The sequence below is a fragment of the Marmota flaviventris genome, chromosome 1 (genome assembly GCF_047511675.1).
Source record: "Marmota flaviventris isolate mMarFla1 chromosome 1, mMarFla1.hap1, whole genome shotgun sequence".
Classification (NCBI taxonomy): domain Eukaryota; kingdom Metazoa; phylum Chordata; class Mammalia; order Rodentia; family Sciuridae; genus Marmota; species Marmota flaviventris.
This window is the reverse complement of record NC_092498.1, coordinates 6,062,852-6,132,983: the sequence shown is the minus strand read 5'-3', so window position 1 is coordinate 6,132,983 and position 70,132 is coordinate 6,062,852. Positions and strand designations below refer to the sequence as shown.

Sequence of the window (70,132 nt, the reverse complement as noted above, 5' to 3'; positions counted from 1 at the left end):
TTTCTTGGTTTATAACTATTATACAAACTCAATAGGTTTTTGTTCTTGTTAATTTCATTTTGTATTTTCCTTGTAAACTTTAACTGTTGTCTGTTAGTGCCTTACAGAAGTACAACTTCTAATATAACAACCTGAGCTAATTTGAGTTAATAGGCCATCACCTACAGGATGATGTATGGCTAAATCCAGTACTAATACTGACTCCAATTAAATAGAAGCTGTAAATAACATAAAGTTATAGACATTAAAGTTAAAATCCAGTACTTTTACTTTAAGACTGGTGAAACCGGCTTATTGGATGTTTAAGAACAAAACATGGAAACTAAAGGTAAGAAAGTAAAAGGGCCAAGAAAGAAAACAGCCAATATTTGGCTCTTACCCTCTGAGTCAGCTTAAACTCAGGGAACAAGGGGACTTCTCTAAGGCCTTTGCAACTCTGGGCCACATCACCTCCTGATCTGGGGATCACTGAGACCCTAGAAAACAGAAAGTTGAAACAGTGCACATGCTACAAAGAAGAGGTTTGTTGAAGAGGAAGATGTCCCTGATGCTTCCAAAGGGAGGCAACATGGTCAAGGAGACGCTGATCCATCCTGGAAAATGGCACTAAAGGAGCTAAGAGGCTACTTTCAAGTTCCCAAGAGTGACGCCCTGAGGGAACTTAGCTGACTCTTAACAATAGACAGGAACAAGGTCAATTTGGCCAGCCTGGTCTTAAACACCTAGTAAAAACAGTTATAACCAAAGTACAGCCATACTTTGGCATTTAAAAGAAAATACAATAGTTCTTTTAATGGAAATTAAGATGTACCCTTGTCAGCCCCACAGCCCTGGTGCCCCTCAAATTCTGAGGTATTTTTCCTTTGTGAGGCTCATATTTAACACTGTCTACCAAAAATCAGACTGGCCTCTGTACCTTGGCCTTCCTTACTTCTCAAATTGATGTTTTACCTAACAACCAAAGTTTGCCTATCCTGATAATGGTGCACACCAGACACAAGAGAGCCTTCAGTTTATTCCCTTACTCATAGGACTTCAGATATCCACCTGGATATCTCTGGCGCAGGAGCAGTAGGATCGCCTTCTGCTGAACAAGGTAACCTCTGCCTCTTCCTAGGGGGAAGAATGTTGCTTCTGTATCAATCAATCAGGACTGGTAAGGGATAAGGTTAAACAACTACAGGACTGATTGGAGCAGCAGAGAAGAGACCTAGCTGGTACCTGGTGGTCCTATTGGGGGATCTAAAATGATGGACTTCCTGGTTACTTCCTGCATGTCCCCCTTAATTTTCATCTTTTTCATAACAACCTTTCTTCCCTATTTTCTTAACTTTATACAGAAACAACTTCTTGACAGGGTGACCTGTTTAGGTTCAGAGGCCTCCCAAGAACACATCAAAGCTATTCTCCTCCTGCACTTGAAACTTGACCATCCTGAGCCCCACAAGGAGGAAATCACCCAAGATGACGTCAAGTTTCCCTCCCTCTACATCCCCTCCCTCTACACCCCTGTGTCTCAGGCCACAACTGCAGGAAACTTATGGGAACCCTCCCTCACCTCTGTGTTCTCTTCCATATCTCTGAAGGGGATCCCCTACTCCTTCCCCTTCAGAAGGAAGTAACTAGATATGATGACATTGCCCCAGCTCATTATACTATTTTCAGAGTCTGGAATGAAGGCTGTAGAAAATAGATTGCAGGGAACTTCCCTTATCCACAACTGTTCCCCTCCCCACAGGCCTGCCATGTGTGTAAGCAGAGGTCTGTGGCCAACTGGAGCTTTGTCATTGTAGTGGGATAAAGTAGAAACCCAGGCCTCAGCCAGAGAGAAGGCAGGAAGGGAAAATGGGGAGAACACAGAAGGAACTCACACCTGGCCCCCACCTAGAGCTGAACTGGCTGTCCCCAGTACTAAGCCCTGGGATCTCTATCCACACCCTTTGAAGCATGTGGGAAATAACAACCCTCAGGGATAAAAGGAGAAGTACAGGCCCAGGGAACTTCCCTTACCTACAACTGTTCCCTTAACCCCCCTGCCTTCCTCAAATTTTTCCTACCTAGCCCTTGCTGTAGCCTGTCACACCATTTTCTCCTTGAAAGTGTACCCCTCCATTGCATGATAAAGCATCTCTGATCCATTGAGGTCTATCACTATTTTTATCACTATATATATAAAAATAAATAAATAAAACTTTTGGTACCAAGGGACATTTAACAACTGACTGACATCCCTAGCCCTTTATGGTATTTATTTAGAGACAGGGTCTCTCTGAGTTGCTTGGGACCTTGCTAAGTTGCTGAGACTGACTTTCAACTCGTGATTCTCCTGCCTCAGTCTCCTGAGCTGCTGAGATTACAGGCATGCACCTAGCTTATAGGCAACAATTTTGCCATTAGTTAGGTAACATTGGTTACAGGGATATGAAAGAGTGCTTGTCTGAAAGGAGAATCTGATTTGACAGCAGGTGTGATGGCATTTGGGGGACAGGGCATGGCTTTCCAACGAAGTACAAAGTCTTCCTGCAGAGGGAAGGATATGTAAACTTTCCCTTGAGCAGTGATGTCAGCCCTGACTGACCTCTGGATGCCTTCCAAAGGGAAAACATGTGCCTATTTTCTGAAGTGATGATTTCTGCTAAACAAACCTGGTCACTGTCTTAACTGGTTGAGACTAGTTGAAATGATTTGGTTACGTGGGTGCTGCTGGGTGTTGAGTAAAAGTCACAAGGACTGAGTGCCTGCTCTAGATCCCAAGGAACCAAGGTGAAATGTAATCATTCATGATGAAATTCCAGGCCACGAAACTGACACTAATTTTGTTTATCTGATTTTCTAAGAAATGAGAAGGCTGACCCCAAATTGACCATGATCAGGATTTGGCTAGCATGATCAGGAAGTCCCCTGTATTTTAACCCTACAAGGAAAGCCACTTTGAAAGAATAAATCTGCTTTTTGTTTCCTGTTTCTGCTGTCTTCAGCCCTTTCCAGTCTATAAAGCCCACCTCCTCTGCCTCAGCCCCCAAGGGTGTCTTTAATCAGATTTTTAGAGAAGATGCCATCTAAATTCATGAATCACTAATAAAAGCCAATTAGACCTTTGAACTAGTCTTGTAATTTTGTCTTTTGAAGAGGAGATATCAAATACTTGCCCAAGGTGGAGGGAAGACAAAGACTCTTTTTGGTAAGAGCTTCCCCATATTTCTCTGAGAAGCAAAAAAAAACTGACTTCAGTTTTATCTTTTGGTTTACACATGAGTCCATCAATAAACTAAACATTCCCTCTAGGGTGTGGTGCATCAGCTTGCAGGGGACAGAGCTTCTCACTAACAATTAGAAGAGCCAGAGGCAGTGGAGAGCTGCTGAGGCCGGTGAGAGCACTGGGAGACTGACTATTCCAGAGCCCAGAGCCTGAGACAGCTGATATCTGCAGCTGCGTGTACCCTCTGGGTACTGGCCAAGTCTGGACAGACACATGAGGCTGAAAATCCAGATTCCGATCCCACAGAGGGCCATGGCCAGGGACAGAAAACCAGCAGGGCTCCTGGTGGAGACCAAGGAGGAATTCCAAGGACAGTCTGCTGAATCCTAAGCTTGTGTGTGGGACGAGCAGCTGAGACCTGAGTGTGAAGCCTCTGAGGAGCTGAGGAAGGTTTCAGTGGACTTGCCTAACTGAGATCAGGTTTGAGATGTGCTTGAGTTCTGGGGAGGGGACTCCCCATTAGAAACTGAGCCCTCAACCCTGCCTTGACTCACAGAGTCCTTGACTGGATCAGGGCACTGGAAAAGGGAACACTCCCAGGATGGTCATAACATTGGATGCCTTAAAATTTTAGAAGCTGCATTTGGCATCTCAGAAAAATTATTAGGTGCATGAAAAATAAAGCAAAACAAAAAGACAAACCCACAGATACCTAGATATTGAAATTACCTGACTTTGAAATAATTGTGATTGACATTAAAGAAACCAGGGAAAATATGGAGAACTTTACTTGAGTATAAAATATATAAAAAATATATTCAGTGGAAACTCTAGAACTGAAAAGTATGATAGACAAAGTTATGAACTCTATGGATTAGACACAAACTAAAGACAGGGTTAGTGAACTGCACACAAATCAATAGAAAACATCTGAACTGAAGCACAGAAAGAATGGAAAATACAGAAATAAGCATTAGAGAGACATGGGGCGCAGCACAGTGAATAGGTCTGCTACACTTGTATAATTAATTTCCTGGAGAAAGAGAGTGGGGCTGAAGCATATTTGAAGAGATCGTATCCAAGAATACAAGTTCCCTAAAACTGATGAAAGTCATCAATTCACAGATTCAGTAAGTTCTACGACTCCTAAGCAGAGTGAATACAAAGTCACTCATACAAGTGCATCATAGTAGGACCTCTGAAAACCAAGGACAAAGGTAGAAATTTTTTAAAAAATTAGTTGTAGTTGGACACAATGCCTTTATTTTATTCATTTTTTATGTGGCGCTGAGGATCGAACCCAGTGCCTTGCACATGCTAGGTGAGCACCCTACCGCTGAGCCACAACCCCAACCCCCAAAGGTAAAATCTTAAAAAGAGCCAGAAAGAAAGCCAGCCATGGCCTGCTAAGATGGTCAGCAGACACCAGAAACGGTGGAGCCAGAAGACAGTGAGGTCAGCACCTTCCGTGTGCCCAAAGAGAGTTCACAGATGTCATTAAAATTCCCCCAAAGTTTTATGCTTTGAATAAAAGTGTTTCCTTCCAGCAATTTCTGAATCCCCTATTTTTGGTAGGGCAATGGGCAGCACTGACATAGGAGCCCAGTAACTTTGGATCCTTAACAAAGTTTAGGCAATAAGCTTCATTTGGAAGACAGGGATAGTAGAGGCTTCTACTTTTATCTTTTAATTGTCATGAATAATATATGGTTTATAATTGTTTTCTGTACTTAAAATTAAAAAGAAAAAAGTTAATTATTCTAACATTCCAAAAAAGGTTTTTCAAAGGGTGAGTCTAGCAATGATTATTCCCTTTCTTGTTTCCATGATCTGCTTAGTTCCCATTCACCCTTTCTTAAAACCACAAGACTAATATTCTATGTCAATTTCTTTTTCATGTTAAAGTGTTAATAAAACACTGGATTTAACTTAATACTATTAACAGCATGGTTTTATTTATTCTGTCATCTCTGTCCTTACTTCCATGTCTTTCCAGAGCAAAAGCATGACCTACCCAGCCATTGAGGCAGATGTACTCAGGTACCCGGGTTAAAAATCTGGGACCAGATATGTCAAAGATTCCAACCAGCACACAGAACTTGAGGACTACACGCTTCCTGAGGCTTCTACTTGAGTCCCAAGTGAGCTGGCCAGTCCCCTTCTTAAAATCACTATGATCTTCCCCGAGATATAGCCTCCTAGCACACCATCCCTGGGAATCAGAGTAGTCTTCTTATCCAATCTTTTCATAACTTCTTCAGCTTGTGCCATCTTCTAGAATAAGTAAAGTCCTAGACTCCCAGTCAGGTGGGAACAAATCATCCTCACCATTTACTTGGTCTCTCTGTGGTTTCCATGTTCTACTTGTCCAGCAAAAATGCTGAATAACATGATTGTGACTCCAAATGGGGCAATAAAGATAGCAGGGGACCTTATACAAGAAAGCCATGGCAAAGGGCACAGGGACCACTGCACCCAGGGAGAGAGACTGGCTTCCACTCTGACTCCAACTAGGACAAGTGAGGACTTAAAATCATGGAGAAGGTGGATGAAAAATTAATAAGAGGAAACATCAGGGAAAGGGGTCCTGGTTAAACTGAGTTAGCAAGATTCTTGTTCAAGCTGAATTCCACAAGGACAGAGAAGGAGGCTCAAGGTCAGGCCTAGTCGGAAAGAACTAGGTGGCCCACTGAAGTTTTGATCAAAGGAGTCTTTTTAAGGATTACCAGTGAAAGTGAAAGTCCATCAACTGAAAGTGTGAGTCATCATTCAAAGTCCCTGGAAATTCCCATTTATAACCACTCCTTAGAAATTACCATATACAAATAGGAAAGTCAAGAATGCACTTGTTTCCTTTTTTATTATGATTAAATTATCTATTTATTCTAATTTGTATTATATGATGGCAGAATGCAATTCATTTCATATTACATATATAGAGCACAATTTCTCAAGTCAGGGCTTGTACACAGGTATTTTCAAACCATTCGTGTCTTCAAACATGTACTTAGGGTAATGATGTCTAACTCATCCCACCGTCTTTCCTACCCCCATGCCCCTTCCCTTCCTCTCCCTCCCCTTCGTTCTATCTGAGGTTCCTCCATTCCTCCCATGCTCCCCCCATCGCCATTATGAGTCAGCATCCTCATATCAAAGAAAACACTCATCTTTGGTTTTTTGGGATCAGATTTTTGGGATGGGCTTACTTCACTTACACTTGTTTCCTTTTTAAATCTACTTCATCTATAAAAAATTAATTCAGCCAAGTGGAGTGGCTCTCATCTATAATCCCAGTGACTCAGGAGGATGAGGCAGGAGGGTCACAACTTCAAAGCCATCATTGGCAATTTATTGAGGCCCTGAGCAAACTTAGCAAGATGCTGTCTCAAAATAAAAAATTAAAATAGAAATAAAATGGGCTGAGGATATAGCTCAGCGGTAAAGTGCCCATGGGTTCCATCCCTGTACCAAAAAAAAAAAAAGTTCACTATATAACTTAATCCAGCACACGTATATCTTTCTGATTAAAGCAACTATAAAAAATGAACTGTCAAAGCCACCTGTTACTTTGATTTTCTAGCCAGAATTGATAATAATCAGCATTAAATTTCACTGCCATGCAGAGGGTGTTTAAGGAGTTTCTAGTTTTAGATGAGCAGAAGTGAAATAAGATATTCCTTGATTCTTTATCACCACAAAATCCATAGCAACAAAAACACAAATGTAAATCAGGATGACTTCTTCATCTCAAGAAACTGCAGTTGGAGCCAATAAATATCAATGTTTGAAGAAGACAGGTTAATAAAAATACAGTCAGAAAAATAAAAGCTGGATTACTGGGTCAAAGAGAATGTACATTGGGGTTCTGCCATGCTGATCTCCTACAAGTTTACAGATCTACCTTTCCACATGGCCTTGCCACCAAACATATACGTGACAACATAAAAAACAGACAACATATTCCTTCAACATTAAAAACTTTTGTGCTTCTAGACACCATTAAGAAGGTGAGAAGGCAATCCACTCCATCCTGAAAATATGTGCTAATCATGTATATCTTGCCTGAGATCCAGAATACATAAAGAACTCTTAAGCTCAATAATAATAATTTAAAAGCTCAGTTTTTTAAAGATGGGTAAAGAATCTAATTAGATATTTCTGCAAAGGAAATAATGGCCAACAGGCATAGGGAAAGATGCCCGACATAATTAGCCAGTAAAGAAATGCAACTGAAACCAGAGAGAGAGAGCGAGAGCGATTTGCACTCATTAGAATGGCTAGAATAGAAAAAGAAAGATGTTGGTGAAACCGTGGAAAAATTGGAATGCTTATGCTTTGCTGGTAAGAACACAAAATGGTACAGCTGCTATGGAAAATACCTCGGCATTTCTTCAAAAAGATTAAACACAGAGTTAGCATATGAACCACCAACTCCAATCCTAGTCATATACCCAAGAGAATTGAAAATATGTTCACACACAACTTGTGCACTAATCTTCACAGAAACACTATTCATAATAATATCCAAAGAGTGGACATTATCCAAATGTCCATGAGCTGATACATGGGTAAATAAAATTCGGCATATTTGTATAATAGAATATTATTTGGCAATAAAAAGGAATAAAGTACTAACATATGAAACAATATGGATTAATTTTTAAAACATTAGGCTCAGTGAAAGAAGCCAGTTGCAAAAGACCACATATTATATGGGTTTTTTTCCCCCATTAGTGGGGATTGAACGCGGGAGTGCTCTACCACCGAGTTATGGGGAGTGTTCTACCCACTGAGCTGTGTCCCTGGCCCTTTCAGTTTTTTAAGATGATCTCACTAAGTGGCTGAGGCCAGCCTTGGACTTGTGATCCTCCTACCCCAGCCTCCTGAGTAGCTGGGATTACAGGGATGGGCCACTGCACCTGGTCTATGTGATTCTATTTCTATAAAATGTTCAAACTAAAAAAAAAAAAATAAAATGTTCAAACTAGGCAAATCCATGGAAACAGAAACTAAACTGAGTTAGTGGTTGCCACAGGAATCAAAGAAAAAAGGAGAGGTGAGTGGGGGGATGGGAAGTGTGCCTATGGTTGAGATTTCGTTGGGAAAGTGATAAGTGATAGCAAATGGGCACATGGTTCTTCTGGAGGTGATTAAATTCTTTAAAATTATTTTCAGCAATAGATGCACAATTGTTTGGATACACTAAAAACCACTGAATTATACAACTCGAACTGGTGAGTTGTAAGGCGTATAAATTATATCTCAACAAAACCACTTTAAAAGTGAAAATACATACTAATGTAACTATAGAGAAATCTTAAAATCATAGAAAGATGTAGATTTTGTAGTATCTTCAGAAAAGGATCAAGTTTTATTTCACAAAGTAAGTTTGTTATTTACTCAGTCTTTACAAAGTAACAAATTGACATAAACATTGTTTTTTAATATTACAAATATTTACAGATACTGTTTTCTTGGGATAACTATCTATTTCTCTCCAATGAATAAGACCTGGCAGCAGCTTGCTTTGACTGAATGCTGATCACTTTTACTGCATAGCACACTATTCCTGAACCCGTGGCCTTAAGGGATGGCCATTTTATTTACCTCATGATTCACAGGATGTGAATCAGGTGGTCCCTTCTGGGCTCTCCCACTGTGTCTGTGACCACTGGCAGCTGGATGACCTGGCTGAGCTTTCTTGGCATGTCTGGAAGTTGGCAGCTCTTAGCCAGGGTCCCTTGGTTTCCCCCCACGTGGTTGCTCACACTCCAGCTGACTAGCTCAGGCTTTTTCACATGGTGGTCTGCAGCAGGAGAGGGCCAGCCCCAAGGCCCCAAATCTTTGCTTCTGACCCATTTACTAATGCTGAATTGGCCACTGCAAATCAGGAGGCCAATCCAAATTCAAGAGGTGGACAAAGAGATCCCACTTCTTCATAGTGTCTGTCACAAATTCAGCGAATACTGGAAATTTTCTGGGTAATGAGTGACATTTTGCACTCTTCTTGAGTTTTCACAATATTTTGGGAACATATTGGTGCTGCTAGAAGGCTCACCTCGTAACTCCTTCTCTAAAGAGCCTCCCCCAGTCAGTCAACAGGCTGAGCAATCCACAGGTAATAACCCAAACTCCACAAAACACCACTCTTTAACAGGCACTGGAGAAACAGGCACTGCAGAAGCAGCAGGCAGGGCTTCTTCTCCAGTGCCTCTGGCTCACCATTATCATTACCTGCAGCATTGCTGGAACTAACTCTCCTTCATCCTCCACGGGGCTCAGTTTCTGTTGCAGAGTTCTTCCCATTTTCCACGCCCCCTTTACCTGCTCCTCACACAGAGGCACTCACCTCACGCCTCCATAGCACACTCCTGGCATCTGTCTTTACTCCACTGTGCATCTAACTTGGTAGACTCGTCCTCTTGGAACTGGCCCTCACTAACTGAGCCACCGATATCCAGAATCCTACAACCATACTCTTCTAAAAATCTCATAAAAATGAGAGTGGTTAGTTAGTATAAATGAACTTAGCCTAATAAAAAAAAGCAGCACTTAATGCATGCTCTACATGCATAATCTCACTGAATGCCCACAATATCTCACAAAAGTAGGGTTATTATTATTATTCCCTTGGAGCCAGCATCGGTGGGAGTCAGCTGCCGGCAGGCTGGATCTATGACATCAAGTTCCCCCATGACAATGCTAGAGCCAGTCCAAGGAAGGGTTTTGGGAGTTGGATGGGGCCAAACCCTCATCGGAGCAACCTTCCTGGGGTCTGAGAGGTACTTCCTATCTTGTGTGGTCTGTCAGCCTTCCAAAGTCCTTAGAGTGCCAACTACCTCAAGCTCTGCCCAGAATCTGTCCGCAACCACCTGGGCGTTGCCCTCCTTCTCAGAGCATTTCACCAATCGCCCTTTTGTGGATACTTATTTCCTCACCTAGACATAAGGACATAGCCCAGCTCATAAGTTAATTTGCATTTACCACCTCCTTGGAAGTAGGAGAATGTCCACAGGTACTGTAGGCGATGGTAGGCCGGCAGCGCGAGAAAGGAGAAGGGACCTCGGAAAGCAATCTTCGCCAGAGCAACCTTCGCCCTAGTGGGATTACAGAGGTCTTGGGTTGGATCCCTCAGTTTAGAGGGTCAGGCCTAGTCCAAACAGCTGGCTGGGTGCGGGGCGGTCCAGACCCTAATGCAGGGGAAACTGCAATGTCCTAACAAGCTTTTGGAGAAACAAAACCAGATTCTCCTTTGAAGTCCACTTACTGGACCAGGGCATCAAACCGCGGACACTGGGCCTGGAGCGCCGACCCGACCCCACCCATTCCCGGGTCCTCACTCCATCTGGCTCAGCGCTTACCCATTTTGCCACGCCCCCTTCCATAGCTGCCCTATCGCCCCGCCCCCTGACTTCACCGCCCCGCCCCATCTCTAACTCCGCCTCCGCCCCGCCCCCTCCACCGGCCTGCGTAGGGTCTACCTTCGCCAGCCCCATGCCCGACTTAGCCCACGGGCCCGCGATAGCCACGCCCACAGCACCACAGCCCCGCCCCTTACCGCCCACAGCACGCTGCAGCCCCGCCCACACCCCCTCCCGGGCACCGCGAGGGCGGCGCGGCGGGGGCGGGGCCGGCCTCACCCGGAATGAAAATAAACGGCGGCCACTGCCGCATCCGGGCACTCGGCAGGTCGCAGCGGGCGCGGCGGCGGCGCAGGTGAGGAGGCGGCGGCAGCGCGGCCTCAGCGGCGCTGCCCGGCTACCCCGCTCCCGCGGTTCGACGCGGCTCCAGCCGGACGCGGCGCGGCGACGACGGGCGAGGGCCTGCGCGGAGCCGGGCGGGGCGGCGGCGGCGCTCGGTCGCGCTGGCGGTTCCGGCCCTGCGGCTTGCGCCGGCGGCCGGGCCAAGGCATTTAAAAGCGGGCGCAGTGCATTCGTTTTCGGGGAGACGGAGCCCCAACGCCCCGTGCGAGTCTGGCGGCCCGTCACGGTGCCGCGTCCCGCCCCTGCCCCGGTGCCCTCGCGACTGGCGAGCCGACCGGACTGCGCGCCGGCCCGCCCTCCACCGGCTCTCGTGCGGCTGCTAGGGACTGTCTCCTTCTACTCCTGACCTCCTGGGAGGAGATGTGTGCGTGTGCGTGTGCGTGTGCGTGTGTGCGCGTGTCTACACGCTCAGCTCGGAGGGGGCTCCCGGCCGGCTGGCTCCTCTGCAGCGAGGAAGTGAAAGTGAAAGGACGGGCGGATAGCAGTTCCAGTTTCGGTTTGAAGCAGTGATAGTGGAGGATTTCGTGTCTTGGTTGTGATGGGGAACACTGTGTGGCATGCGTAAGACTGAAGTTCTCCAGCTGAAGTCGAAAACTTGCTGATTAGACTTTTTCCCCTTTTGATTTGATTTCATGTATGTGTCATAGCTTGTTTTGTTTCTATAACTGAAGTTTTGTTAGTTTCCAGACAGTGGCTTAATTAAAAAAAAAAAAAATGTGGTGTAGAGACCCGGAGCTCTTGATCTGCTCCCTGGAGTGGGACACGGGCTAGGTTTGTGACATCCTTTGGCCCTTTTGTCAGGTAGTGGCTTGGTTAAGGCCAATGAGTGCTGTACAAATAACTGGTTTCCAGTAAGCAGCCCATGAAAGTTATCCCCGCACCCTGTGTGATTTCTAATTCAGGATTTCTGAAGATTTATGAGTAGTACATAAATGGGTGTGTGTGTGTGTGTGTGTGTATAAGCATTGAACCCAGAGGCGCTTAACCACTGAACCACATCCCCAGCCCTTTTTAATTTTTATTTTAAGGCAGGGTTTCCCTTAGTTGCTTAGAGTCTAATTTGCTGAGGCTGGCCTTGGACTTGAGATCCGCCTGCCTCAGCCTCCAGAGCCCCCAGGATGTCAGGTGTGCATCACTGTGCCCAGCTATAAAGAGGTCTTTTAAGTTATTTGCATTTGAAAAGCTAAGGCTACTAAGTCCTACTCTGCTTTGCTGTGAGAAGTAGTTTGTTAATACTTGAAAATATAGAATTCTTTCCTGGGTTACCCCATATATATATATACAGAACCCTCTCTGTTTTTAAAAATATTTGTTAATGGAATACATTTAAACTAATACACTCGATTCAAAAACCAGGTGAACTAGGTTTGGAAGAATGAAATACCAGCCCTCAATAAAAAAAAAATGTTGCTTATCTAGGTTATAATTTGTGTGTGTGTGTGTGTGTATATATATATATATATATATATATATATATATATATACTCCCTAGAGCTTGTCTTGATCATCCAGGAGCTGATAACTTTTTACTTTTATTACTCCTTGTCTGATCTGGCAGACCCTAAAGCACTGTGCTATACCTGCCAGCTTCTCACACACCCCTTTGAGTGACTATGCTAGTGCAGGATGCATTGACATCTCCTTCATGGCATGTGCCTCTTTGGAAGAGTGAAGTTATTCTTGGGACAGAATAACAAGACAGCAAGGGATTGTGTGACAAAGTGCAGAGACAGTGTAAATAAATTTAGAGTAGAATATATAAATTCAGATATAGAGAATATTATTGCTAGTTTATGGTTTAAGCTATTCTTTCTTTATGTTAACTACCAGTATGGTTGGTCTTTTGTGTTAAAAATAATCTTAAGTACAAGTGAATTTACAACTCTATATTTAGTTGCTTAAAGAGGTTTATTACTTTAGGTATTCATCTTTCCTTATCTTTTCTCTTAGATTACAGAATAATAGCAGGGTAAGAAATAGAAAAGTATAATAATCCTTGTCACATAATAGCAATTTTTGAATCATGTTTTGTATTATATATAATTGAACATATATTTTAAAAATATTTTTTAGTTGTAGATGGACACAATATTTATTTATTTTTATGTGGTACTGAGGATCGAACCCAGTGCCTCATGTGTGTGAGGCAAGTGCTTTACCACTGAGCCACAACTCCAGCCCCAAGAACATATATTTTTATATACTTTTAGAAAAGTCTAGAGATATTTAAAACCTTGGTAATTTAGATTAAACTGGAGAGGGAGGAAGAGAACTCTGCTTATTCTACAAAACACCTGAGCATATTAGGTAAGTTATAAATGTGGTGGGATTTTATTGATGTACAATTTTGCTTTTAAGGATGGCACAGAAGAAATATCTTCAAGCAAAATTGACCCAGTTTTTAAGGGAAGACAGGATTCAACTTTGGAAACCTCCATATACAGATGAAAATAAAGAAGTTGGTTTGGCATTAAAGGTATTTTTCTTTTAAGATGTAAATAATTAGCAGTGTTATAAATCTTCTTGGTAAATAAGATTCTGGAGTCACAAGAAATTGCCAGGTATGACCATATAAACTTTGGGTATCACAGAAAACAGTAGTGACAGGCAGGTCCCCACTTTTTACGAGGAGTCAACAAGCTTGTTTTTATTTACTTAGATAAATACCCATATGTGTGTGTGTATATGTGTATATATTGCAGGTCAAGGGAGAGAGAAAAGGGGGAAAGTGCTGGGGATCAACCCAGGGCCTTATGCATGCTAGGCAAGTGCTACACCACTAAGCTACATCACCAGCCCTTTTACTGGTATTTTATTAATAACTGTGTTACCTAACTTCTCAGGCATTGTTTTAGCTTTCTGTCACTATAGCAGAGTATCTGAGGCAATTTATAAAGGCTCATACTTCTGGAAGTTTCGTCCAAGATTGAATGGTCCCATTACTTTGGGCCTCTGCAAGGGTGACACATCATGACAGGAGCAAGTGGTGGAACAAACTGTTCACTTCATGAGCCAGGAAGCCAGAGAGGGTGGACAGGGTTCCCTTTCAAGGGCATACCCCCAAACTAAGGACCTCCCACAGGCCCACTTATAAGGTTCCATCTCCTGCGATAGTGCCACACTGGGCATCAGGCCTTTAAACACATGGGCCTTTGGGGAACACCATTCATATTCTAACCATGGGAGTACAGGATATTTTTAATACCTTCATAACATTACATACAATTCCTCACCTGGGACCCAGTTTTGACCAGGATCAGTGCCATTATGTCATTGCCTCGAGTGGTCTGCCTCTCAGTCCTCTTGACATCATCCTCTGCTATAAAACAATTGCTTCCCTCCCCCATTTCTTTATGGCCATCAGTGTTCATTTTTCCAAAGTACTTTTTCTAACAGTTTTTTATGGCATCATCAGAAATAGTATTATTTTACATGATGTTTCAAGAAACTGAAATTTTCTTGCCTTTCTAAGCAGAAAACTTTACTCATTTTTGACAGAAATCTCCCATATTGGAACATCCTAACATGATCTTCTCTGCTTTCTGAGTCTGGGTATCCTGAACATGAGGTAACATTTATCAGGGACCATAAATTGTTGTGAGGGCATTAAATTGTCATGTGTAGCGACATAGTGGTGCCATCAGAAGGTGGCAGACAGCGTAAGAGTTTCAGTTTTCTTTTCTCTCTGTCCCTGACAGGTGTCACCTTTCCTTCTTTGCAGCCCATATTCTGAATTTTATAGTTTATTGGCTCAGAAATGGGTGTGACATGATAAGATATTTGATCTTTGTCCCCAGTTACTACTCTTGTGAGAGTGGTAAGGATGATAGGAACATCTTTCGTCTTAATGAAGCTTGGTGGCTCACAGCTTCTGGATAGGGCTGGTCACCAAAAGACCAAGCTCCTTGGTTAGACCCTTGGAAATTTCAGGCCCACTCTCTAGGCTCTGGGGAGAGGAGAGTGACTAGACGTCAAGTTAACCATGAGTGGTCCATGGTTTAATCAATCATGCCTCCATAAAAATGCTAGGTGGCAGGACACCTGCTTCTAAATTGACAAATTCGTCCATGGAACCTGTGAGGCAGGGGCTCCTCTGCTCAGAACCCTTCCAGACCTCATCTTTATATTTTATCTGAGTGTTCACTTCTGTAACTTTAGAATGAACTAGAATAATGAGCATAGCATTTTCCTGTTTCATTTCCAGCGAATTATTAAATCCGGAAGGGGGAATGTTTGGAACTTTATAGCCAAGTGGAACAGAAGTGTGGGTAACCAGAGAACTGGGTACTTGGCACCTGGGGTCTGCAGTGAGGACCTTTTGTGAGACTGAGCCGTCCAGCCTGTGGGGTCTAATGCTGACTCTGGGTAGTTAGTGTCAGAACTAAACTGAACAGCAGGACCCAGTGGTATCAGAATTGGTTGGTAAAAAAAATAAACACTCTCAGTAGTCATTAAGTTTTCTAGAAAATTACACTAAGTTTTTTTTTTAAAGTATTTTATTTAAAAGACTCACCTTTTGGTGATAAAATTAGTCCTGGGTTAAAAAATAAAATAAAACAACCCAAACATGTATTGGTTGAGTATTCCTATCCCAAATGCTTTGGACTAGAAGTATTTCAGATTTCAGCATTACTGATTTGGGGATATTTGGCCAGACTTTACCAGTTGAGCATCCCTAATCTGAAAATCCAATATCCATAATGTTCCAAGATCCAAAACTCTGAAACTTTCAGAGCATAATGTTACCACTCAGAAGGCTTTGGATTTTGGATTTGGGGATTAAGGGCATCCTAGCCACTATAGTACATCTGGTTTCAGGGTGCTTCCTGTCAGGTAAGTTCTGAGACGTGTGTCATTAGGTGATTTATGGGAGACGTAGGGGGCTGCTGCTGGCTTGGCATGGCAAGTAAGCTTTTTAAAAATGTAAGTAGCAGGAGTACACACTAAAATAATGATAAAAGCACAGTACACTAAGTGAGCAAACCATAACACAATCATTGATGATTATTATTGAGCAGATCTACTGCATATAATGGTATGTGCTGTACTTTTACACTGCTGGCAGTGTAGTAGGTGTGTTCACACTGGCATCACTGCAGACATGTGAGTGATGTATTACTCTATGATGTCACTAGGCAATGGGAATTTTTCAACACCACTATATCTTTTTTTTTTTTTGGATACCTGGAGTTGAATCCAGTGGCTCTTAACTACTGAGGCACATCCCCAACCTTTTTTGGTATTTTATTTAGAGACAGGGTCTTACTGAGTTGCTTAGAGCCTAAGTTGCTGAGGCTGGCTTTGAACTTGGCAATCCTCCTGCCTTTGCCTTTGGAGCTACTGGGATTACAGGCATGTGCTGCCACACCCGGTAGCTTCATTATATCTTATGGGACTACTGTCATGTTCAGTCCATCATTGACTGTAATGTAGTCATGTGGTACACGAGTGTATAACTACACACAAAAAACATAAGTAACGGGGCTAGGAATGTGGTTCAAGTGGTAGCGCGCTCGCCTAGCATGTTTAAGGCACTGGGTTCGATTCTCAGCAGCACCACATAGAATAAAGATATTGTGTCCACCTAAAAAACTAAAAAATAAATATTAAAAAAAACATAAGTAATGCAGTTTAAAAACACATTATTCATCATCAATATTGTTTTCTCCCAGTCTTTTCCTTTGTGACTATCAAAAATGTAGTATAGATAAGGTTTTACTATTCTAAAAATAAAATATTCTGACTTTTTATAACTTTGTGTATCCATGAACATCTTTCTTGTCATAAATATATACTTCAACATCATCTTTAGTGCTTCATAATATGGCATCATAAATTTAACGAAAGCATGGGCTCTAGGTGCTTACAACTTTATGAGATGTTTAATGAGATATTAAGCCACTAGTGGAAAGAAACATAGTGACTTCTAAGTAATAACTAGCTCACATTCTTTTTTGAGGCTTCTTAATTTTTCATTCTGAAATCTGAAGCTCTCCTTGGTAAATAATTTTATACCAATACCATTGCTTGAGAATTTTCCATTAAGAAAGTTATTCAACTTGTCTTGTTCTCACAAGTTTGAAAAATTAGAATGTTTTCTCTACTTTTTTTTCTTTTCCTTCCAGTGGTGTTTAACAGTTCACTCTTCTTAAAATATTTTGTTGTTGTGCTGCTGCTGTTTTTGCAGTACTAGGGATTGAACCCAGGGCTTGGCACATGCTAGCCAAGCAGTCTGCCCCGACCTACATCCCTATCCCAATTTCTTAAAATATTGAGGTCACAAAAGTCATGGCCCACCCTTCTTTCGCCCTTGGATAGTTCCAGTTAGTTTTACTTTTCTGTTGAGCCTGTTTTCCTGTCTCTCTGTAGATGTTTTACTTTTTCCCTGGATCTGCTCTGAGAGCCATGACTGCATTTCAGTGGGGACCTCTGCGCATCAGAGTCCTCCATGTCTTTTCCTAGGTTTGGCCTTGTTTGAATTGCTGTCATATTGAGCTGTGTTTCCTGATTTTCCTTCTAGGATCTTGTCAAGAAGTACTCTGACAAACTAGAATGTTGTGAAAATGAAGTAGAAAAGATAATAGAAGAAATACGTTGCAAAGCAATTGAACGTGGGACAGGAAATGAAAATTACAAGACAACTGGGGTTGCCACAATTGAGGTGTTTTTACCTTCAAGACTAAGAAAAGTGAGTAATTCCCTGAATGTACACAGGGACCAGTATTTTGTGTTATGATCAAATACATTGTTGTTTTTGTAAAGCTACAATCCAAAGTTAAAACGCCTTAAGTTACCTTACATGTTGACAGTTGATGTTGTGGACTCATTTTTGTTGTTGTTACAGGCTCTTTAACTGGCAGCCTCCCATGGCAGGCTTGCTTCTCTAGGATCTCTGAAACGTCACAGAGCTCTGTCATGTTCCATCTCTTTCTAGCTTAATGGTTAGAAATACTGGGAAGTCAAAGTGGACATCAGGTTTTCTAGAACCTTATGCACTAGGACATATTTGAAAGGAATTTATCCTTTTCCTATTCTGGTGGAGGTCAGAGGGCAGCCCAATGAGTGCTTAAGTCGGGCCAAAGGGACCTAGGTGGGGCCACCTCATCTCAGGGCCACATCCTCAGAAGTCCGAGTGTAAAAATGTCACTGTGGCAGGGCACTCAGAGATGCCTCTCAGGACCAACCCATGTTATTCATTCTCAGAAGGAATAAAAAAGTGTATGTAAGAATCTATATGTCAGTAATTGTAGGAGCACTGTTCATAATAGCCAGCAGGTGGAAATAACCCAAGTGTCCATCAGTGAATGAATGGATAAATAAATGTGGCACACCCATACAATGAGAAACTATTTAGCAATAAGAAAGAATGAAAAACACATTTACAACATGGATGGGCTGAGGCTTTAGCTCAGTAGTAGTTCAGTCCCCAGTACTGCAAAAAACAAAACAAAACAAAAAAACCCAATCAACAACAACAAAAACAGAAATAAAAAACAACTTGGATCACCTTCAGCAATTGCTGAGTGAAGCCTGGCATGGTGGTACATACCTGTAACCCTAGGAGCTCAGGTGGCTGTGGCACAAAGATGGCAATTTCAAGGCTAGCCTGGGCCACTTAGTGCAACCCTATCTCAGATTTAAAAGTAAAAAACATGCTGGAGTTGTAGGTCCGTGTACTGATTGGGGGGCAGGGGAACCTGACTGAGTGAAAAGGCCACGTGATCTTGTTTACATGGAGGGTCCAGAATAGTCAAATCTGTAGAGACAGAACATACATTAGTAGTTTCAAGGGGTGGGGAGAAAAAGGGAAGAAATGAGAATGTAGGACATGGTGTTTATTTGAGGGGATGATGGTAGAAAAATGTTCTGAAATTTGGTTATAAGTATAGCTGGCCCTGTGACAAACCCCGTGAGCAGCCCTGTCTGGTGGTGGTGCATGGCTGCCCCCTTGAGGGCACTCGGGTCACTGGGTGAGTCTGTGCTGGCTTGTGTTTACTAGGCCTTTCTTCCAGGCAGACAGTGACCTATGTTATATCCGTGATACCAGCTTTTCCAGTTTCATAGAGTAACAGCTGTAACTGGTATTAAATTTAAGTACATTTTATTTTGTTTGTTTTGTTTTTAAATAGGACAGGAAAAACTTACTGGAGACCCGATTGCACATCACTGGCAGAGACCTGAGGTCTAAGTAAGTATCTGTGAGCTCCAGGTCCCAGGTGCTCTGCCCTTCTTTACACTCAATCACCAGATCCTCTGGGACCACCCTGTAAGAGAGGCTGGTCAGCTCTCATCCTTCTTTTATGTCAAAGAGGTTGCAACTTGTGATGGAGTAGCTTATCTGGACTCAGTGATAGGCAATGGTGGCCTGAGACTTGCACCCTCTTCTCTGCTCCTGGTGGAGCTTGGGGTGAGATGGAGACTATGCACCTCAAAGGAGGGCTTGGGTGTTTGAATGAAGGAATAGGGTAGAAATGGGGAGACGGCTTGGCATCACAGAGTATTGGTTTTGAATTCCATCCCTTAGTGCACCAGTAGCTTTCTGTGATCCTCGGCAAAATGTTTTGGCTGATTTCAGACTATTGTCCCTTAGTTAAAAAAAAGGACATCATTACCCTAAGTACATGTATAAAGGTATGAATGGAGTGACTCTACTTTGTGTACAATCAGAGACATGAAAAATTGTGCTCCATGTATACTATGAATTGAAATGCATTCTGCTGTCATGTATAACAAATTAGAATAAATAAATTAAAAAATAGACCTGCGTGACACTAGTGAAAACCCTAGTTGATTATTTCATCTCCTTATATATTTAATTAATTTATTTGGAGGACTGGGAATGGAATCTAGGGCTTCACTCACGCTAGGCAAGTGCTCCAGCACTGAGCTACGTCCCCAGTCCTTACTTGTATCTTTTTAAATGGTGTTTTGAGGTCTCCAGGGCCATTCAGTGTCTCATTTTCCTTTTTGATCTACCTCAGGGCAATTAGGGATGGATTCAAAACACAACTTTCCTTCAGCACCCATGAATAGATCCTAGGGACCAACCCCTGCTGGGGGTCCTCCTGGGGAGACCCTGGAAGGTTTGAGGTAGTTTTTAATCCTGGTGTGCAATGAAGGCCCTCCTGCCCAAATGGATAGACAGCCCAGTGGTCCCACTGCATGAGGAGACACCCAGTAAAACAGTGGGAAAAAGGACTGTCTCTTGGAGCTTCAGATTGCCACTAGAGAGCCAGCTTTGTTAAAGTGAGGTGATGTCTGTGAGTCAGTGAATTGAGATCCTGGGTGTTTCTGAATAAGAGTATAAAATGGTTATCATGATTAAAATCTTTTTAGTGTATAATAAATAAATTTGATTTCCTACAGTTTTCACTGGTTTTATTTTGCAGAATAGCTGAAACCTTTGGATTTCAAGAAAATTACATCAAGATTGTCATAAATAAGAAACAGCTTCAACTAGGTATGCTATAGCAGAGAATGCAGAATTTTCCCATAAAGCTAATATGGAAATAATGACTTTCCATTTTTTTCTTGATTTTCCTGTATTTAAAAATATCTAGCTTTATTAAGTAATCCCAAGTTACTTGAGTTTGAAGTTCACTAAATAAAAATGTAAAGCAGAAAATAGCTTCCCAGTAAATATTCACTGCCTGCTGTTTGCTAGAGGGAAAGAGAGATGCTCATCACGAGGTCAGCTACAGTCTGTGTGTGCTGAGAGGGAAGACTTGGGAGAGGCCCCGGCTGATGTGGCCTCATGTTGGGCCCAGATTGAGGGGCCCAGATTGAGGGGCCCAGTGCAGAAGGCGAGGGGTTGCATGGCAGGCAGAGTCAGCGCTGAAGTCACAGCTGTGGTCCTCAGCCAGGCTCATTCTGCCATTAGGAGACATTTCTGCCTGTTGTAACTTGGTGGTGGGGAGAGGTGCTCCTCTACTTAGTGGGTGAAGGAAGGACACTGGTAACATCAGACCACCTGGGACGGCTGCCACACCACAGGCTTCTTGAGCCCCAGATGCCACGAACGCGGCTGTTGATTCAGGGGACTAGATCTGCCTTACTCTGTCCTAGAGTGTTTCTCCTAAGGAAATGGGAAGGTGTCCATCTGGGGAGGGATCTCCGGTAGCGCCTCACAGATTACTGGCTCAGAGGGGAGGGCTTGGAGCGAGTGTGAGTGGAGATTGGGAGGCATCAACTCTGCCATGATACCTGCAGTCCTGTGGTTTGATCGGTTTCCAGTGGGTTCTGGGGCCTCACGAATCCAGTTGTCTCCAGCTTGATGTGCTGTGGCCCTTCACGGTTCTCGCCTTTCCTTCCTGTGCCATCTCCAGCTGTTTGCCGCTGTGTGTCTTACGCATCACAGATCCCTTTTCTCTGTCATCTAATCTCTGTTCTGTTGTGGTGTGTTCATGGACAGAAATCCTTGATTTTGATGTTATCAAATCTCTTGTTTTACATTTTGTGTTTTGTTGAAAAAGTGCTTTTCCCAGCTTCTGGACTACAGGGATATTCAGCATTTTCTTATATATCAGCTTAGTGTATGAGGACTTTCATCTGTCCAACTAAATATTTCCAGAATGTGTTCAAATCTGTTTATAGCACATAGTATTTGTTATTCTAAAATACGTTTGTATCTGTGTTTACTCTTTTTAATTTTGTTTGCTTATGTGCATCTTTGGTATAATTTTTGTGAGGTTTATATTTTGACAATTTTTTCATAGATCTAGCTTTTGATTTTGTCATTTTTTTCCTTGGTTCAGTTTCATTGATTTTTTTTGCCATCCTTTCTATACTATATGTGAGGAAACTGAGTCTTGGAAGATAAGTAGTTCACTCAGGATCACAGTTATAAAAAAGGAAGGAGACCATGATCTTTGTTTTTAACTGACAGGAGATCACCTCTGATAGTGTACTACTGTGCTGAGGCTTCCTGTCCATCTCTGTGAGTTGGGTCTGTTATTTCTCAACTAGAAAATAGGAAAATTTGTGTATTAATTATACTTTCTTGTTTTTCTTTTATACTTCCTAGCTCTCCCTGTAATAGTTTCCCAAATATTTGTTGCTTCAGTTTGGTCTTAGAATAAAGGAAATTGAACTTGGGTCCGTTTCCACTGGATGATTTTAACACTGTTTCATAGTAACAGTTACACAACCAAGTTTCAGCATAATTTTGCCAGTTATGTGGCCTTGTGGTTTGCAAGTGTTGATGCAAGTTTAAGAACTCCATTAACTTCAGAAATGGACTGTTTCCCCCCGAGCTTATGTGATGCTCAATCTGACGCTTACAGGGAAAAGCCTGGAAGAGCAGGGAGTGACTCACAATGTCAAGGCGATGGTGCTGGAGCTGAAGCAGTCTGAAGAGGATGTGCGGAAGAACTTCCAGGCAGAGGAAGAAGAACAGAACGAGGCAGAACTAAAAGAAAAACGAATTCAGAGGACAAAGAGAGGACTGGAGATACTGGCAGAGAGAGGTATCAGCAGAGCTCTGGACTGGCCACCTCACTTGGATACATGAAGGCAGCAGGGATTACACAGACCTGAGTGGGGTGGTGTGCACGTCCCTTGGGGAGGTTTCTTCCCTGCAGTCTTAAACTTTTGCAGTGTTCTCTCTGCTGTTAGACTGTGAATTAATAGAGTTCCTTTGGTTTTGTTGCAGCTGAGATGGTGGTGGATCCAGAAACCACACCGTACTTAGACATAGCAAACCAGACGGGCAGGTCCATCAAAATTCCACCGTCACAGAGAAAAGTAAGTACTAGGAGACACCAGGGGCTTGTTCTTGGATTTGCTGTCATAACAGAGGTGGTTTTGTATTGTTACCATTTCTCAGCCAAGGCCCAGTAGCTTCTTACAATGAAGAGCTCTAATGACTAGGGGTCTAGCTAATCTTAGTTTATCTATCTTAAGAGACAGTTTGAAGTGGGTTTTGCTATTTAAATTATTGTGTTTAAAATTAACAAAGTTAAATTTTGGGGGTTTGGGGTGTTTTGTGATGGGCCTCTTTATGTCACTCAGGCTGGTCTTAAACTCTTGGGCTTAAGTGATCCCCTGACCCAGCCTCCTGAGTAGCTGGGACTGTAGCCATGCATGTGCCACAAGGCCTGACTTAATGTAAGCTTTAATATCAGAACTTTGTGAATTAATGTTGTACTGTCAGTGGATTGAGGTTTTTTTTTTTTTTTTTTTTTTTTTATAGTAAATGATGACATCTAGATCTTTTTGAAAAATCTTTTTTTTTCCTTTCTTTTATATTTATTTTTTTGTTGTAGTTGGACACAACACCTTTATTTCACTTGTTTATTTTTGTATGTGGTGCTGAGGATCGAACCCAGGGTCTCGCACGTGCGAGGCGAGCGCTCTACCGCTGAGCCACAACCCCAGCCCTTGAAAAATCTTTATAAGACATAAATTATATGAAAATCGAAATATAAAAAATCAATGAGTTTCAAAAAATTTGGATCACTTTTGGCAGCTTCCCTTCATAACTGTAACAAAATACCTTAGATAATTAGAAAAGGTTCATTTTGGCTTATAGTTTTGGAGGCTCCAGTTCATGATCAGTTGGCCCTATGGCTTTGGGCCTGTGGCAAGGCAAGCACATCATGGTGGTAGTATGTGGCAGAGCAAGACTGTGCTATCAGCTGTGTTATCAGCTAGAAGGAGCCAGAATCGCACAGTCCCCTTTGAGAGTGCACCCTTAATTACCTAAGGACCCCCCACTAGACCCCACCCCTCCCATTGCACCATCCTGGGGACCAAGGTTTTATTTAATATGTGGGCCTTTGGGGGACACTTGTCCAAACCATGGCAATTAAAAAAAAAATTTTGTAGTTGTAGATGAACAGAATATTTTTACTTTATTTAATTTATTTTTATGTGGTGCTGAGGATCGAACCCAGTGCCTAACGTTGCTAGGCAAGTGCTCTGCTGCTGAGCTACAGCCCCAGCCCCCTGTGGCAATTTTTAAAAAATGGTTTTGGAAATACTAGAGTTGAAATATATTTCAGAAAGGCCATGATGACTGAGAATGGAAAGTGATTGCCAGGCAGTGTGTCCTGCCCTGTAATTCTAGGGTCTTGGGAGAGTGAGGCGGAATCGCTTGAGCCCAGGAGCTTGGGACCAGACCAGGCACAGATTGAGGCCTCCTCTGAAACAACAAACAAAACAAAACAAAACCCACCACTTTTTAAAAAGAGGATGTAAGAATGAATGGGTGCTGTTTTGTATGCGTATGTGCAGTCTCATAGAGTACTAGGAATGGACCCAGGTCAGAGACACCAGGAGAAACTGGAAACAAAGGGACAGGTGCTGCTTGTGCTCGTGTCAGCCACGGTGAATTGGGGCTTCAGTGTTTAATTAAGCTTCAATTATATTTTTCTTAATTTTGGCTTTTAGATTGAGTTGTGATCTTGCTTTTTGTTTTTATCTTATTTGGTTTTCTTTAGAATTAATATACTTTCAATATAATTTGTTTTATTATATTTTAAAGTGATTTTTTAAAAATCCATATTCTTTCCTAGGCCCTTATGTTAGCTATGGGATATCATGAGAAGGGCCGAGCTTTCCTGAAAAGAAAAGAATATGGAATAGCCTTGCCATGCCTTTTGGACGCTGACAAATATTTCTGGTAGGCACTTTTGTACTTGGTGAAATCCAATTTTAAGAAAGATGGTCCAGATTATGCCCAGCACCTCCCTTCCTTGTGGCTTCAGACTGAGAGTGGTCGATGTAGAAGACTAGTTATGCAGTAGACAAGTTGTGAATGATTTCTTCCCATTGTATTTCTAATTCACCTTTCTTCCCTGGACAGGAAAGAATTATATAAGTGTATGCACTTATTTTTTTTTTACAAAAAACATTTCCTTGCCTGACCTGTTACAAAGTTCCCCATGAGCATGTCTCCTGATGGTTTTGATATAGATGCTGATGGTTGTTCCCCAAATCCATTGTTTCATTAGGGGATGCAAAATATTGATACTCTGTTATTCCTTCTGCATTTATTGTTAGAATTGTCTGAAAAGAATTAATTTTCCTCTCTGAGCATGGTGATGTACACCTGTAATACCAGCAACTTGGGAGGCTGAGGCAAGAGTATCACAAATTCAGGGTCAGCCTCAGCCACTTATTTAAGACTCTGTCTCAAAATAAAAAAAAGGTGGGGATGTAGCTCAGTGGTAGAGTGCCCCTGGGTTCAATCCCCAGTAGCACACAAACAAGAATTTTTTCCTCATCAGCTATTTGGTTTTGGACAAAAAAGAGATCAAAGTACTTGGCTTCTTTCTCCTCATTTTCAGAATCAACTAGTCCCCTAATGGTGACTAGTCAGTTTTTATGTTCTTTTTTTTTTTTAATTTTTTAATATTTATTTTTCAGTTTTCGGTGGACACAACATCTTTTATTTTGTTTGTATGTGGTGCTGAGAATTGAACCCAGCACCCCGCGCATGCCAGGCGAGCGTGCTACCGCTTGAGCCACATCCCCAGCCCCAGTTTTTATGTTCTTTTTTAAAAAAGTATTAGTATTAACTAATGAGTTTTAACACAAAACATATGATATTTTTCAAACTTTGGTGTACAAGTTTGCTGTCTTTGTTAGCAGGTTGCTCCTCTGGCCCTGTTAGTGTAATCTTGGTATCCTCTGTAGACTCTCATCTCTGGATCCCAAAGACACATTTCTGAGACAGTCTCCACACTGAGATCAGCAATTTACCAGAGTCTGTTTTTTTTTTTTCCCTCTCATGGTACTGGGGATCAAACCCAGGGCATCATGCATACTATGCTAGCGTCCTACCACTGAGCTAAACCCTCCACCCTTTTCGTAAATCTTTTTTTTTCTTTTTTAAGACAATTTTATTTTTTATTTTTTTTAGAGAGAGAGAGAGAGAGATTTTTAATATTTATTTTTTAGTTATCGGCAGACACAACATCTTGTTTGTATGTGGTGCTGAGGATCGAACCCAGGCCGCACTCATGCCAGGCGAGCGCGCTACCACTTGAGCCACAACCCCAGCCCCTTTTTCGTAAATCTTATTTTGAGATGCAGTCTTGCTAAGTTGTCCAGGCTGGCCTTAAACTTGTAAATCTCCTGCCTGAGCCTCTCAAGTAGCTGGCATTACAGGTGTGCACCACTGTACCCAGCTCCTAATAGGAGAGGAAATTGCATTTAAAGACTATATAATCTCAGCATATTAAACATTTGTAAAGTAGACTTAATATTTGTTAACTTCAGCCAGGTGTGGTGGTGTACATCTATAATCCCAGCAGCTCAGGAGGCTGAGGCAGGAGGATTGAGAGTTCAAAGCCAGCCTCAGCAATTTAGCAAGGCCCTAAGCAACTCAGTGAGACCTTGTCTCTAAGTAAAATATAAAAAAGGGCTGGGGATGTGGCTCAATGGTTAAGTGCCCCTGGGTCTAATCCCCAGTATCAAAAAAGAAAGAAAGTAAGTTAACTTCAGTGTGAACTTGTTTCCAGTTTGGTAAATTCCTAAGATAATCCTCTATACTTTAAAAAGATAAATACAAACATGTAGTTTACTGGCTGCTTTGGTCAGTGCCTTTTAGTGTTAAACAAATCCCAACTTAAGCTAACTTCCACAAAGAAGGACTTTATTGTCCCAGATATTTAGGAGGAGATGAGTGAGGCTGGGAACAGGGAGAACAGGGCTAGGAGCCTCTGGGGCCTCCTGCTCTGTCTGTATCTGCTTCCTTATTGGTGTCAGCTTCATTCTGTGCTGCTGCAGACAAGGGATTCTTAAGTTGAGTCCTTAAAATTCAGGTAAATGTTTCATTTTATTTCATAATTGTGCCTATAATTGTTATTATCAAAAATTTCCAATATGCATAAAAATAGAAACTAGTATAATGAACTCCCTTTTACTCATCCTCCAGCTTTACCAGTTGTCAAGAAATGGCTGATCTGAGTTCATCTGTGTCGGTCTTTCTTAATATTTCTATGGTGGACAAAACCTTAAAGTAATTTTCAAATCTCAAGAGAACCCCTGAATAGAAATAACTGTATCTTCAGTTCATAGTACATCAACATATTCAGTAGGTACTAGATACAATAATCAAGTAATGGCTGTCAGTTCTTTTTAAGTAAAAGTATTAGATTTCCATTATTGCAACAAATAACTGAGATAATCAACTTATGAAGAGGAAAGGTTTCTTTTTACACAGTTTTGGGAGTTTCAGCCCCTGATTGTTTGGCCCATTGGTTGGGCCTGTGGTGGTGTATTACATCATGGTGTTGGGGACTTGACTGAGGCTTGATTTCGTGTGGCTGGAAAGAGAGAGACTGGAGTCCCACAGTTCCCTTCCAGGGTACACTTCCAGCCAATGCCTTCAAACCTCCCACTAACCTCCAGCTCTCAGAGGTTCCCCCCATCTTAGGACCGAGCCTTTGTAGAACATTTCAGATCCAAACTGTAACAGTGGAGAATGCTGTTGGTTTCCTGAGGATCCATTGATTCTGGCCAACATGTTAGCTTTCTTTTTGTATGACTGCAACCTCCTGAAGAAGACTAACTGTGATGCCAGCCAGCAATCTAGGTGCAAGAAACTTGTTCTGTTTTCTTTCCCACTTAATTTTTCCCCCTACCTTCTCCTAGTAAGCTAGAAATAAGCTAGAAACTTGTTCTGTTTTCTTTCCCACTTGATTTTTCCCCCTACCTTCTCCTAGTAAGCTAGAAGTTCTGTCATAGCTTTGCATGTCTTGGGGTATGATGGGTAGTGTGACCAAAAATAGTTCCTTTCCCTGTTTATTTGTGGTATGGGAATTGAACCTAGGCTTGTGCACACTAGGCACACACACTACCAATGAGCTACACCCCCATCCCTCTTTCCTATTTAAAACTGAAAATGGGAGTTCTGCTTTCAGCCAAGGTGGAATAACAGGGACTAGGTTTACCCGCTCACTTGGAAGCACCTCAGAAACTTGACAAATGTATAAAAGAGCAGCTCCCAGCAGTACAGGTAGGAGGGCCCACCCAGGCAGAGCCTCATGGTTCCTCTGAGTTGATGAGCTGAGAGCCAAGGAGGTGAGAGGAGAGAGCTTCAGAGCAGCCCTGTTGAGTCTACAGGTGGTACTCATCACATGTGTGTGGGGACACCCCCAAACCTGGGCAGGAACTGCCTGAACGAAGCAGAGAGAACAGTCCTCTCTGTTCACAGAGGCCAGGGGCAGTTTGTACCCCACCAGCCAGAGTGGACAACTTGGAATCACAGATGGAGCATTCAGACGGGTCATGCCGCAGTAATAGGGCAAAGTTAACCCCAAAGATTACTCTAGTCCTGACTAACAGAGCCTAAAACCCAGCTTTGAACAGTAGATTAAAGTTACTATTTTCAAGTAACTTAAGTACAGCCCTAACAAAGCTCAGTAATTTAGCAACACAGAAATAATCCAGCATCCAATTAAAAATTAGCACGCATGCAGGCTGGGGTTATGGCTCAGTGGTAGAGCACTTGCCTCACATGTATGAGGCACTGGGTCCAATCCTCAGCACCACATAAAGTAAATAGATAAAATAAAGGTATTGTGTCCATGTACAACTAAAAAAAAAAACAATTAGCAGGAATGCAAAGAAACCAGAAAATATAACCCATATTGAAGAGAAAAGCCAATTAACAGATGCAGATCCAAAAGTGACACATAAGTTAGAATCAGTAGACAGGGACATTGAAACAATACATTCCAAATACTCATGAAGTTATAGAAGGGCTCGAGTGTGTCAGATGAAGACCTGGGAGACATGCAAAAGACTCATGCTGAAATTTAAGAGAGGGAAAAATAGTGTCTGACAGGTGCCTTGGGTGGGATGAACTGCAGTAGACACTGCAGAAAAGAAATTCAGAAAATGTGAAGATGGGGCAGTAGAAACTCTAGCATGACACAGAAAATAGAACTGGGTAAGGGCAGGGGAGAGGATGCCAGAGCATCTGCAGGTTGGGCAACCTGACCGTGCAGTTGGTGGTCCTGAAGGGGGGGGGACTTGAAGAAATAATGGCCAGAACTTTTCCTGATTTGGTGAAACCTATTAATAATAAGGGCTGGGGGGATAGGATTGTAGCTCAGTGGCAGAGTGCTTGCCTAGCATGTGAGGCACTGGGTTCCATCCTCAGCACCACATATAAATAAATAAAACAAAGGCCCATCAACAACTGAAAAATATATTAAAACTCTGGGGATGTGGCTCAGTGGTTAAGCACCCCTGGGGTCAATTTTCAATACCAAAATCATCATCATTGTTGTCATCATCATAAGCCCAAACAGAACATAGTTTTTCTAAAGTGAGGCTCAACAGATTTTTATTTAAACAAATGTCATACATTTATTTTAATGTTGCTTTATTGTGAGAATTTACTGATAGTGTTTTATTTTTGTGGTACTGGGGATAGAACCCAAGGCTTCGTGCAAGGTAAGCAAGCACTTTATCACTGAGCTACTTCCCTAACCCCCCCTTTTTTTTTAATATTTTATTTTTTAGTTATAATTGGACACAATATCTTTATTTTAATAATTTATTTTTATGTGGTGCTGAGGATCGAACATGCTAGGCGAGTGCTCTACCGCTGAGCCACAACCCCAGCCCCTTCCCTAACCCTTTTTATTTTTTAATTTGAGACAGGGTCTTGCTAAGTTGCTGAGGCTAGCCTCAAACTTATAGTCCCTCCTGCCTCAGCCTCCCAGATCTCTGGGACTACAAGGTTTGTGCCTCCACACCGTGTGGCAGTGTGGAATATTAAAGCTACTAAAATTGTAAATCAAAGAAATATTAATAAAGATATACCCAGGGCTGCGGTGTAGCTCAGTGGGGAAGTCCTGCCTGGCACATGCAAGGCCCTGCATTTAGTTCCCAATCCCACAAACACAAACACAATTTTATTCTAGGTTTTTAAAAAGCATTTTTTTGCCCAGCTTACATGATTAGGTTCAAATAGAGGCCTAGCAGTTTCAGAATTAATATGTAGAAGCTGATTTCCTAAAATGAATAGAATAAAATGCACTCCTCTAGTGGGAGATGTGTTTTTGTTTTTGGCTTTTGGCTGCACATATTCTCAATTCTGAGGCACACTTGAGATGAGTACACATTATATTTTAACTGAAATGAGGCCATTTATGTCCTTGTCTTGATGCTTATTGAATGAGTCTGTAGGAAATTGAAAATGTGACAAAAGTCCATTTCTGTGAATGGCAGGACCATCTCTTACAGAAACCTGAACATGTTAGGAGGCAGATTGGGAGGTCTCCTCTTGAGTAAAAGATTGGGTCAAATTCACAGGCTCCTTCTTTTCCCCTCAAAGTCGAGTTCTTAGGCCGAGCCACAGATTTGGAGAAACAGAGATAACAAATAAATGTAAAGCACCTGCTTGAACACATTTTCCTACCCCCACTGGACTGTGCACAGGCCTTACCCGTGGGAGACCACTGTTTTAAGGGGTAAATGACAAGGTCAGACTCGATTCATTTTTCTTTGCTGAACATTCGTTGATAAGCCAGGAAGCTTGAGGACATGTGCATTCTATCATTTCATATAAAAGCAATCTTAATTTAGTAGGATAACAATGAAAACAGAAAAACCCTTTAGAATTTCTTAGTGTAAAATTTGTGGTTCCAGGTATTCTCCTTTCTTTTTGAAGACTAAAGATCTAGATTTGCATTATGAATTTTAATATAATTACTTAAAATCCTAATAAATAATCTTGTGCAGACAGAATCTACATTCTTTCTGGACTAAACTGACTTCTGTTTATTGTCTTATGTGTCTTCCTTTTTCTGGATTCAGCCCACTATCTCAGCTACAAAGTATCCTTCAGTCTGCACATGGTGAGAAATCAGCTAGCCAACTTAGAGCTGGTGTGTTCTAGATGGTTTCTTCCCAGTGTGAATATGATCGAGCTTGAAGGCCTTATCAGAATCTTCTGTCAGTTGAGGCATTCTTAGAAGTGATTTGGGGGACTCTATTTTTAAAGCAGTAGTTCTCAACTCTTCCTGGGCATTAAAATTGGCCTTAGAGATTTTAGAAAATAGCATCTAGGCCCCTTCCCAAGAGACTTCTGTTACTGCTGGTCTAAAAAAGAGGGAAAGGGAAAGAAAAGAAAAAGATTCTTCATGTCTCGGTGCTTCTGATTTGCAGTCAGAATTGGCAGCCAGTGTGGTAAAGCTGGGTCTCCTCTGTTTGCTGAGGGGTGCTGACAGTGGCCTTGGATTCTGCTTCCTGCGAGGCCTCTTTCCCAGCCTGCCAAGTGGGTATGCGTGTGTCTGTCTGTCCTCCTCCATCCTAGGGCAGTTGGTTTTAGGCTGCTATTCCTGAGCCCTAATTTCTTTTTTCCTTGTTGGAAAGATTTAGATTATAAATATAGCTCCCCTTGTAAGTGCTGGGATCTTTGTTTTTGAGCAATCTTTGCAACACATCAAGAACCAGGAAAGAATTCCAGTAATTCTCCCAAAAGGTGACTAGTGCCACTTGTCTGTGACGTGGTCCCCTCTCCTTCCAGCGAGTGCTGCAGGGAGCTGCTGGACACTGTGGACAACTACGCTGTGCTGCAGCTGGACATAGTGTGGTGTTACTTCCGCCTGGAGCAGCTGGAATGCCTGGATGATGCAGAAAGAAAGCTAGACTTGGCCCAGAAATGCTTTAAAAATTGTTATGGGGAAAATCACCAGCGGCTGGTGCACATAAAAGTATGTTACTGTCATTTGTTTTCTGTATTGTTGAGCTCATTTCTGGAAATTGTATTTGTTCCTGCTAAATTATTTAGACTGCTGCTTTTATCTGATAGTAGTATGTAATATGCTCTTTTAAAGCTACATTTAAAAAAATTCTTAAGTGATTTACAAGTCTGGCTCTTTCCTTGGTCTGTATGTAGCCCAGGGGAACATAGTTTTCTGATCATGGATGCCCCCTACACACACTCATGATCACCTGACCAGGAGAGCACCTGTGATCTATTCACATTCAGTAGCATCTGATGTAAGATATAAATGCAAAAAATAGACATCCCAGGGCTGGGGTTGTGTTAGAGGGCTCGCCTAGCAAATGGGAGGCCCCAGGTTCCATCCTCAGCACCACATAAAAAGATAAATAAATAAAATAAAGGTATTGTGTCCATCTACAACTAAAAAAAAAAAAAAAACAAAACAAAACAACCAAACACACACACACACAATTCTAGAGTAATGGTTCACAGGAATCAGTCATAACCCAAGAGCTATGACTTGAGTAAGGATTCTTCTGATCTCTCAAGTTGTCAGAATCCCGCAGGGCATGATAGCCTCTGCCTGGTCTGGATTTTCACCACCTTCTCCAGTAAGCAAAGGGGCCCCTCTCCTGGATGGCCTGAGATAGGTGTCCTGGCCCTGTGTTGCACTCACGTACCTGGGGCCTTCACGTTGCCATCAGCAGTAGTGACACTATGGTCACAGCAGCGTTGCTACCTTGCCACTACGAAGACAGAATAATAGCTGTGAGCGTTGTGCACCAATGATTATAAATAAGACAGTTTTATCCTTTTTACCAATAACTTTAGGGCAACTGTGGGAAAGAGAAGGTGTTGTTTTTGAGACTCTACTTGCTTCAGGGGATCCGAAACTATCACAGTGGGAATGGAGAAGAGGCCCGCGAGTACCTCAACAAGGTGAGAAAGGAAGCTGTAGGCATTTCCACCTGCTTTTTTCTTATCCCCAGAAGTGAAATGTTGAACTCAACATTTTGTTTGTGACTTGTGAGAAATGTGCATCTCTTTCCTACTCCCGTCCCTCATGTACTGTAAACACATTTGTATTCGTTAGGATTCAGGCCAGATGCTATAATAAGGACACTTCAAAAGACGGTGACTTTAATCAGGCAGAAGTTTCTGTCCTTTCACCCAGCAGTCTAGAGGTGAGCAGGCAGGCCCGGGGAACAGCTCTGCGGGGCATCCCAGATTGCTCCTGTCAATGCCTCTGCCACCAGCAGAGGGGCTGGAGAGTCGGAGCAGGCCTCAGCTTTATTACAGAAAGATGCGGGTCACGGTGTGGTCGCTCCCACAGCACTCAGCCTGTTGGCACGTATTGTGGTATGGGTGAGCTCTGCAGGCAGAGACAGTGTTTTCTGCTTCAATTTATTCTGGTTAATAATAGGATGAGTTTAGAGTTTCTGTTAAAAAAAATCTGACCTGCAGTAATTCTTTTAGGCTTTAGCTTTGTGTTGGGCTTTGATGTTTTTGTAGTTACATGATTCTTGCATTTCTCCCTGTCTGTAGGCACGTCAGCTCTTTAAAGAGCTATACATCGACCCGTCAAAAGTACACAACTTGCTGCAGTTGGGGTTCACCGCCCAGGAGGCTCGGCTTGGCCTGCGGGCCTGCGAAGGGAATGTGGATCATGCAGCCACGCATATTTCCAACCGCAGAGAGGTACCCACCTCACGTGCATGCTGATGCCTGTGCCTTTTGGGAGGTTGGGAAGGGTGAGGCATAGTGAGCTTATTTCTGAAGTGCCGGAACAAGAGATGATCCCATAGGAAGTATTAGCAATAGGATCTCCTTACCACTCCAGATCAGGAAAGGAAGGAGTGACTTTGGTTCTTGATTACATCAACTTTCAGGCAGGTTACACAAGCAGTCTCTTCTTTCTCTCTAGACACCATGGTGTATTTAAAAAAATAATTTCTTTTGTAGTTGTAGAGGACAGAATGACTTTATTTGTTTATATTTATGTGGTACTAAGGATTGAATCCAGTGCCTCACATGTGCTGGACAAGCATTCTGCCACCGAGCCCCATCCCCAGCCCACCATGGTGTTTTTCTTGAAACCATTTTAAGGGGGCTGTGTTTTTCCAGGGGGCAAGAGTGATAGTTTGGGATTGTGTTCTTGCCTACAAACACGAGTCAGATCATAGAAACAAGTAGCATCATGTTACAAAAGCACAGGTATAAAGCTACAATTATTCAAAACAAGTAAAGAAAGCTTTAGAACTTTGGAATTAGAATCTTTTCATTGTATGCTCTCTATACAGCAGAGGACCTGGGGTCCAGAGAGCTAATGATGGGCTATTAGCAATAGGGCCACTTTTCTGTCCAGAACAAGAAGTTGTCAATAGCCTCTCACAGAGAGGTCTAGCTGTGAACCCCAGCCACAGCCTTCTCTGGAATCTTCACATATGTATACCTGGTTCCCTTTTTGCTGAACATTAGGGTAATCCTTAGGAGGACAGCAGCCTGTGGAGCTGTGGGAATGGGCAGGAAAGCCAACTGTCATTGGCCTGCCTGGCTCCAGGGTGGGAGTGGATTCATGGGTCAGATTACATGAGAGCCAGTCAAAAGGGCTGTTTTGGGTTTCTCTTTCATGACACGAGTGTTACCATCAGTCATGGTCCACCAGTTTTGCTGTGGACATCAGCGATGGGTAAAAGCAGTGACTAAAAAGCATGGCTCTGCATGTTTGCATGTGGTCCAACTCAGTACTGACAGAGAAGCAGACATTGCTGGGCACGGTGGCCTTTCCTGGCCTCCCAGACCTGACTGAGGCAGGAGGAGCAACTTGTGAGACCCTGTCTCAAAATGAAAATAAAAGGACTGAGGATGGTGCTCAGTGGTAGAGCACCCCTGGGTTCAGTCTTCAGGACCAAAACAGAAAAGAAAAGCAGATATTTGTGACAATGCATTTATTACTTTTCTTTTACTTCATTGTGGAAAAGATTTCTTTAGTATTTGGAAAGCCAGTATTTTAAAATGAGGTCATTTGAAAAATATTATTCTATAATACTTTATAATTCACAAAACATTTTCACAGTAATGTCATTAAGTTCTGCCTCTGACCACCTGTGAGGCCAGGGATGAATAATTCTCATTTTGCAGTGTGAACTCTGGCTCAGAGACTGAATTTTAAATAAAGTAGAGTGCTGATAAGTTTCAGCCCTTGGAACGCAGAGAAACACCAGCACACATGGAGCAGTTGCGCCTGCTCACCCTTCCCCTTGGTGGATGTTGTAGTTGGGGTGCTTATGGTTAAAAGCAACAACACAAAAAAATCGAGACTGTCCTCATGGAAAAGGAAGTTGGTGGGGTTTATTGGCCTGCTCTACTGTAAAGCCCAGAGAGGGATGGTCTCAGGGTTAGTTGATTCAGTGGCCTATCCGTGTTGCCAAGGACATGGTCTGTCTGCCTCCCCTCTGTGCTACCCTGGAAGTCCTAAGCACCTCACAGACTGGCCACTCACAGAGGCCAGGGGACTGTGAGACCTGATGGGCTTAGGCCTGTCCAGCAGATATTGACGTAGACCATTCAGAGCCGACCTGGGGAGCTGGGTCAGCCCCCCATATCCTAGGGAGGGGTAGAATGGATATTGGAAAGACAAACACAGTGCCCCACAGAACCGGAGCTCAAGTGCAAGGTAAGACTGCCCCCTCAGTTCCTGAGGCTCTACATCATGGGTAGTTCTTAAAAGTATGTATTTTCTTGTACAACATGGTCCTCAACTGGGAGAATTCTACCTAGGAGGTCCCACAGCCTGTTTTACCAGGCCTGTCCTTCAGCCTGACTTCAGAACCCAACTCTTACAGAAGGTGTGTGTACAGAGTATTTCAGTGCAATACTCATTGTCACTCCTGCTAAGGTACAGAGGAATGTTCCAGAATAGTGTAATTTTCTCATGTTTGGTTATGTGGTTAAAATAAACCTGACATGGCATTTGTGATTGCAGGAGTGTCCTTGAGGCCCCAGCTTGTTTGCAGTTCTGGGTTAGGCAACTCTGGTTAGGCTCCTCACTGCTGGCAGGGTTTTTGTGCATGCATGTTGTGCATATTTCTTTGCCTTCTAGAATATAAATGGAGGAAGCTGTAATTGGAAGCAGAGGATGCGGCTGGGTAAAGGCCTCTGGCGTGGGGGGTGTGAACAAAATAAAGTGGCGGCATGCGGGAACCTTGCTGGCTGTGTGGTTGCACACAGTCGCAGGGCAAGGTCAGCTCAGAGGCCTTTGTAGGGCCCAGGGAGATAGAAATAAGGAGTTGTGGGCTGATAGGGGAGAAGGGAGCCCCTTCAGGCTTTGAGTCCACAGGTGAGGCGATGAAGCCCACTATGATGTGCAGAAGTCATTAGGACTGGACACCCAGGGCATTTAGCAGACATCAGGAGGGTGGGGACAGGTGCATCACAGCTGAGGCAGAGGTAAGAGTTTGTGTCGTGCATACTCCAGGGAGCTGACTAGAGGTTCTCCTGTGTTAGGAACAAAAGTTAGCCTCTGTCTCCAGAAGTAGCTCAGCAGCCACCCATTCCACTTGGTCTTCCTTCTGACACCCGAGGGAAATGTTGGTGCCACCTAAAATTTGTGGTGTTTCCTAAGAGATGAGGTCATTCTGCTGCTTCAGGATGAAGGAAGAAGGGTGCTTGGAGCTGGGTTCAGCCCCAAAGGCAGGAGTGGATCTTGGACTGCTTTCCCTGTGCTCACTGCCATGGGTCATTGTGACCTTGGCACCATCACTCAGCATCTTGAAAGTTTCTGTCTCCTTGTTGACAAAGTGATGAGGTTGAATCAAATTAGTGGTTTTCAAACCTCTTTTTGTTTGTTTGAATTTTTATGTCTTTCATAGTGCTGGAGATCAAACCCAGAGCCTCATGCATATTAGGTAGGCACTCTACCACTGAGCTACATTCCCAGCCCCAGACTTGTATTTTGAAGCAATTAAAATTCCCTTTCCTTGCCAGGTGTGATGCCTCACACCTGTAATCCCAGTGATATGGGAGGCTGAGATAGGAGGACCAAAAGTTCAAGGCCAGCCTTAGCAACTTAGTAAGACCCTGTCTCAAAAAAATAAAAAGGGCTGTGGATGTAGCTCAGTGGTACTGTACTCCCTTGGGTTCAATCCCCAGTACTGGAAAAAATTTAAATTAAAAAACAAAAACTTGGGGCTGGGGATGTGGCTCAAGCGGTAGCGCGCTCTCCTGGCATGCGTGCGGCCCGGGTTCGATCCTCAGCACCACATACAAGCAGAGATGTTGTGTCCGCCGAAAACTAAAAAAATAAATAAATATTAAAATTCTCTCTCGCCCTCCCTCCCTCTCTCACTCTCTCTTTAAAAAAAAAAAAAAAAACTCCTTCTTAAATGTTTTTTTTTGGGTTTTTTTTGTATGATTTTTTGTCTGTTTGTTTGTTTGTTTTGGTGCCGGGGATTGAACCCATGGCCTTGTGCATGTGAGGCGCACACTCTACCAACTGAGCCATATCCCCAGCCCCTTAAATGAAGTTTTTATGGGTCAGTGATAGAATTCTCCCAGTTGAGGCCAGGTGCTGGGAGAAGGGACAAGACAATTCCTGCAGCCAGCTCCTGCACAGCAACAGCAAGCTCTTCCAAAAAGCAGGGTTACATGGCCATTGTCCCCTTGAGCATCCTGAAGGTGGGTCAGTGATATTGGCATCATCCAGGAGGAATGGCTCCCTGGGTGATCATTACGTGCTCCTCCCGGTGCTGAAGCTCCTCTGTCCTCCTCTGGAAGAGGTGTGCCACCTGTCTCTGGCAGCCTCTGAACCTGAGTGCTTGCCAGGTTCTTGATGCAGTGTTGGGCTTGGGAGGCTCCTCCTCCCTGCCTCTGCAGCAGCTCCCCAAGCCCCCTGCCCTGGCTCTGCTGCTTTTGACCAGTCCAGGGTAGGTAGAGAGAGCCCCTCCTCCTTTTTTGTTTGGTTATTCACCTTTTGACCTCAAGAACCCAGCAGAGCATGGATTTTGCTTTCTGTGAAATCTCAGCCTCTAGCTTAGTGGGACTTGCTGTTTTCTCCAAGGAACTGGCCCAAATCAGGAAAGAGGAGAAAGAGAAGAAGAGGCGTCGCCTGGAGAGCATCAACTTTTTGAAGGGGATGGGCTACCCCACACATGCAGCCAAGCACGCCCTCCATCAGGCCGGCGGGAACCTGGACGAGGCTCTGAAGGTGACCCCTCCCTGGGATGCGCTGCCCTTTCCTGCTGTCCCGCCAGCCCCGCTTCCTGCACTCTGCAGCGTGCTTCCCCGGGCCATCGAGCTCGCTCCTGAGCCGCCTTCCTAATTGCTGCTTTGCACCTAGGGTTGGCTTTCTGTGTCATCAGCAGAGTGGCAGAGCCAGAAGGATGGGTCCAGGCTCCCTCTCCGCTGAGGCCTGCTGGCTCAGGAGTGTGGCGAATGTTTACGTGGGCAGTCCGCAGGCCAGTACTCTGAGTGGGGTTTCTGTTAGCAGCAGAGAGTTTGATGTCAATGGCATAACTTCCTAATTTCAAAACAGAAGAGAATGATGCAAGTTTTACTATAATTTTTTAAATTAAATTTTTATTTGACTTATTTTATCTGATAGGTAGTACTTATTGGCAAAGGGGATTTTTTTCCTTTCTTTTTTTTTTTTTTTTTTTTTTTGTTCTTTGTAGTACTGTTGGATTGAACCCAGAGGTTCTCTTACTATTTTTTTTTTTTTTTTTTTTTGGTGGTGGATTACCAGGGATTGAGCCACATCCCCAGCCCTATTTTATATTTTATTTAGAGTCGGGATCTCACTGAGCTACTAGTGCCTCGCTTTTGCTGAGGCTTTGATCTCACAATCCTCTTGCCTCAGCCTCCTGAGGCGTGCACCACCGTGCCCAGCTGAGGTGCTCTTACTATTGAGCTATTTTTTGAGACGGTCTTGTTAAGTTGCTGAGGCTGGCTTTAAACTTGAGACTCTCCTGCCTCAGCCTCTTGAGCAGTTGGTATAGGTGTGGCCACTGCACCTGATACAAAGGAGCTTTTTACAGAACTCCTTAAAGCCACACACCAGTAGTAACTTCATCCAGGTCCAGCCCCTCCAGTCTGTTCAAGAGGTTCTCAGTAGGGCCGGGGCTGTACTACATCCCAGGAGCTCAAAGTGGGAGACCACTGCCCTGGGGATACCCACAGACCAGCAGCAGTCAGAACACACAGGATGAGGACCACACATGGTGCATGGGCTGGGGCAGGAGCCAGGCAGAAGGAGGTGCCTGTTGTCTGGGTGGGGACAGGGTAGTGTTGGGGGTAGGGCTAGAGAAGGGGCTAGACCAATGGTCAGTGGCCAGGTGCCACCTCATCTGCTGGGCTAAGGAGGCCACAGGAGCCCACCCTGTCTCACCTTCTGTATTTGCCCTGTGCCTGAGAAGGCCCCATAGGGCAGGATTTTTATTAACATTCTTAAATTAAAAAACATTATTTGAATATCAAGTTTGATTTTGATTGTTTTGGGGCAGTGCTGGGAGTTAAACCAGGGCCTGGTACATGCTAGGCAAGTGCTCAACCACTGAACTATCTCCAGTGCTCTAGTTTGAGTTTTCTTATATATCAGAGAACTGTAAAAGGCAGGAAAATCTGACTATATGAAGGAACTGATGGGGCTAAAAATAGTTTTTAATAATGAACGTAGTTCATAAATCCATTTAGCCACTCTTGAAGTATTTTATGCTAGATGGCAAATTGCCCAGAGGGTCTTAAGGTTAACAGTTAATGTGTGAAGTCAAGGGTCCAAACACGACTTCTGGCTGGGAGTGGTGGTGTATGCCTATGATCCCAGCTACGTAGGAGGATCGCAAGTTCAAAGCCAGCCTCAGCAACTTGGCAAGACCTGTCTCAAAAAAACAAATAAAACAAAGCGATCTGGGATGTAACTCAGTGGTTACATGCTGGGTTCTATCCCCAGTGCCGCACGATCCATTGCATCAAGGTTGTCCACAACCCTTTCCTGGTGGCCTCATGTATGCTAGGCTGAAGGGTGACTTGTCAGGAGGGCAGGATGCATGCTGCGTACCACAGATGAGCGTGGATGTGACAATCCATGCAGCACTGAGCAGGGTCTCACTGAGCTACTAGTGCCTCCTTCAGGTCAGGAGGGCGTGGTGCCTTCAGAGGCGAGGAGGCCTGCTCAGCAGCCTTCTGTTCACTTCCTTCTGTGGCCTCTGCCCAGAGCTGCGCTCTGGCGGAACCGTGTGCCCTCCTGGACTGCCTCCTCCGGCTCTCCACTCGGCACGTCTTGCTCACAGGGGAGAAGGGAGCTTTTTTCCTGGTCACTTTTGCTCCCCTTCAAACCTCAAGTCTGAGGTGACATTTGACTGGAGCCTTCTGCAAACACAGCTTGGCCCCCAGCCTGGGTTGGGCCCTTTCCTGGCTTTATGGCACCTTCGCATGGCCCACCACAGTGTCCCAGGTGGTCTGTCTGCACTACAAGCAGACAGACCTGGGCTGTCTGCTGGTGCACTGTGGGTGCTGTGCCCTGGCCCCGTGGGCAGTTGTGGTGAGTCACAGTGTCCCTGTGCTTTCAGATTCTCCTCAGTAACCCTCAGATGTGGTTAAAAGATTCAGATTCTGAAACCAGTAGCCAAGAAAGCCCTTCCCAGGAAAGCATTGACCAAGTGAGTGACTGGCCTTTGCGCCCCCAGCTCTGGCGCCCCGGGTCCCTCAGGTGGGCTGGCTAGGGAGGGCAGGGTGGCGGCAGGACAGGGCAAGCTGTGCTGCTGCCCAGGTTTCCAGGCTCCAGGCAGGACCTGCGAGGGAGGGCCGCCAGCACGTGCAGCAGGAAAAATCGGAAAGTCTCGCAGGCCGTCTTCCTCCAGCTTGCCTCTTTTTTCCACATATCACTGTTTACATCCTCCCCAGTTCTCTGCGTATGACCAAAAGGACGTCCCTTTGTCCTGTGGAGTCCATCCACCTTGTGACAAGTGACGACTCCAGCCATACTTGCCCCACAAGTTAAAGTGCCCCACGCCTGGTGGCCGCTGAGCTCGTGACACCTGTGCCTGAGTTTGCACAGCACTTTGCTCCCAGCCCTGAGGTGGCCACACAACCCATTGCACCAAGGTCGTCCACGACCCTTTCCTGGTGGCCTCGTGCATGCTAGGCTGAAGGGTGACTTGTCAGGAGGGCAGGGTGCATGCTGCGCACCACAGATGAGCGTGGGTGTGACAGTCCATGCAGCATGTGAGCATGACATGCCGTGGCCTTTTTCTGTCCCCTAGCTGGTATACATGGGCTTTGACACAGTCGCGGCCGAGGTCGCGCTGAAGGTGTTCAGGGGCAACGTCCAGCTGGCGGCTCAGACCCTCGCTCACCATGGAGGGATCCTTCCTCCCGACCTGCAGCTCTCAAGGGAGGACTCCTCGTCCACCCCATCCACGTCCCCTTCGGATTCCGCAGGTGGGTCAGGTCTGAACACCAGGAGAGCAGACACCCCAGGCATGGGCCTGAGGGAGAGGCTGACCTGGAGACTGAGGAGGATGTTCCCGGGACAGGGTGGCCGGCAGGAAGTGTGTCGCAGGGGCCTTGGCACGGTCCCTCACTGTGTGTCTTACTGTAGGGACCTCCAGCGCCTCGACAGACGAGGACATGGAGACAGAGGCTGTCAATGAGATACTGGAAGACATTCCTGAGCACGAGGAGGATTACCTTGACTCGACTCTGGAAGATGAAGAGATTATTATTGCAGAGTACTTGTCCTACGTAGAAAATATAAAGTCAGCAGCGAAGAAAAACTAGTGAACAAAGAAGTACTAAGTTTCTGCTTATAAATTCTGTCATTATGAAAAGTCTCCTGCAGGTCTTCCTTTTGTTCTTGCTTTTCATCTGATTTTGCTGCAAGCGTGCTTCCTCCTCTGGGTACAGGAGGGGCAGCTGGGGACCCTCATAGGCAAGGCCTGCGGGGGCCAGAGGCTGGTCCTGGGGAAGGCACTGCCTGGTTCCGCAGCCTGCTCTGCTTTCCCCTCTGCCTTCAGGTGTGCACCCTAACTCTGCCCTTTGCTTGATTTTTCACCCAGTAGGAAGCAGGCTTGCTGCTGGAGAAGAGGGTGTCCCAGGAAGGTCTCGGGGGAAGGGGAGCGGCAGGGAGTGTGACCAGACCTGTCTCCTCTTCCTGTCACCTGCCTCCTGGGCAGCTTTTTGCTGTGCCTGCTGCTGCAGCTGTGGCCTCCCAGCCACGGTGTGGGCCCTGCTCCCCCCGCGTGCTCCCACACCACCGTCCCTCCTGCCCCACGGTCAGCCTTTACATCTCCGTTCCAAGTGCTGTGGGGCATAAAAATGAGGCACGGGCTGCAGTAGCCAGATGAAATTGTGGCAGACGCCTTTATCCTGAAATGTCAGTGTTTTGTGCTCTCAGTTCTGCAAAATATGCACTTGAAATTCAAAGCTGAAAATCAGACTTTATGTATTCAAAATTCCTCATAAAAAATCTTTTATTAAATGGGAAAGTTTTAAATGCTAACCAAAGCAACTTATTTTTAATTAACATTTATAGACTCTGCTGTCATAGGAAACTCGCTGTTAGCCAAGACCTATCAGAGATTTAGAAATATTTTCCCAAGATTTTGGTGGGGATCTTTGTTGTAGCTTATGACAGAAGACCCCCTCAAGCTGTGTGGTCAGCCTTCTGTCGGCTTTAATAACTTCTCGCCATGCCGCGTTCATCTGGAGTGTGTGCTAGGGGAACACCCAGCACCCAGGGTGCAGCTGGCAGCTGCCAGGTGGGGAGTGGATCAAGTGCCAGGCATGTTCCCTAAGACCCTTCTAAAAGCAGCCAGAACACTCTGACGGCAGAATGGGCCACATGCTGCCATCAGGTCTGACTGCGGAGGCTGCACTGCAGTCTGGTTTGGAACGTGGGAATCTTGTCTTTCTCTTTCAGTGAATGGTACTGATGGAAATAAACAGTGGAAAATACACTCGGGAGTTGTCAGCCTTACTGCAGGAAATTCTGCGCGCTCTGGGTTTTACCTGTTGAGAGGGTCCTGGTGACCTGGGTTTTCGTTTCCATTGCAAGTGTTGTGAGGAATGGAAAGCTGTGCTCAGAAGCAGTGGCAAGCTGGGGTGTTGCTCAGTGGGGTGCCCTTGCCAGCATGCACACAGCCCTAGGTCTGACCCCCCGCAGCCATGGTCTCGTGAAAGGCAGAGCTGTGCTGATGCGAGGGAGCAGCCCTCAGCCAGGGGTGTGAAGTGGACCTGCAGGGCTTATGTGGGGAGCGGCCACCAGCTGAGGATTTGGTCCCAGTTGTGGCTTCTGGCTTCCTGTTTTAATGCCGATGGGAAAGCCGGCCCTGGTTTTGTTGTGTGTCACAAGAGAGCTGCAGGAGGCCTGCTCCGAGGTGGCCAGCACTGCAGAAGCAGCCAGCAGCTGAGACCCAACCTGGGCCTCGCTGGGCAGTGGCTGCAAGAGTGGAAGTGAGGCTGGAGGGCAGAGGCCTGCTACCGAGTGGTTCTGGGAGGGCTCTCCTTGAAGGGTCAGCAGAAAGGAGAACATTGCAGACCTGGTCAGGTGAGATCCCAGCCAGGGTGGCAGGCTGAGTGTGGCGTGTTTGTGGGCTGGAGAGGGTTCTGGACCCACCAGGAGGCGTGTGTGGGAAAAGAGTGAGGGTCTAAGGATTGCCGAGTCCAGTCAGCCCAGAAAGGTGGGTAGGGGCTGGCCAGAGGTGAACACCAGGTGGGTAGGGGACCTAGGGCAGCGCAGCGCAGATGGGGAGGTCAGCCTGAGGCTGTGCAGTGCAGTGCAGTGACGTGCTGGACCTGGCCAGGTGTCCTTGATGCTGACCACTTGTCAGATTCTGTCTGCCTTTGGCCCTGGTAATACCACCACACCCTGTCCCTATTTTCCTGCCCAGATGCCCTGTTTTGTCCTCCCCTCAGCCAACTGAATCGACTGATCAAAGGCGAACACCTGATTTTTGGTTCTTGTGGCAGTGTTGGTATCAAACCCAGGGCCTCACAGGGGCAGGGCAAGCGCTTACCACTGGGATACACTGCTGTTTCTGGTTCCTCCCTTTTTTCAGAGCATCTGACAGACTGCACACTCTGTGTCTCTGCATGTTGGAGCTGGGGACATCAGTGCCAGCCTGGGACTTGCTCCCTCCGGCGCTACCTGGTGGGGACTCACAGTGGTTCTCTGCCTGTGCTTCCTGAAACTTCATTTCAGTCCTGATGGCTCCCAGAGTGGACATGTGTGTTCAAGCCCACCCAGAGAACAGCACTGGCCCCATTCTGAGGTCTCCTGCTTGACTGCTGGTCATCAAGAAGCCTGACTTACTGGGGGCTGGGGAGGCTCTGGTTCCTGGGATTTGCAGGTTTGACCTGGAGCATCATCACGGATGTGCCTCACTGCCCTTGTCCCTGTGGGGGGTCCCCCTCAGGCCTGGCCATCTTGGAGAGCTGGTGTGGCCTGTGGCACGGCAGACTTTGCCGGGCAGCACCTGTGCACCGAGCAGGGAGGTGCCCATAGCGAGATGCTGCGCTCTTAATGACAGACACTGTCACCTGCAGCTGCTCTCCCTACACTAGGCACCACCAAGAGGTAAGAGCTGTGGGAAGACCCCCCATGGATTCAGGCCAGAAGACGATGGGCGCTCCAAAGCAGTGGCACCTGCTGTCAGCTGGAGAGGCTGAAGAGCCGTCCTGGGCCCTGGCCTTTCCCACAGCCCCTTCCCCAGGAGCAGTACTGCTGGCAGCCCCTCACCACAGGCAGGGGAGGTGGCCCAGGCTGGGTGTGTGTGGTGGAGCTCAAAACAGGACACACTCGCGCTTCGAGCTTTACAGGGTGTCTATTTGAGTTCTTCATGAGGGTCCTCAGGACGCAATTTGCCAAAGTAGAAATGTCCTCATTTCCTCTCAGCAGGAAGGGGCCAGCCATACGAGGTTTCTAGAAGTTTCCAGAGCTTGGGGGCATCAGACTGGAGTCCTCAAGAGTTGGGAGGGTTTCAGAGGAGGCCAGATGACAAGGTCTTAGCTCAGGAGGTAGGGACAAAAAGGAGCCTCCCCCAGGGGAAGGGAGCCATCCCCCAGGGCAGGTATACACCTCCTCATCCCAACACGTCACCTGCAGCTGAGGCTCGGGAAAGTCCAGGAGCAGAGACCAAGGCCTGCCTCCGTGCGCCTGGGCTTGGGCACCACCTGCTGTTCTCAGGCAGCCTGCAGCCGTGAGTCCGGGGCACAGGCCACCTTGTTGTTGAACAGGCGTGACAGGCTGCGCTTGGCTGCTGGCCTGCGAGGCGTGGGTGGCGGGGCCCGGAGACCACGCATGTCCCAGAGGCGCAGCGTGCCATCATGGGACACAGTGTAGAGCACCTGGCCATGCACCTGCAGGCAGGCGGGTGGGCTGTCAGACTCAGGACTCCCCCAAACACAGGGCAGGACACCAGGCAGAAACCACCACATCTGGAGGGCCTCTGCTTTGTCCCCAGGGGCAGTCTGGCCAGGCCCAAGCACCCTCCCTCCCCAGCAAGTTACTGAGGCCCCAGGAGCTGGGCAGGGAGGCTCCTACCTGCAGGCAGTTGATGACAAAGCTGTGGCCCCGGAACACCCTCTGCAGCGCTCCCGACTGCGCGTCAAAGGCCCGGGCGCAGGCATCCCCACTGCCCGTGAATACTGTGGACACACAGCAGCGCACTGTCGTGCCCAGCTGCCAACTTCTCCCAGGGCACAGGGGCAGGTGCTGACCAAGGCGCCTGACCAAGGCGCACCTCTCTGGGGCTCTCTGGTGTTGGGCATCTGTCCCTTACCCACATCCTTCCTGTCTCCACTCACCTAGTCCCGGCTTTTATTTTATTTTTTTGGTACTGGGGCCTGCCTCACGGGTGGCCAAGGTTCTAGAGGGAAGCAGCAGAGCCTCCAAAAGGAACCTGAGCTCCTTCTACAGACCCGAGGGGCGGAGACCCCCTCCCCCTCCCCGTCTGCAGCTGCCTCTGCAGGGCTGGTGGCTGCCACGCCCTCCTTGGCTTCAAGTGGGCCTCGCTGTCCCCCAAGTGGCCCTGTCCCTCATTAGGGCCGCCCAGGGTAAGGTCCCACTCCCAGGGCCCTTTGGTGAAGCTGGCCTCTCTGCCTGGTGTGCTCAGGATGGTCCTCACGGCCAGCAGACTCTGTCCCCTGCTCCACCCCGCACCTGCTCCCACAGGGACCAGTCAGTACTCAGTCTGCCTTCTGAGAAGCGCCCGGCCTTCTGGGCTCACTCGCGTGCTCCTCTGACTCCTGGCCGGGAGAAGCCTCTGCCTGTCTGGCTCCCTCCCGGGTTTCCCTCCAGTGTAACTTAGCCTCACAGTTCTCCAGCTTGAAGGAGCAGCAGCGTCACCTGGAGGGCCTGTCCCAGGCTTCTGATGTAGCAGGTAGCACCTGGGACTCTCCATTTTTAACTAGGTCCAGGTGATGCCTTTGGTTGGGGGCCACACAGAGAATTCAGCCTGGAGGCTGGACGCCCCAGGAGCGACCCTGGCACTAAGGCAGACGCTGGGAAGCACCAGGTCAGGGGAGGAACCAAGCCAACAGGGTCTGGGCGGGAGCAGGTAACTACTGTGGGCTGCTGGGCCCTGGAGAGGCTGAGCCACCTGGGAAGCAAGAGCCCCATGCCATTTTATCTGCCACTCCCACTGGCCACCCGCCGAGGGGGCTCTTTGGGGTGTTGACTCCCAGCATCCAGAGGTGCTGCAGCAGGATCCCTCCAAGGGTGCAGGTCCAGTGCCTCCCGCTCACCCGCAGCCAGAGCCTGACCGAAGTGCACCTCTCTGGGGCTCTCTGGTGTTGGGACGTCTGTCTCTTGTCCACGTCCTTCCTGCCTCCACTCGCCTAGTCCCGGCTTTTATTTTATTTTATTTTTTTGGTACTGGGGGGCTGAACTTGAGTGCTTTACTGCAGAGCCACATCTCCAGCCATTTTTGTTTTGAAACAGGGTCTTGCTAAGTGGATGAGGGTCTCGCTACATTGCCAAGGCTACTCTCAAACTCGTGATCTTCCAGCCTCAGCCTCCCAAGTCACTGGGATTACACAGCGCCCAGCCTATCCCATCCTTTCTGTTAAAGCTGCAGGGTGGTAGCTGGCTGCAGAAGATGCACCCCTTTGTTCCTCCCTCCTCTTCTTCCTTCCCACCAAAAACATGACATGATGGCTGGTGCTTCAGCAGCTATCTTGAACATGATGCTTCATTAAAGCTAGAAGACATGTGCAAAGAATGAAGCAGCAGCTGACAGAAGGATCGAGGTGCTGAGGACCCTGTGGAGCCACCCACGCCAGCCAAGGCTGCCGGCCTCTCTTACCCGAGAGAAGAATAATCGCTACCTCACTTAAACCTCTATTTTCCGTGTTTCCTCTCATCTGCAGTTACACCTACGGCCAAGGGAGGCCAAGCCCACGGGCCCTCGAATCTGGCGGGTTTCAGGGGGTGTTGCTGTCTCACTTGAAGCCTTAGAATGTGTCCTTGAGACATGCTTTGACCCCAGGACCTCTGAACATGCAGTCTCCCCACATGCTTGTGAAGGTGAGGAGTCCCCCATTCTGTGTTGGAATTTCTTTGAAAAAACCAGAAGGAGAAGGAGAAGAAAAAGCAGCAGCCGCCGCTGGAGGAGCCGGTGCACGGGGAAGGCCGGGTGGCTGGCTTTGGGCACCACAGCCAAGGCCAGTGGCTGAGGGGAAATGACGCAGGCAGAGACAGGCAGAGGGGACAAGCCAGGAGGAATGCAGGAGGAGCTCGCAGGGGGCCTCGCCAGCTGGGGCACGTGGCAGTGCGGGGACAGGTCACTTACGGGTGCCCGCGTGGTACTTGAGGGTGCTCACGCTGTGTCTGTGGGCTGGGAAGGTGCACACGTGCTCCCCCTCGTGTGCCAGCCAGCACTTGGCAGTCCTGTCCGCGCTGCCCGAGTACAGGAGCCGGTCCACCAGCTGCAGGAGGAGCAGGAGGTCAGCTGCTGGGCACGCTGGCCTCCGCAGGGCTGGCAGAGCCTCCGGGAGGGGGGACCCACCAAAGCCGTGGCCAGAGAGGCCCCAGCCCTGCTGAGGTCCCTGGGCAGGAGGGAAAGGGAGGTGGCTGGCTGGGCCCCGAGCAAGGCCAGGCCCCAGGGAGTGCACTGGGCTTTGGACCCGGAGGGGAGACCACGCTCTAACCTCCTGAGCCAAAGTCAGCAAGGCCTCTGCAGTTGCCTGTCCCCCTCCAGCCCTGAGCGGGCCAGACACTCCTCACACACCTGCCTAGATACGGTCCCTCCTGGGTTCAGACCTGCCTCTGCTCCTTACGAGGCAGGACAAGTGACTCGGAGCCCCTGCTTTCCCTCGTGTGCCTGGGAAAGATCATCCCTGCCTCAGAGGGTGGCGCTGAGGACAAACACGGGGCACAGCGCACACGGAGCCTGGCGCTGGTCTAAACATGCGGCCAACACTTCACCCCAGATGCAGCAGCACCTCTGCCACAGCCTGCAGGAGATCATTCCCCTATGGCTCTTCAGTGTCCCTCAAAGGCCACACGTTCAAGGTTTAGTCCCCAGCTGGTGGTGCTGCTGGGCGGTGGTAGGACCTTTAGAAGGTGGGGCCTGGTAGATGGAGGTTAGGTCTCTGCACGCGTGCCCTGGAAGGGGATGGTGGACACTGGCTCCTCCTCTCTCTCTCTTCCCTTCCTCTGCCACGAAGAAAGCAGTCTCCTCTGCCACATGCTCCCACCTTATTGTACTGTGCTGCCACAGGTCCAAAGCAATATGGCCCAGTGACCAAGGACTGAAACTTCTGAAATTGTGAATCAGAATAAAACTTTCCTCCTCCTAAGGTGATTTTCTCAGGTGTTTTGTCATAGCAATGAAAAACTTAACATACCAGCTATCTTCAAAATCTCTCTCTCTCTCTCTCTCTCTCTCTCTCTCTCTTTTGGCAGGTACTGGGAATTTAACTTAGGGTCTTTCTACCATGGCACCTGTTACCAGCTCTTTTTATTTTTTATTTTGAGACAAGGTCTTTCTAAGTTGCTAAGGCTATTCTCAAACTTGTGATTCTCTTGCCTTAGCCTCTTGAGTTGCTGAGATTACAGGTGTGTGTCACCACATGTGGCTCTTGGGGCAAGAGCTGACACCTGCTCCGGGCCCCTCCAAGTCTGGCCCAGACCCCTCAAGCACAGTCAGAAGCTGAGGGTTGAGCTTCAGAACTTGGGGGTTTGTTGAGAGATTTGTCCCTGGCCCCCAAACCTGTGAATGTGAACTTATTTTGATGTTGGGTCTTTAAGGAGTTGATTTAAGTTAAAATAAGGCCAAGGGTCATCAGGGTGAACCCTAATCCAATTGGACTGGTCCTGTAAGAGACCAGGACGCAGCCACACTGAGAACAGGGAGAGAGGCCTCCGAGGACCCAGCCCTGCGACCCCTGATCTCACACGTCCAGCCCCCATCCATGGCACCTTCCTGCCGCCCGAGCTGGCCAGCACAGGAGCAGGGCAGCTCAGAGGACGCAGGGCCTCCCTGGCAGCTGGGTGGGCAGCGGCCAGGCGGGTCTCACCTCCAGACAGATGACAGAGCCCTGGTGTTCCCGGAACACGCGCAGCTGCTCCCCGCTCAGGATGTCCCAGGCGCGGATGGTGGCATCGGTGCTGCCAGTGAAGGCCGTGCGGCCAGGCGCGTCCAGAACCAGGCACAGCACGGCGCCCGTGTGGCCCCGCAGTGTCTGGTGGCAGCAGCCACTGGCTACCTGCCACACCTTGGCTGTGCCGTCCGTGCTGCCGGTCACCAGGAGCCCCCCAGCCACGGCCCCCTCCAGGCGGGGTGTGCCGGGGACCTCCCAGGGGCTGGAGTGGGCCAGCGTGAGCACGCAGTTGCGGTGGCCCCGGAGCTCCCGGGACGCCTGCCCCTCGTCCACAGTCCAGACGCGAGCTGTCCGGTCGTAGGAGCCGCTGAAGAGCTGGTTGTTGGCAACGAGGATCCTGGGGCAAGAGGGTCAAGGTCAGGGCCAGGAGGCCCACGGCTCTGGCGGGCTGCCTTGGCACTGCAGCTGGACAGCCTCCTGCTCTCTGCCTGACGACACCCTCACCTGCCGAGGTTCAGCTCAAAGCCCAACTCCAGGAAGCCACCAAGACCCCCTGGGACGCCCCCTGACCGGATCCCTTCCCTGCGCAGAGCCACCTGCTGGCCTGGCCTCCACCCACAGCAGGGACCAAGGCTCCGACTTGGACCCTCCCAACTCTCCACGCGGCTCCACACAGTCATGAAAGAGGGGAGTGGGAGATGGGGACGGGAGGTGGGGTGCCACCCTTCCAGTTTGCCCAGAGCTGAAGGGTTTCTGGGGACACAGGCCTTTCCGTTTAAAGTCAGGAACTAAGAGGACAGCTGGCCACCTCGCTGCAGGGCCACTGGAGAGTGAGAGCTCTGGAGAGGCTGGCGGCTGAGGAGTTCCACACGTCCACCCTGACACTGGCTGCAGGGTGCCCAGGGTGACAAGCTGCAGCAGGCAGGGTGGGCCCCTGTGTCAGCTGTCACGGTGGCCCCATGCAGGTGACACTGCAAGCTCCAGGTCACAGCCCTTATGGGTTTCCTGGCACACAAAGGGCCGGGGAGCAAGGAGAGCCTTTTCATGCAGTGGACCTGGCTGGCCTCAGGACAGGAGGGGAGGCCTCCGGAGGCAGCAGCCATGATTTATGGTCATTTTGCTGAATGCTGAGAAATTCTTTCCAGAAAAACACCGTTTGTCTTTGGTTCAGAACTTCACACGTAACCTCACAGGGCCTGTTTACACTCCAGCTTTAAGCCCTGTGCGCCAGGGAGGCCACAAAGGCCTGAGGCCCTGCCTCTAGTCCGAATGGGGCACATCCCTGCAGGCGTGGGACCAGGACCTGCCAGGGGTCAGGACTCTTCCTGTCTCAGGACCTGAAGGGGGTGGCCTTGGGGTGCTGGGGCGGGGTAGCCGATCCCTGCCCCAGTTGGCACCGGGGAGGGATGCCAGGCCACGGAAGGGTCAGTGTTCCCAAAGCTCACACACGGCCACTCTCTGAAAACATGGGAGGCAGTGGATCCCAGGTCCTCACTCGTGGCTTTCACCCACTGGACGCACAGTTACTTAATCACACAGGCATTGACCTGAGCCGTGGCTTGAGCACAGCCTCCGATGGACAATGGTGTGAGCGTGGGGGTGTGGGTGTTTGTGCACGTGGTGCGTGTCTGTCTGCAGGGTACACACTGTGCGTGCATATCTGCACGTGTGCATAGGAGTGCATGTGCTGGGTCATGTTTGTGTGTCCATATGACTGCGTGCTGCATGCTTGTGTACTTGAGTACAAGTGTGTGCTTGTGTGCATTGTATGCACGCACAGGAAACTAAACAGGCAGAGCGTAATTTCCACCTCTCACTGTCGAGCGCTCCTTCTGAGTCAGCAGCCCGAGCACACTCTGGTCCCTGAGGGCATGGCCTCCACACCTTTCTTCAATGACATCTTCTTCCTCAGGACAGAGTGCTCAGAGCCAGCCTCGCTGTAAGACAAGACCTGGGTTCTCCCTCCAGCCTCTCCTCTGCCACCTCCCTCTCTTGGCAGTGGATCGGCCTCCCACCTCAGGAGAAGGAGGGGACAACACTGTGGTGCGGGAGGCAGGGCTGGCATCCCACACGGGGCCTCCAGATTGGCCCGCCCACTGCCCGCTGCCCACGGCCACACCGGCTGGTCCTTCTCCTCAGGGATGCTGCCTGCACACCCTGGCGGCCAGCTGCTCCCACCGTGGCTCTAGGTCCAGAGCAGCTGGACCATCCGCCTTGCCCCTCTTTCCCACCAGCTGCTAGAAGCCCAAGCAGTGGCCTGGGTCGGGTCGCTCTGGCTGCGCACCTCCTCTCCTCTGGGCCTGCCGGGCCCCTCCCAGGCAGGGCTCCTCCTGCCCACGTGGCTGAGGGCCATGGTGCCAAGTCTCCCTGAATCAGGCATGACCTCGGGAGCCTGGGGCGGCCATCACAAGTTAAGCAAATAGTATCAAATTGATCTGATCAGCAGGGGACTTTCCCCTGCTCAGCTCCAACCCAAGTTCAATAAGGAAAGGAAAAGCCAAACTTGAGCAGGGGAGGTGGAGACTTTCCACATAGAAAGGCGGGGCTCAAAAACATCCCAACTGCTTCTTCAGAACAATCTGCATGTCCCCCCCAACCCTTGGTCCACCATCAAGAATCAGTTCAGCGCTTTCCTCCTTGTCCCCATCTGTGGACACTGGAGCTCCAACACCCCTCCTGGCACCCAGCAGGTGTGGGCATGTGCCCAGCTCCGGGGTGGGGGCAGACAACGCAATGTGTTGGTGATGCTCTTCCTCCTCCAGACCCCGCACGGCCCCGGGCAGAGCCCTCAGGCCAGGGTGCACCTCTGTCTTGGGTCTCCCTTGCTGGGGCTACTGTCCACACGGAGTTCTCCAGAGAACCTATGTTCCCCAAGGGCCAGGCCCTATGACTCTGTCCCCCTCAGCCTGGCCAACAAGACTCAGCCCAAGCCCCCAGGCCAAGCTGACCTGACCTGTTCACGATGGACGTGTGTCCTCGGTACACCTGCAGGCACTGCCCGGTCAGCACGTCCCACCTCCTGATGGTGCAGTCGGCGCTGCAGGTGAAGGCAGCCTCCTCCTCCAGCTGGCAGAAGGTGACGTAGCTCTCGTGTCCTGCAGAGGAGGGGAGAGGGCCCGGATGGAGCTCCTGCTTCTCTTCCAGTGAACAGGATCTGCCATTCTCCACTCACTGACCTGGCTATGTCCTCCCACCTGTCCACGCCTCCATTCCCTCACCTGAAATGGGAACAGCATCAATGCCCACCCCACAGACCACTGTGCAGACTGAGTTTCAGTGGCAGCCTCTAGCAGATGCTGCGTGTTGGTTTCCTCCTACACTCAGGCAGAGATACTGTGGTAAGCCTGGGCTCCCCAAGTTGCTGGGTGCTGCACACGCCTTGGAACCTGTCACCTGACTCAGAAAAGGTTCTTTGCAGATATGATTAAGTTGGGGAACTGACTTGGGGAGGCTGTCCTGGATAATCTGGGTGGGCCCTAGATGCTGTCAGAAGCATTCTTATAAGAGAGGGAGAGGGCTGGGTGCAGTGGTGCACGCCTGTAATCCCAGCAGCTTGGGAGGTTGAGACAGGAGGATTGCAAGTTCAAAGCCAGCCTCAGCGAAAAGCCAGGCGCTAAGCAACTCAATGAGACCCTGTCTCTAAATAAAATGCAAAATAGAGCTGGGGGTGTGGCTCCGTGGATGGGTGCCCTGAGTTCAATCTCTAGTACCCTCCCCCACCAAAAAATAAGAGGGAGAAGGAGATTTGACACACCAAAGAGAAGAAGGCCATGTGGGGGCAGAGAAAGCAGCCTATGTGGCCACAGAAATGCCAGCCTTCACCAGACACTGGAAGAGGCAAAGAAAAGATTGTCCCCTACAGGTTTCAGAGGGCATATGGCCTGCTGACCCCTTGATTTGTCCCAGGGACATTTACTTCAGGATTCTGGCTTCAGGAACCGTGCAAGAATAAACTGACTGTTCAAGGCACTGCCCATAATACGGGGACGAAGAAGACACACTCCAGCCTTCCAAGAGCGCCCCCAGCCCGGAAGGAAGGTCATCGGGTGAGGCCTGTGGCCAAGGGGCTCAGCAAGGACAGTGGCTGAACCAGCTTCCCCGGGGCAGAAGCCTGAGTGAGTGCTAGGGCCAGAGGATCTACACGGGGAGATGGAGTCAGGGACAGCAGACGGACATGGGCTGGCCATGCTGGGGACATGTGGAGGCTCTAACCAGAAGGTAGGGGCCTAGCAAAAGTGGCCCAGGCAGCTTGAGTAGGGTGAGGCACGGAGGCCAAGCAGGGGCCCAGGTCTGGCCCTGTGTACCCCAGCCTCGGCTAGCTGGCCCTGCATCGGCCCTCAGGGGCCCCTGCTAGGTAGCGTGATGACCCCCGTGTTCATGCCCGAGCCATTGTCAAGCAGGCCTGGGGCCCTCCGGGGATTTGCCCAGGATGATGCCAGTCCTTCAGGTAAGGTGCTTCCACGGGGGAAAACAGCTGTTGAAAACGAGGACATCTGAGAGGAATCGAGGGCCAAAACCAAACAGAACCAAAGGAAGGTTCCACACAGCGGAGCCAAGGAGTTAAAGCACCCACGTATTTGGGGGGTGCACTTATTACATTAGGATCTCATTTTAAGAATTTTTAAATCTTATTTTAAATTAAATTAAACTTATAAACCAGACGCGGTTAGTGAGTGGCACGATCTTTACTCCACGGAACTACAGCCACCAAACCAGGGCTGCCAAAGACCCGGAATGGTTTGATGATATTTTAAAACCTCCTTCAGATGGCTGGGGCCCGGCAGACAGGGACTTCAGGGTGCTGTTAAGCTCATTCTTTCTTTTCTTTTCTTTTGTCCTGGGCACAGGCTGAGTTACTTTTGGAAGAAGTCAACTTCCTGGGTTCTAAGAAACAGAATTTTTTTTGAAAAAAAAAAAAAAAGTTTTCCAGTCTTCTTGGAGCACACACACCACGCTGCTCCGAAAACAACGTAGGAATTAAGGAAACACTTGAAGAAGTGGCAGATAATGTTTCCCTTAAAATACACATCGGCGAAAAGTCGAGGGCAAAATGGGTTTGGCCAAGCACAGCGAGGCTCTTGCCAGCTCCACAGAGTTTATAAAGTCCTTTCAGACTGTCCACAAACTTTCCCTAAGACGAGATTGTCCCAGTCTTCCTGCTGCCACCATGGGGGATGGGTACAGCCTCCAGCCTCAGGGTCCCCGAGGGCCAGGAACACCCCAGAATGGGAGGGCAGTCAAGGGACACCAAGGTCACCCAGGTGCTGCACACACCAGCCCCCTGAGGACCCTGGACACGGCTAGCTGAGGCCAAAGGAGGCCAGAGGGAGGCTGAGGCATTGTGCCAGCTGCTCCCGGCCCATCAACAGGAAGGCAGAGGGCAGGGCGAGTCCAAATGAACCCCAGGAAAGCAGGTGAGAGCCAAGCACAGCTGGTGAGCAAGGGCACCTGCGCTCAAGCCACCAGACCAGGACTGCCGCAGACCTGAGGTGTGGGACAGCCTTACGACGGTGGAGGGAAAAAAGGGACAAGAACACAGACTGCAGATCCGTAAATACGTAAATGCACACGAAGAAGACGGGAGGAGACGGGACTGAAAGGGCCCAAGTGCTTGTTTCCTTTGGGGTTTTTGTAGGGCGGGGGCTCTCCACCACTGAGCTACAGCCCAGCTTCTAAGGTTTTCAATGTCAAAATCCTCTGAACCCGAGCCAGGCTGACCAATGCCCTCGGTCATCTGCTTTCCGCCAGCAGAGGCTGCCACGGTGGTCAGGGCTCTGCTGTGAACGAGCCCCCTCCAAGCACTCACCCCACATCTGAAAACACACCGTTTGGGTCACATGTCAGAGCCTGCCAGCAGAGGGGCCTGGGATGCGCTGAGCACATCCCCCAGCGGCGCCACTCTGCTGTGCGGCCCTGACCCCCTTGACCAGTATTCCACAGACCCAGGCCTGTGGGGTCACCCCAGGGGGCAGGAGGAAAATATGCACACCAGATCCTGAGCCCATCATACCCCCAGGGACCTCAGTGCCTTGGCCTTCAGCTGTTGGAATTACGCAGAATAAGCAAAAACGCCAAGCTAAAAATAAATATTTTTGAAGGATGAAGAATGCAGATAAGATGCAGCTATTATGTTCAAAAGAACACACTAAGGTCCAGGGTTTTCTGCCAAGGTAGCAGCCCTTCCCACCTCCCTGAGCACCCACATGCTGACAGGAGTCTGGGGGCAAGCTGCTCTCTCCCTGCTCAGTGAAAGCAGCCCAGGGGGCCTGGCTGGGGACCCCCACCTGGCGTGTGCCCTGACTGTGTGAAAGGAGGCCTTCTGTCCTCAGTATTCCAGCACTAAACAACAAAGCAACCGGCCACTCCAGCAGCCACCAGGAGATAGGGATGGCACTGTGCTCTTGACATTACCCAGCTGTCTGTGGCACCTGTCCACTGGCCAGAGTTAACGGTCCCTGTCCTTGAGTCGTGGACTTCAAGGAAGTCCTATCCTTCCATTTCCAGATGGGTTCAGACACCCACGGTCCTCGCACAGGAGATGCTCTCCTTAGCCCTGACCCAGAGGGCCCGCAGGCTGACTGTACCCCTCTAACCAAGTCACCCCATCCTTGCAGAAGTCCTCTCTACAGCTGTCTGGAGGCGACTGTGCCCCCGCAGAAGAGGAGGCAACAGCCCTGTTGGTACTTGCACTGTGCCCAGCCTCTCTAGCATCCTTCTCTTACACGCTCTTGAGTTACCTGCTCCTGGGGGCCAGGCCCCCACTCACACAGCCATAGCGCCTCATGTCCTCTGGGGTGAGGCTGAACACAGAGGCACAGGGCTGCAGCTGAAAGGAACACTGACAAAGCCACTGGTAGTACATCTGCCAACCCCTGCTGGGGACCCAGGACGGCTGCAGCCTGGGCCTCCTGGACTGCTGTGGTGGGTTCAGGCCCCCAGGCCCCCAGTTGCTGGCCAGGCTGCCCACATCTGGTCACCCATGTGCAGCAGGGCTACTCCTCCCAATGTAATCTGCAGCCAGGCTGTGGCCCTCCCACAACCTCCCCCAGGCTCTCCTGCCTCCCTCTCTGCCTCAACTGGCACCCCCAGGGCGCCCACCACCCCCGACAGTGGTCTCCAGAGCACTGAAGGATGAATTAAGCACGGGTCTTGTACCTCAGACAGACTGCGTTCTGATGGAATTCTCCCTGACCCAGGCAAAGCGGGTGTTGTTTGTGCTTGAGCGCCTTCCCAGCGAGCCCCCGTGCCCTTCTAAACATTATGTCTGAATGGTATGCACAAGGAAAAAAGTGCACCTCATCTCCTCAGCCATCTTCCTGCCCATTCCACCTCTTCTGCTTTCCCTGGTCCTCTGGGAGTCTCACCTCGTGTCTTTGCTTCTGCTCTACCTGAGGCCCAGGCACCCTCTTCCCCTGAACCCATCAAACATGACCCTGGCTCATGGAACACACTGGGAATGGCAGGAAGTGTGGGGAGTAGCCTCGTGGCCTGGAAACGACAGGCTTAGTCCCTTACTCAGCAGGAACAGCGCAGGACAGGTACTGCCATTTTAGGAAATGCAGTTCATCTCTTTGATCCAACAAAGTGCTCCCAAGAAGTAGACACCCACTGCATAAAGTGAAAAGGAGAGGGCCCACGGATAACTTCAGTCCGAGCAATTCTCTTTACAGAATTAAGCCTTCTTCTTCATTGTGAGCTCATCAACTGCATTGGAAAGCCCAGTTCCATTAAGAGTTGAACGTGAGCTGAGTGTGGTGGTGCAGGCCTGTAACCCTAGCAACTCCAGAGCTAAGGCAGGAGGATGGCAAGTTCAACGCCAGCCTCAGAAACTTAGTGAGGCCCTAAGAAATTTAGTGAGATCCTGTCTCAAAATAAAAAATAGAAAGGGCTGGGGAAGTAGCTCAGTGACAAAGCACCCCTGGGTTCAATCCACATTCCTCCTACACACACACAAAAAGAGGTAAACATGGTCATATGAGGGGAGCCCAGCAAGCCAGTTCTGCAGGTCTGCAGCTCTTCTGGGGCCCCTAAGAGCAATGACAATGACCCCAGAAAGCCCCCATCCCACAGAAAACAGCCCTCGCTCTTTGTGCCCATTCCATCCCTTGATCCCAAATCCTCAAGCTCTGAACACTGAAAACTTCTGGCCCCCTGACCACCCTCCACTGCTGAGAATAAAACAAGAAGCCCATCTTCAGAGGAAATGCTCATGGCACAGTCACCAACCCTAACCTTCTGCCCAAGAAATCCAGGCACGACCAACTGACAGGTTTTAATTTGGAGGCTTCTATAAGCTTAGAGCTAGCTGCACAAGGGGCTAGCCCCGGGCAGGACTGAAGATATGCCTGGATCTGCAGGCAGCACTAAGGACCAGGGCCCCTCTGGCTTGCCACGCAGCCTGGGCACAACTTCCCCTGCAGTGGTGCCCCAGTACAGGCTCAGCCACACAGCAGGAAGAAGCCCTCTCTGCCCTGAGCCAGCCGTGAGACTGGGACAAGTCTGGTAGCACACTGGACCTTGGGGGTGTTGAAGACAGCACCCGCCCCATGGGGCAGAGTCTGGAAATCACTGAGGGGCTCTGTGTGGGGGTAAATAAGTCTGTGAGGACTAACCACACAATAAAGGACACACAGACGTGCATCTATAAGACTTAAAGAATGAAACAAATGTCCAGACATCCTACTAGTCTCTCACCCAGACCAAAACAAACCCTTCAGGAAGAAGGAGCGAACAAGACCCTGCTTTAGTAGGTGAGCACACAAAAGAACTACATTCCTGTAACTCTTGAGGGTCGAATCAGTAAGTAACTTCTCAAGATGAAGATACTCCATCCCCTCTGTCCTCAAAAAAAATTTGAAATGTCAACCTTAATAAGAGTGAAATCAGCCCTTGTAGGAATGGGCTCGGTCCTTTAATTCAACAGTTCTCTGCTTCAGTGGGGATGGCCCTCAATGGGGGCAGGTCAGGCACCCCTCATGGAAAGTAGATAAGCAGCTCTGGGACCACCAAAGTGGGTGTGAAGCCAAAGGTCCAGATGCCCAGCACAGAGCTAAGCACAGGGTGGGCCCTGGAGGCTACAAAGCTGCCCTGGGACAGGCCCGTGTCCACCAGACCAGAACCAGCCTGGAGAAGACTGGAGCTTACCTGGGGAGAAGCCCACCTAGCAAGTGGAGTTCACACAAGGCTCGCTGGCCGCAGGGCTCCCCAGGCTGGCTGTGCATTAGGGCCACCAGAAAGGCCGTTACAAATGCTCATTCTGGGGCTTTACTCATGGGGAGTCACTGGAGCCCAGGCCTGAGACTGCATTTCTGAAACCTCCTCCAAAGAGTCTTACATTTGGGGATAGATACAAGTTGGGTTTAAATTTTCTGACTGATCTCAGCTCTTCCATTTCCAGGTGAGTGCCTCTGTTTGGGAGGAGTGTGTGTGTGTGTGTGTGTGTGTGTGTGTCTGTGTGTGTGTTTGAGGCCATCTCTCCATTATCCATACCAACTCCCAAATAACCGTTGATCCCAAATTCATTCCTATTGGGCTTTGAAATCTCTACCTTAACTTGTTTTTAACTTGAAAACAGCAGTGTCAGGATCAGCCAGTTTGGAGGCTAACATCCTATCTCAGCTGGAAGGGCTGGGTGGGGCCACCCAGGATTTGTTGATTATGGCAGAAAAGTCCACAGTGATTAAAAAAAAAAAAAAAGAGCTACACCCCCTGGTGCAGGAAGTCTAAGGCCTTGTGAAGGTTTGTCGAGGGGGACTGCCCAAACTCTGCAGCAGCCTGGCAGCCAGAGTAGAGTGGGACCTCACACACAGTGGTTGCATGGGACTATGTTTACATCACTAAGGGAAGGCCTCCTGATATTTCATCTCCTCCTCAAAAATGCCAAACAGATTGAACGACCACCCTGACCAATCCCACTCCTCACCCTTCCTTTGCAGCAACTGGAAAGAGGCCTTAGAGAGCTTTGCAGGGTGGCCGCAGGGAAGGAGTTCAAATTTCAAGTCGACCCCCACTGCTTGAGCTGCCCTGGGCAAATTAACACAATGGGGAGATGGCACTGTAGCTGCACACCACCGCAGCCGGCCCCCCCAAAACCCCTTTTGTTACCAAAATGGCCCCAAATAGGAAAAGTTGGCCAAAGGTCACCAGGTCATCCAGCGACCTGGAAAGATCTGCTTCGCAGGGGCAAAGGTGCGAATTCTTTTGTTTGCTGATAGTGTTGGAAAGGTAATGATTTCAAGCAGCCAGCGGACAAGTCATCTTGCCGGCGCGGCGGGCGCCCCTCTGCCCACCGGGCCCCACCCGCACCCGTCCCACCCCAGCATCTCCTCCCGCCCGGTTCGGCGCTCACGAGTCGGGCGCTGGGCCCGGAGGAGCGCTCCTTCAAGTAAGTGAGACGATGGGCTGGGCCGGACTTTTTGAGGAAGGGGTCTGAGAACGAACTTGCTGAGACCCACGGTCTGGGGCTGGGGGCGGGCGGCTAAGAAGGCAGGCAGGGGTCGCGGGCGCGCCGCCGTCGGGTCTACCTTGCAGGAGCGCGCAGCACCGGCCGTCCGCAGTACTCCAGAGCCTGGCCGTGCCGTCCTCGCTGCCGGTCAGCAGGCGCTGCCCATCCGGGCTCAGGCTCAGCCAGTTGATGCCCCCGCGGTGATCCGTGCAGACCCTCAGGGACGACCCGCCGCCCCCCATCCCGCCGGCGGGGCCGGGGACTAGGAGCAGCTGGCTCCGCTAGGGAGGGGCGCTCCGGCGTCCACGCAGCGGCTCCGTGGGGCCGTATCCGCCCGCGGCCATCGCGGGGTCCCGGGCGCCCGACTTCTGCGGGGGCTCGCGGCGCCGCGGGGTCAGGTCAGGGGCCCAGCGTCCCCGCCGCCCACCGGCCTTCGGCAGGAGGCTGTGCTGAGACGCACGATGGGCCCCCGATGGAGTCCCAGGTGCGTGGACACAAACCGCCCCTCTCTCTCCGGAATCTGAAGATCCCACCCCGCCCAGCCCGCGGGGCAGCAGGGACTCGGGGGGCGAGGGAGGCCCCCGCCTCTCGGCAGCTGCGGGCAGAGGAACCCGGGAAGCCGAGTGCCCGGCGCCCCGCGCGCCCTCCCCGCCCGCGCCGTGCTCCGGAGTGGGCGGCCGAGCGCGGAACAATACGGCCCAGCCTGGCTCCTCCTCAGAGACCACCCCTCAACCTGTCCCCTCCCACTTCTCAGGCTGCGCGCCAGTCCCCACCCCGCGTTCCGCAGCCACCCCCCGCGGTCCCCAGGGTCAGGCCTCCTCCCGCCGCCCCCACCCGAGCCCGGGGGACCCACACGTGCAACCCTCCCGGCGGCCCTGGCTGTCCCTCGAGGCTCTGCCCCCCGCCACTCCTGCCACCCCTATCCCTTCGGCCGGGACGAAGGAGGATGAAGAGGACAGAAGGGTCCAGGGGCTTGGGGGGTCCCCTTAGTGGGGGACGCGACCGGTAAGCCCCCAGTTGGTTCCCTCTGGAAATCAGGCGCACACCCCGAATTCGACTGGAGACGCGCCGGGGGTAGGGTGCGAGCCGTGGGGGTCCCTGGAGCGCCACCCCTCCCCCACCGCCACCAACGCCCCTCGGCTGGGTGCGCGCCGCCTGTGGCCCCACCGAGGTGGGAGCGGGAACCCACAGCGGCCGCCGCCCTCCCTCCCGAGCGCTGGTTCCCATTAGAGCAGTTCCCGAGCTGACTTCGCTGGGGGGCGGGGCAGGTGACCCCCCTACTCGGATCCTCCAGGTCCTAAAGGTAGCAGGGTTTCCCGTACCCTCCAGAGAAATCCATTCGGCTTCCCCCAAGTTGTAAATCAGCTTGCACTTCAACTTCAGGAGTGTCGACTTCCACGAAGTGACCTTCGCAGGTGCAGGGGAGCAGGTGGAGGAGTAAGGGGCGTTCTGACGGAATGTGGAGTCGTTGGAGGAGAGCAAGGATGGTGGAGGCGGGTTGAACCCAGGCAGGAGGCTCCAGGAGAGAGGAAGGCAGAGAGGGGGAGGATGGGACAGGCTTCGTTGTGCCCAGGGTTTGGGTGGATGAAGACAGTTTTCGGATGTCCCTAGTGGCTCATCCTGAGTTCATGGGTGGGGGACCTGGGAGCTTCAGGGAGTCTTTGCATCTTCATCTGGCTTGAAGACTGGTGGGCAGCTGACTGTACAGGTGGCCACCAGGTGAGGTAGGCTAGGAGGTCAAGGGCAGCTATAGCACCAGCCCTGGGAGAAGGTGAGGTGAGCATGGTGGATACCAAGACCCAAAGAACAGCCAGAGGGGACCCGTATGTTCTGGGCAGAGTTAAAGAAAATCAGGACCCCACAACAAAGAAGGGGAGGGTGTTAAAGGGGAGAGGCCAGGGCGGTGGGGTGGACATGTCCGGCCCTCAAGGAGCTTTCCCGGCTGTGGGCTGGACAGGAGCACCGTGCTAGGAGAACAGTTCCAGTTTCCTGTGGTCAAGCAGTGTTCACTGAGCAGGATGGGACCCTACCCTTCTGTTCCTCCATCCAGCTGAGGTAGGATAGAAGAAATAGAGAGAAAAAAGAGACAAAGGGTAAGGAAGAAGAGACTAGCAGTGAATCTAAAAGCCCCAGGCCCATTTTTTTCTTCCAGGCTGGTCACTCCTAAATTTCTGAAAAATCCACAAACATTAGAGTTACTGTAAATAAACTCATTTATGAAAATTCTCTCATTTTGATTAAAGTTTTAGAGTACTGTGAGCCCACAGGATGTATTTTCAGATTAGATAAAACAAAGATGTGCTTTAAGAAACCTATAATCGAGGCACATTCCAAAGCCTATCTAGACGGAGGAGGTGGTGTCAACCTGAAGACCCTGGAGGGGACCCCGAGCTCCCTCAGTGCCCATGATCAGAGAGCTGAGCTCACCAGGCCGACCTCGTGCCCACGTGCCTTCCCAGCGCCCCCTCACAAAGTTGCCTTTAAAAGAAGAGCCCATGGGGCTGAAGCTGTAGTTCAGTGGTGGAGTACTTGCTAGCATGTGCAAGGCCCTGGGTTCAATCCCCAGCACAGGAAAAAAAAAAAAAAAAAGAGCCAGATACCCTGAAATTGTATCTTGCTTTCAAGATGGCACAGGTTCTGCTCTGAGAATGTGTATCTTCACCCTTTTCACCCTTCCTAGCAAAGCTCTTGCTCTCTTTGCTAAAAACCTGATTTGCACTTAAATTTCTTCTATTTGTCAAGACCCTGGAAGGTCCAACTAGAGGTGACTTCTACCTCTGGAGAGACCTGCTTGATCCCCCTTATGGTGACACAGCCACCATAACTATCCATCTCCATCCTCAGCCTCCAGCATGCAGAAGATACGTATCCAAAGCCATCAGCTGCCACCAGCTTCCCAGCCCTCAGTCCTCACACTGCTGACCTCTACCAACTGCCTCCTTCCAAATTGGATTTTTTGTTCCTGCCTTTCCCTACCCCTCACTGCTCGGGCACAGTGTGGCTCCCTGGTCGGGGATGACCCTTGCCATTCTTGGGGAAGGGGTGTACTTCCCGGTGGATGGGCATGCAGTAAAGGTGTCTGGAGCCAGCCTGTTTCCCTTTTTCCTTTGCCATTTGCAGGTTACAGACTGCTCCGGAAAATCTAACAGGAGTACCAGGATGTGAGAAAGTTGGAAGGCAGCACCCAGTTCCCCCATCTTGAGATACAGCTATAGCCATCCAAGAGCCAGGCTGGTTTGCCAGCAAAGCTGTGATATCAGCAATAACTAGTCTCCCCCCAAAATTTCTCTTTACTTCTCCTCCAGAGCCCCCTAGAGTCCTCATACCTCCTGGAGCAGGAGAGCACATTGTTTTACAGAGGGGGACACCAAAGAAGAGGTCCTGGTGGGGTAGGAAAGATTCAGAAAGAAGCAGGGAGGGGTTGGTGTGTGATCAGCAAAAATGGGTGAAATCCCCACCCTGGCACCAGTGGAAAAGATACTTTGCCAGGGAGGGCCACGCCCACGTGCCACATGAATAGCTACAATTTCAACTGGAACAACCTGCTGGGGTCTCTGTGGGAAAGGTGGGTCTTCTCAGGACTGGGAGGTGGCAGAGGGAGGCACCTTTTGGGCGCCCACAGGAAGGGGTCAGAGCTTTTTCAGAATTGTTCTTTCCCTCCTGGTACCAGCTGCACTGCTACGGGGAGGGTGACGCGGCTGTCCCTATCTTCCTTGATGGGGTACTTAGCATGTGTCAGGTACTGTGCTAAGTGCTGGTATTTCTCAAGAGGATAAACGTTCCCAGCCCATAAGTCATCTCTAGGAGAAGAGTTCAGAATTTCCAGAAGGAAATGGGAAGCCCCTGAAGGTTTTTCAACCTGGATGAGAGTGGGTGACCCATGATGTATTTTTTGGAAGATCAAACTGATATCAACAGAGGAGCTAGTTGGAGAAAGGCAAGCAAGACCTGGAGGGGTACGCATGAGGAGCTGAAGGTTTCTAAGATGCTAAGGTCAGGTTTAAAGGTTGCTAAGAAAGAACTTACAGGGGCTGGCGTTGTGGCTCAGCGGTAGGGTGCTTACCTAGCGCGGGTGAAGCACTGGGTTTGATCCTCAGCACCACACAAAAATAAATAAATAAAAATAAAGTCATTGTGTCCACCTACAACTAAAAAAAAATATTTAAAAAAGAAAGAACTTACAGAGAGGAAGAGTTGAGATGTTGCAGAGAAGGGGTGATGGAGTGAGACTCTGAAGAAAGTGGAGAGGAGGGAGCAGGAGAGATTGTATTAAATGTGTGGCGAGAATGCCTGATTCTGGATGGGTGTGAAGGAGGCAGGACGCCTCCATCTCAAAAGCACCAGCCTCAGTTATTCAGGGCCCAAGTCAATCATGTGTAACCATGGTGTGGGAACATTCGGCTTTATTATATTGTTCTTAATACTGTACACTTGAAATATAACAAAAATATTTTAGTTCAAGTCCAGCTTGTGCAACCTAGCAAGACCCTGCCTCAAAATAAAATCAATCAATAAATAAGGGCTGGAATGTGGCTCAGTGGTAGAGAGCCTCTGGGTTCAATCCCCAGTAGAGGAAGGAAGGAAAGAGAGAAAATGAAAAATCAATGCACAGAATGGGAGAAAATCATATATCCGGTCAAGGCCTATAATCCAGAATATGTAAGTATGTTCCATTTCAACAGTGAAAGCCAACAATTCAATTTTTTTCTTAACCATGAATGTGTGTATGATTTAAAGCCTGCATCGCTTCTTGGGATGATGGGATTCCTAAGTCCAGAGCCTGCTGTGTAAGCACCTTTTTCATCCTCTTGGTCCTGAATCTACCTCACTGAAGTTTTGAAGCTCCAGTTCCTGTGTACACCCTCCTGAGCTAGGAGAAGGCCAGAGTCCTCTCAGCCCATTTCCCACCTTCTCTTCTGACCCTTCCTGGATTCCCAGGGCCAGGGCCAGGAGAACCCTTGGGTTCCAGGAAGGCCTGTCCAGCCTGGGCTTTGGGGCCAGTTGGAAGGGTACCTGGAGTACAAGAGATGGGTATCCACTGCTGCATCCAGTTGCTCCTCACTCCTGCTGCGACAGTGAGCACCCAGAAATCCAGTTCTAAAATGGAAAAGAACTGGAATAGATGTTTTCCCTAAGATGATATACAAGTGTCCAATGAGCTCATGAAAAATACTCGTCTTTCGCTGTCATAATTACTGCATTTTCCTAAATGCAGTGAAAACCGCTGTGAGATGCCACTTCACGCCCAATGGAATGGGTGATTGTAGGATAGAACTAATAATAATAAAACAGAAAGCAGGTATTGGCGAGGGTGTGGGAAGACCCCAGCCCTCAGAGTGGCTGGCAGGAGACAGTGCAGTTGTGGGGAAGCAGTCTGGCAGCTCCTCACACTTTAAGATGAGGAGCTCCCATATGCCCCTGCAAGTCCACCCAAGAGACAGCATTGTTCATAATAGCCAAAAGATGGAGACAGCCCAAAAGTCCATCTGCAGATGAGTGGACATACAAAATGTGACACCATGTATCCATGCAATGGAGTGCTGTTCATCCCTAAACAGGAATAAGGCGCTGATACAAGCTACTGCACACGTGGAGCCTGATTTTTTTTTTGTCCGTTTGTTTATTGCAATGCTGGGGATCAAATCAGGGCCTCATGCATGTGAGGCAAGCACTCTACCATTGAGCTGCATCACCAGCCTCCCAATAGGTGAAAGCTATCAATCACCAAAGACCACATATTGAATGATTTCATTCATAGAACATATGCAGAACAGGGAATTCTGCAGGGACAGATTTTATTACCCAGTGGTTGCCTAGGGTTAGGGGAGGAGGTTCAAGAGAGTAGGGAGCTGATAGGTAAAGTTTATGGGGTTTGCTTTTTGGGGTGATAAAAGTGTTCTTTACTGGACTGGTGCTGGCTGCACATATCTGTGACTGTCCTGAACATCACTGAACTGTACACTTGACTGAGCAAACCATGCAATGTGTGAAGATCTCGATAAAGCTGTTTTTTTTTTTTAACACACACATACAATGAGATGCCACCTCAGCTACACTAGGATGGGCGTAATTTTAAAATGTAAAATTGCACACCTTGGCAAGGATGTGGAAGAAATGGAGTGCTTACTTGCTGCTGGAGAGAATTGAAAATATGGAATGGACACTTTGAAAAACTGATGGTTCCTCAAGAAGATGAAAGAGAATTGCCATATGACCCAGCAATTCTACTCATAGATATAGAATTGAAAACAGGTGTTTAAACAAAAACTTGAACATGAATGTTCATAGTAGCTCTATTCACAATAGCAAACAAACAAACAAAAAGGACGCAACCCACAGATGAATAGATAAACAAAAATGTGCTATATTCATACGATGGAATATTATTCAGCTATAAAAGAAACAAAGCCCTGGTCCATGTACAACACAGATGAACCTACAAGGCACTACTAAGTGGAAGAAGCCAAACACAACAGGACAAATACTCTGTAATTCCATTTATATGAAATATCCAGAATGGACAAATCCAGGCAGCAGATCAATGGTTGCTAGAAGAGGAGGTACTGGGTAGTGGAGAGAGAATGTGTAATGCGCCCTGGTTTCCTTTTGGAGGGAAGTAGCTGGATGACGTCATGAATGCTTAATATCCCTGAATCGCACACACCGAGGCTGCAATGGTAAACTTAACTGCATATTTTAACACTCACACGAACTTGTGCTGTTTTTTAAAGGCTTTATTAACCCTCAATTATTACTGCTATTTTTAGCACTTAGGGAATGATCATCAGAATATTAGAATTATTAATGTTTGGAGACTCTAATGCTTGGCACCCCACATATGAATGTGTCCCAGAAAGTGAGTGACACTGGTGTCCAGAGGAGGCTGGGTCAGTCCTAGGTGTCAAAAAAGCCCTGCAAACTCAGAGCAAGACCCTGAGCCAGGACTGGTCCCCCACTCAGGTCTGGCCTGCTCCTTATGGCCCCTATTCCCAGGACAGCATTCTCTCAGTCTGGCTCCAAGGGGTCATTGTCCATTTCCAGTCGGGTTCAAAATCAAAAAGGAGCCAGCATTAGGAAACCCAACTGCTTTCTTGTGCTAAAAAAACATCCCCTTTGTACTGGCCACTGCTGGCCACCACTCCAGCCGCCAGCCCTGGAAGCCAGGCAGCAGTCCCCTCGGGCAAGAGCGCTGCTGCTGGACGCTGGCCCTGGGCACAGGGGGAGGTGCAGAGTCTGGACATGCATGGGGTTCTCTGCGGTCACCCCACATCCGGAATGTTGGGCCTTTCCTGGGTCTCTGACCAGGGCTGTGTTTCCTAAGAGCATGTCTGTTCTGTGGAGAGAAGGCCAGCTGGTAAACACCCCATCCCCCCCACACACTTTATCTCCCTCCAGCCTTTTCCTGGAAGCTTCAGAGCAGTGTCAGAGGCTGAGGAGACCTAGGGCTGCAGTTTTGAAACAGCTTTCGGCAGTCACTGACTTTGACTTCCAATCTGGCCCAAATGACAAGGTAACAAGGACCATTCACCCTCCCTCCTCCTGTCTGAACAAAAACAGAAAACACAGAGGGCGGTGGATGATAGCAGTCTCTGGGAGACCGGAAAAGGAGGCTGAGCCCACCACTGGCCCAGCCTGCTGCCTTCCGAGAGTGTCCAGACCACAGAATGGGAAGGGGACCCGGATGGGGCCTGGAGACTCCTGAGCTGAGGAAACAGCAGTGACCGGGAGGGTAAAGTGGCTAGAGTCGGTGGGACAGGAAAGAGAGGAGGAACCCTGGAGGGTCCCTCCCCAGGACTGGGCTGAACCCTTCAGGGCATGTGTATGAGACAGGATAGGAGGGAACTACCCCACACCCACAGAGGGCCCAGAGTAGTGCAGACAGGTGCAGAAAACGGTCATTCTGTGTGTTTTAAAGGTTACGTAGGAGCGGAGGGACATAGAGTGCGTGCTGAGCTTGTGCAGGGCCCTGGGTCTGATCCCCAGCACCCCCTCCCCAGAGAAAGGTTATGGAGAAGCACAGACCATATCAAAGGGCCCCAAACTGAACTGCTAGAGATGAAAGCAATGTCTCAAATTAAACAACACTGGATGGATTGATAGCAGATTATGAAGAAGATATTAGTAAACTGAAAGGCACAGCAGTAGCTTTCTGAGACCAAAAAAAAAAAAAAACCAGAAAGAAAAAAAGTGTTGAAAAAACGAGAAAAGAAGAGCAGTGATTCAGAACAACTGAATGGGGGGGGTGCAGGGGGGAGTCCTGGAAGAGATAATGGATGAAAAGTTGACAAATTTTAAGAAGATCATAAATCTATAGATCCAGGAAACCCACTGAATCCCAAGCATAAAAAAAAAAAAGAAAAACATGAATGACCACAGCTGGATCAAGGGTAGACAATGGAATAGCTGTGGATCTTTAAAATTTGAATTTGTAACTGATCATTTCCACAAAGAAAACTCAAGGCCTACTGACTCCACTGGGGAATTGGGCCAAACATGTAAGGAAGAAATAATAGATTCTTTTTTTTTTTTTTTTTAAATATGTGTGTGTGGGTGGGGAGGGATTCTGGGGATTGTAGTTTTATCACTGTGCTATAGCCCAAATCCTCTGTATTTTTTTTTTTATTTTTTTTTTTTTTTTTTGAGACAGGGCCTCACTAAAGTGCTGAGTCTGGCCTTGAACTTTCCTCCTCCTGCCTCAGCCTCTGAATCCGTAGGTTTACAGTCATGCACCACCCAGCTAATACAGATTCTTCACAAATTGTACCAGAAAATTGAAGCGGAGGGAAGACTTTTCAGTGCATTCGGTGAGGACAGTATAACCCTGATACCAAAATAGAATACAAATTACACACCTATATCCATCATGAATGCAGATGCAAAAATTCTAAACAAAACTTTAGCAATCAAGTTCAACAATGTATAAAAACAATAAAATATTGTGATCAAGTGAGGTATCAATCCCAAGGATTGAAGATAATTCAAAACTCAGTCAAGGTATGACATAAAGATAAATGTATGGACCAATTGAAAAGTCAGACAGCCCAAAGATAAACCTGTCCATCTATGGTAAATTCATTCACCAGAGATGAAGAGAGGAAAAGGGTAAACTTTGTAAAAGACGGTTCAGAAATAACTGGTCAGCCACATGCAAAAGAATACATTTACACTTGTACCTTATACCACACACAAAATTTAACACATAAATCAGACCTGAATGTAAGAGCTAAACTATAACACTCTTAGAAGAGAATATAGAAGTAAGTTTTCATGCTTTAGATTTGGCAATGATTTCCTAGATTTAATTAATACTCAAAGCATAAACAAACAAAAAATTGGTTTCATGAAAACGAAAAGTTCTTGTGCTTCAAAGTACACTAGAAACAAAGTGAAAAATCAACCCACAGAGTGGGAGAAATTATTTGCAAATCGTACGTGTGATAAAGGCTTACTCCCGTCCACGTCCCGCACATGTTGGGAATGGAGGTCCCCTCGGTGGAATGGGCTGGCTGAGAAATAAAAGGTAGGAAACATAGAACAGCGAAGAAACCACAGGACAGGAAATGTTTTCAGAAAGTGTGGGGGGGGGATGGGCTATCCCATCACGGAGCCCGCACTTGCTTTATTTATACCGGGGAGCATCCAAGGCCTTCCATAAAAGGTGGGCTGTCCAGTTCCCAATGGATACACCCATCTCCGGAGCTACTACAAGGATCTTCCTAGTAGAGTGGAGATAAAGGTCATGTGCCTTGGGCAATCGATTGTGTGGGAGAGCCTCGGACTGTTCCCAAGTTTAAACCTAAAATCTCCCTGGCCGCCAGGGAGATTTTAGGTTTAACTTTGGGAACTATCAAGTATTTCATGGTGGCTTCCCACAGCTTACTATTCAGAATATATTTTTTTAAATTCTTATAGTTCGACCATAAAAAGACAGCTCAATATAAAAATTGGCAAAGGATTTAATTAGAAATTTCTCCCAGTGAGAAGTAATGGATGAGCAGATGAAAAGGTGCTCCACGTCCCTATGCATCAGGGACCACAGGAAGAGAGATCCCTAGGCACCTGTCAGAATGGCCCCCAAAATAGACCTGACTGCCTGCAACTTCTTGTTGGCATGAACATGGAGCAACTGGAGTGTTCACGTCTGGCAAGAATATAAAATGGTATGGCAGCTTTGGAGAGCAGGTTGGCGGTCTCCTGATGGACACCACCCCTGACTCCCTCATCCTCCCTGCCCAGAATGAAGTGACCATGCACAAACTCTGTCGCGCTGATCCCCACAGCAGCGTCATCCCCAGTAGCCACGATGGGAACAGTTCACACGTTTCATAGGTGAGTAGGTAGATGAAGGGCAGAACGTCCACAGGAAGGGGTGGCCCCAGCAAGGAGCGGGGCCAGGTGTTGTCACACACAGTAACACAGGTGGATCCCAACAGCATTGCGCTGAGTGAAAGAAGCCAGACGAGAAGCTGATCCCCACGGACGGCCTCCCATCAGTGGTT

General features: G+C 48.2%; 2 protein-coding genes and 1 pseudogene across 3 annotated transcripts; 2 read left to right on the top strand and 1 right to left on the bottom strand.

Annotated features, from left to right (window-relative positions):
• LOC114099091 (protein SET-like) overlaps window positions 1-1,801 on the top strand; it is a 4,663-nt pseudogene extending 2,862 nt beyond the window's left edge.
• Window positions 1,802-10,832: 9,031 nt separating this feature from the next.
• Nub1 (negative regulator of ubiquitin like proteins 1) lies at window positions 10,833-42,603 on the top strand. Of its 2 annotated transcripts, none has more exons than XM_027943312.2 (15): window positions 10,833-10,915; window positions 13,321-13,438; window positions 17,483-17,650; window positions 19,092-19,150; window positions 20,352-20,422; window positions 22,245-22,427; window positions 22,613-22,704; window positions 24,477-24,583; window positions 31,451-31,637; window positions 32,483-32,590; window positions 33,197-33,349; window positions 37,710-37,856; window positions 40,216-40,305; window positions 40,909-41,086; window positions 41,247-42,603. In XM_027943312.2, exons 1-15 carry the CDS (start codon window positions 10,845-10,847, stop codon window positions 41,423-41,425), a joined length of 1,911 nt encoding a protein of 636 aa, XP_027799113.2. In that variant the 5' UTR covers window positions 10,833-10,844; the 3' UTR covers window positions 41,426-42,603. The 2 variants fall into 2 exon arrangements, with proteins under 2 accessions (XP_027799113.2, XP_027799114.2); XM_027943313.3 differs by lacking the exon at window positions 10,833-10,915 and adding an exon at window positions 11,371-11,596.
• A 2,149-nt stretch (window positions 42,604-44,752) lies between these two features.
• On the bottom strand, window positions 44,753-59,875 carry Wdr86 (WD repeat domain 86). The gene is made up of 6 exons (XM_071606249.1): window positions 59,713-59,875; window positions 52,143-52,284; window positions 49,166-49,586; window positions 47,437-47,572; window positions 45,189-45,292; window positions 44,753-45,004 (listed from the first exon to the last, which is right to left on the bottom strand). The coding sequence occupies exons 1-6, from the start codon at window positions 59,873-59,875 to the stop codon at window positions 44,828-44,830; spliced, it is 1,143 nt and encodes a 380-aa protein (XP_071462350.1). The 3' UTR covers window positions 44,753-44,827.
• Between the last annotated feature and the right edge of the window lie 10,257 nt (window positions 59,876-70,132).

What these genes read in the sequence shown, in the direction of transcription:
- Nub1 (XM_027943312.2), top strand. Translation starts at nt 10,845, where the DNA reads ATGAAAATAAACGGCGGCCACTGCCGCATCCGGGCACTCGGCAGGTCG. An exon ending in TACCTTCAAGACTAAGAAAA is followed by an intron (nt 17,651 to 19,091) that starts GTGAGTAATTCC and finishes GTTTTTAAATAG; the next exon opens with GACAGGAAAAACTTACTGGA. An exon ending in CCCGCGAGTACCTCAACAAG is followed by an intron (nt 32,591 to 33,196) that starts GTGAGAAAGGAA and finishes CCCTGTCTGTAG; the next exon opens with GCACGTCAGCTCTTTAAAGA.
- Wdr86 (XM_071606249.1), bottom strand. Translation starts at nt 59,875, where the DNA reads ATGGGGGGCGGCGGGTCGTCCCTGAGGGTCTGCACGGATCACCGCGGG. An exon ending in CACACGTCCATCGTGAACAG is followed by an intron (nt 49,587 to 52,142) that starts GTCAGGTCAGCT and finishes CTCTTGCCCCAG; the next exon opens with GATCCTCGTTGCCAACAACC. An exon ending in CAAGTACCACGCGGGCACCC is followed by an intron (nt 45,293 to 47,436) that starts GTAAGTGACCTG and finishes GTGTGTCCACAG; the next exon opens with TATTCACGGGCAGTGGGGAT.